The sequence below is a fragment of the Gossypium hirsutum genome, chromosome D08 (assembly GCF_007990345.1).
Source record: "Gossypium hirsutum isolate 1008001.06 chromosome D08, Gossypium_hirsutum_v2.1, whole genome shotgun sequence".
Lineage (NCBI taxonomy): Eukaryota > Viridiplantae > Streptophyta > Magnoliopsida > Malvales > Malvaceae > Gossypium > Gossypium hirsutum.
In genome coordinates this window covers 65,433,209-65,505,297 of record NC_053444.1, presented here as the reverse complement: position 1 = coordinate 65,505,297, position 72,089 = coordinate 65,433,209, and the positions used below count along the sequence as shown (strand labels likewise).

The following is a 72,089-nucleotide window of genomic DNA, read 5'->3' as shown; positions in this document are numbered from 1 at the left end:
ACTCAGTGATTTTTTTAATTAAAAAAAAAGTTAAAAAAGAAAGAAGCAATTGACCTAAGTTCTAGGTCGAATGGATATTGGATACAAGTGTATGTTCTCAGTTAAATTTCGCACATAATGGTTATTACATGATTTCTAAATCAAAGGGAGACCTGTGATTAAACCAGGCATATATGTGGGAGATCAAATGGTGATTCATCTGATGGGACCAAGCAAGACTTACAACCTAAGACCCTGCGAAAGATGTGGGTTCAAGCCCCAAGCAGGGATCTTCATAACTTGCCTCGATTGCTTCCTCAATGGCCATTCACTCTACCGCTACGAATACGACATTTCTTACTTAAAACTGGCTTTCAAACGCTCTGGTTCTTGCAGCACTTGGGATTGCAGACCGGCAAACGAAGTCGTCGAAACCGCCAATCGTCTGCTCGAAGACAAGAGCTTCGGGAGCTACAATTTTTTCCTCAACAACTGCGAGGACTTCGCGGTGCATTGCAAAACGGGCATGGCCATGAGCAATCAAACAGCAAGGTTATTTGCGTTTAAATTGGTTGGTGCTGTTGGATATCATGCTACCAAAGTGATCTATGAAGCCCTTACCACTAAAGATCAACTAAGGACTCATCAGCCATGATTTATGAAATAAACAGCCACTTGAACTTGGGTTTTTGTGGTATAATATAAATATATATAATATTTGTAGAGTATTGCAAAAGTGGATGTACTATACAAATAATCGAATCTCTTATTTTCTCTCTCATATTTATTCTGGTTAGTTGTTTAGTTAATTCATTTGAATTGAATTACTTGTATAGATTTAGGGGTCGAAGTTAAAAATAAATTTTAGAACCGAAATTAAATTGTAATTTTTACGATACTAAAAATATAATTTTATCATTTTAATATATCTTTATAATTTTAAATAATTAAATAAAAATTTTATCATTTTTAGGAGGCAAAACACAATTTTACCTTTATTAATTTAAAATTTTAAAAATTTTAAAAGACTTGAATTGAAAATTTTTCATTTTAAGGGGATCGGGCCCCGGCCAATCCTCTAGCTATGCACTATATGGATTAATGCTAACATTATATTAGTTAGTCATTAAGTCTAACTCTTTTTTTTTTTTTGCAAATTCAGTGAAATACGTTGAGAACAATCCAAACATGTTCAATAACAGTTTTTTTTTTAAAATGAAAAAAACAAAACAACCTAGCAAATATTGCTAAGCAGCAGACAAAAACAACTTCAACAATAGATTTCCCCGTTGTACTCTGCTGCAGAAAACAGCAGACCAACCCAGCATCATTCACTTGCTTCAACAGCAACTCACCAAGCAGCTTTAAAGAAGTTTTTCCTTGACATGCTTACCTTTGCTAAAGTTTCCACCATTCTATTCTTTTTATGATTACTGACTGCAAACTGGATTTCAGCAATATGTCTACATCCATCTTCAATTTCCGCAAACAACTTCCTTAGCGACCATGGACGAAGATTTCTATATTTCAACCAATTCGATTAGCTTATTTGACTTGTATTTAAGATATAATCAAACTACTTAATTTCAAGTTAAATTAATTACATATGAATTATTAGTAATTACATAAAATTATAACATCTTAACTTGTTTGTATAAAACAACCATGTCAATAAAGTTTCATCTACATCTATAGGATAAATTTTTATCATAAATCAACTATAACTTTACAATATCTTAAATTTGATTCCTTTGAACAATGTTGTCCAGCATGCATAAGAACCTCCTTTTCCAAAAGCTTCACAGTATAGGTATATTTCTTTATTAAATTTGATTCTTGAGTTTATGTAACTTGTTCTTATCATATGTATTATAATTTTATTTTAGTTTATGCTCAAAACATAACTATATATATACATATGACTTTATCCATACACATATATCATTTGCTTCTTCAATAACAGTTACTTTGATAACAAAATCTCTCGGAAAGAGATTTAAAAACCTAGCTAATTGGATAGAACAGACAAGTTGGCATAAAATTCATTAAAAGTTTCATTCACCAGTATTCCGAGAATCAAATTTCATGATTAGCATCTATAGCTTCAATTGTTTCAAGAATATCACATTTTTCTTCCACAAAATGGCATTCAAAGCCTTGAAATTGGTTACAACTTGCAAGAGGTTCCCTTCCAATGAGAATTGCACGCCGAGTCTTTTCATCGATTGATTTTATAAAAGTCTTCATCTTTGTCTTTCAATATTCCTAATTGGATCCATTTTTCTTCCACAAAATGGCATTCAAAGCCTTGAAATTGGTTACAACTTGCAAGAGGTTCCCTTCCAATGAGAATTGCACGCCGAGTCTTTTTCATCGATTGATTTTATAAAAGTCTTCATCTTTGTCTTTCAATATTCCTAATTGGATCCATTTTTCTTCCACAAAATGGCATTCAAAGCCTTGAAATTGGTTGCAACTTGCAAGAGGTTCCCTTCCAATGAGAATTGCACGCCGAGTCTTTTCATCGATTGATTTTATAAAAGTCTTCATCTTTGTCTTTCAATATTCCTAATTGGATCCATCCAACATGGGTTTGTAAAACAGAAGAACCTTTCAAAAATTAATATCAAAATCACCGCTTATTATGTCAAGTGTCTGGCTTTGATAATAAATAGAAGAAACAAGTGATCTTTGCATTGGTATTTGAGTAGTTATACGAGTAATTATAACTGAGGAGACTAGCAAGTGAAGAAAAACAACACAAAAAGATTGGTTACACAGTTCGATTTCAACCATGTACAAGTGATGATTTTGTTGGAAAAATCGGTTTAGAAAACAAGGTTTTTAGACACAACGGAAGTTTGATTTTTTTTTTAAATCGAGTCTTGTGATATTTATAGCATTAAACTTTAACTGAAATTATATATGTGCTCTGTACGAGGTTATTTGGGTTTAACTTGGTTGGTGCTGTTGGATATCATGCTACCAAAGTGATCTATGAAGCCCTTACCACTAAAGATCAACTAAGGACTCATCAGCCATGATTTATGAAATAAACAGCCACTTGAACTTGGGTTTTTGTGGTATAATATATATATATATATAAAATATAATATAATATTAGTGGAGTATTGCAAAAATGTGTGATGTACTACTTTCCTCAACCTGTACTAAAACATACAAATAATACCAATAAAAATTATGAATATATTTTCACTTCAGATACAAATAATAGAATCAAACTAAGTTAAATTAATTACATATGAATTATTATTAATATGAGTTATTAAATTTGAGTCACCCAAAATTAATTACATGAAATTTTAACATCTTAACTTGTTTGTATAAAACAACCATGTCAATAAAGTTACATCTACATCTATAGGATAAATTGATCATAAATCAACTATATTTTTAGAATATCTTAAATTTGATTCCTTTGAACAATATTGTCCAGCAAGCATAAGAACCTCCTTTCCTAAAGCTTCAAATTATAGGTATATTTCTTTATTAAATTTGATTCTTGAGTTTATGTTACTTGTTCTTATCATATGTATTAAAATTTTATTTTAGTTTATGCTCAAAACATAACTATATATATACATATGACTTTATCCATACACATATATCATTTGTCTCTTTAATAACAGTTACATTGATAACAAAATCTCTCGGAAAGAGATTTAAAAACCTAGCAAATTTGATAGAACATACAAATTGGCATAAAATTCATTAAAAGCTTCATTCACCAGAATTTCGAAAGTCAAATTTTATGATTAGCATCTATAGCTTCAATTGTTTCAAGAATATCACATTTTTCTTCCACAAAATGGCATTCAAAGCCTTGAAATTGGTTACTTGCAAGAGGTTCTCTTCCAATGAGAATTGCACGCCGAGTCTTTTCATCGATTGATTTTATAAAAGTCTTCATCTTTGCCTTTCAATATTCCTAATTGGATCCATCCAACATGGGTTTGTAAAACGCAATAACCTTTCAAAAATTAATATCAAAATCACCGCTTACTATGTCAAGTGTCTCGCTCTGATAATAAATAGAAGAAACAAGTGATTTTTGCATTGGTATTTGAGTACTTATACGAGTAGTTATAACTGAGGAGACTAGCAAGTGAAGAAAAACAACACAAAAAGATTAGTTACACAGTTCGATTTCAACCATGTACAAGTGATGATTTTGTTGGAAACATCGGTTTAGAAAATAATATTTTTAGACACAACGGAAGTTTGACTTTTTTTTTAAATCGAGTCTTGTGATATTTATAACATTAAACTTTAACTAAATTTATATATGTGCTCTGTACGAGGTGATTAAGTCTATCTCAGCTTTCTATTGAACGACCTTCTCTACTATTCATAAACAAATCTAGGATCTATTTTACTTGGATTCTATCCCATATACCATCAGCCAAGTCAGTCACTTTTATATCTCTATCTTCTAAGAGTCATTTGCTTCAATACCAAGATAATGTATCTCTCCAATTGGATTTGATAGGTGACATATTAGTTTTTCAATCGATTTGTTCAATTTTGATTATCTAAGAACATGATTGGATTATCTACTAATATAAGTTGCCTTTTCTTATTACGATCCGACCACATAATACCGCTTAATATTAGTTAAACTTTAGGTAATTAGTAAACTATAGTTTACTAACTAATATTTGTTTTCATTTTTCTTTACGTGCAAAAACCATTAAAGACAATATATGAATATATTAATGATACTGATGGATATTTTATTAAACCAAATTTTTCGAAAAATTACAAGTACATATAAACAAAATCACTACACTAAGGGCACTAGATATTGACGGATTTAAATCCTACAACTCACTATATGCCAAACTTACACTTATACAAAAAAATCTAGATCACTTTCTACTAAATTTTCTATCAAAAAAGGCAGCTATAAATTTTCCAATAACAATTCCCACCAAAGTATCTTACAAAATAGGACTACTTTATTAGGATAAATAATGAAAATTTCAAGATATTCTTTAAATCACTCAATCCAGTTTCCATAAACTAGGAAATTTGATTTGGATGATGAATTGAAATTCAATCATTTATGATTTGTTCCTTCGTTAGATTAATCTTCTAAGATGTGCCATGAAAGCTTGCAACAGATTATGAGTTCAACATTCAAATAGATTTAGCAGCTAAAATGATTATCAGTTCTAAACATGATAAATTATTGTTTCAGCCTAGCTACAACATAAGTTGAAACTGCTCTTGTAGCTGAAACCATAATTTCTCCAACAGAGGTTTCATCTGCACCACATTTATAAAGCAAAATTTATGATTAAACAACTATATTTTCCAAATAATTTAAATTTATTTCAAATCTATCCGTAAAAGAGCTAAAGGGTATAGGCAGTAAGGGCTTTAATGCAACTAAAATCATGTCAAGCATTTACATTGGTATGTAAACTGGCACCATTGAAGGATCGTTTGATTCCTTTGAGCAATATTGTCTAGTAAGCATCAGAACCTCCTTTCCAAAACTTTCAAAGCATAATTATATGTTTTCTCTTTATTAAATTTGATTCTCGATTTTTTGTTGCTTCTTCTAATCACATCTACTATAAATTTGCCTTAGTTTATTACTAAAAACACAACTTAAAACAAAAGATTTTAACCAGAAATCAAAAATGGGACAGCCACAAAGCAAACCAAGGCTTCCTAAACCAGGGGATCACATCTACTGTGAAAGAAAGGGAGGTCTCTATGATCACCATGGTTTGCTTCTATTTCTTTTCAATTTTTTATCCATATACCCAGAAGATCACAACATGTATACACACACATTGTTGGTGATTAGAACTCGAATTTTGATGATTGACCGAGAGATTTGAAGCGGAAAGAAGAGAAATTAAGTTTTAAGATAGAAAATAATTGAAGACTGGAATAATAATTGATTTGCACCTCAACAATTTAAATACAAAAGTTCAAGACTAAAAATAGAAAAAGAGTTTCTAAAAATCTGCTAAGAATCTGGTAACAATATACCAAACAATTCGGAAAACTAAACTCCTAAAGTATAGGAGAATTATTCAAACTTAGCAACAGAAAAAAACTAAATGGCAGCAATCTTAAACACGTGATCTCAACACTCCTCCTTGTTTAGATGCTGCAAACTCCAAGTTTCTTCCTAAAGCTTTCAAACTTGCTAAGTGGTAATGGTTTGGTGAAGATATCTGCAATTTGATCTTCAGATTTGCAGTAACAAAGAGACACATCACCACTCTTTTGAACTTTTCAAACAAAAAATAACTTGATGTTGAAATGCTTAGTCTTCCCATGAAAGGCTGGATTGTTAGAGATTGCAATGGCAGCTTGGTTATCAACTAGAATCTTTGTGCTTTGCTTCTGCTCCATGTTTAGATCAACAAGAATCTTCCTTAACCAGAGAGCTTGGTTAACTGTTGCTGTTGCAACCACAAATTCTGCCTCAGCAGTGGATTGAGCTACAGTTTTTTGCTTCTTCGAGCTCCAAGAGAACATGCCTGATCCAAGGCAAAAACAATAACCAAAGGTACTCTTCATATCATCAGTTGAGCCACCCCAATCACTGTCAGAGAAACCAATTAACTTCAATTCCCTGTGCTTTAAAAACTTCACTCCATAACTTCAGGTCCCTTGATGTATCTGATAACTCTTTTTACAGCTCTCATGTGAGTCTCATTGGGACAATGCATGAATCTGGAGAGAATACTTACAGCATTCAATATGTCAGGTCTGGTTGCTGTTAAGTACATTAGACAACCTACCAAACTCCTGAACTCAGCTTCAATGAATTTGGCAGAACCATCATCTTTGATTAGCTTCTCTTTTTGATTCATAGGAGTGCTCATTGCCTTGTAATCTTCCATATGAATTTTTTTAAGTATCTCCTTTGCATACTTTCTTTGACAGATGAACACTTCATCTTGGCTTTGTTTGATCTCAATGCCAAGGAAATAAGACATCAAACCAAGGTCTATCATTTCGAAGGCCTTTTTCATTTCCAATTTGAACTGATTAACTTGATCGAGATTGTTCCCTGTAATCAATAAGTCATCTACATAAAGAGAAATGTCTAAAGTGTTTGTACCTTCATGCTTGACATATAGTATGAGCTCAGATTGACTTTTCTGAAAGCCAAGACCCAACAAATGACCATCAATTCTGCTATACCATGCTCGTGGAGCCTGTTTTAGGCCATACAGAGCCTTCTTCAGTAAGTAAACTTTGTCTTCATTGCCTCTGCTTACAAAAAATTCAGGTTGCTCGACAAAGATTTCTTCTTGCAATAATCCATTTAGGAAGGCAGATTTAACATCTAACTGAAAAACTTTCTAGTTCTTTTGTGCAGCAAGAGCAAGCAGTAACCTTACAGTGTATAGCCTGGCAACAGGTGCAAATGTTTCTAAATAATCGACTCCAAAGACTTGTGCATATCTCTTCACAACAAGTCTTGCTTTGAATTTGTTAACTGAACCATCGGGATTTAGTTTCGTTCTGAACACCCATCTTACTCCAATTATCTTTCTGTCCAGAGGTCGATCAACCAACTCTCAATTATTGTTTTTCTCGATCATCGAAAGCTCCTTCTTCATTGCAGCCATCCAATGTTGACTGTTTTTTGCATCATGATACCCTGCAGGCTCACAAATGCCATGTTACATCTTTGGTAAATGTCGGAGAACAACCTTGTACATTTGACAGGTGTATCATCAGCCAAAACATCTTGCCCTTCATCTTCAAGCTCTTCTAACGTGTTGCCAATGGTAAAATGATTTGGTGCACTAGAAGTTTGGTTCGTCCTGGTCGAGTCTTCCCAATTCTATTACTCATTTTCAAGAAAATAAACATCTCTGCTCACAATAACACGTCCAGTGTGTGGTTGAAAGACTCTGTAAGCTTTAGATATAGTGCTATACCCAACAAAAATGCCAGCTTCTGTCTTTTTGTCAATCTTATCACGCTTGACCTGTGGAATGTAAGTGAAACACAGACAGCCAAACACTCTAAAGAACTTTAAATAAGGTTTGTAACCATACCAAGCTTCAAATGGCGTCTGATCCTTCACAGCTTTTGTTGAAATCTGATTTTGTAAGAACACAGTAGTGTTTGCAGCTTCTTCCCAAAATCTTTTGGAAAGATTCTTCTCATGAAGCATACATCGAGTCATCTCCATTATGAATCTGTTCCTCCTTTCACTGACTCCATTTTGTTGTGGAGTGTATGGCACCGTCAACTGACGTTCAATTCCAACCTCTTCATAAAACCTATTGAAGGTTTCTGAAGTGTACTCCTTGCCATTATCAGATCTTAAAATCTGATTCATGCATCCACTTTCATTCTCAACTCTGGCTTTGAATTTCCAAAACACACCAACAAATTTTAATTTTTGTTTACAAGAACACAGCAGTGTTTGCAGCTTCTCCCCAAAAGCTTTTTGGAAGATTCTTCTCATGAAGCATACATCGAGTCATCTCTATTATGAATCTGTTCCTCCTTTCACTGACTCCATTTTATTGTGGAGTGTATGGCACCATCAACTGATGCTCAATTTCATCCTCTTCACAAAACCTATTAAAGGTTTTTGAATTGTACTCCTTACCATTATTAGATCTTAAAATCTAAATCATGCATCCACTTTCATTCTCAACTCTGGCTTTGAATTTCCAGAAGACACCAGCAACTTCTGATTTTTGTTTCAACGAGAAAATCCAACACATTCTTGTTAGGTCATTGATAAAGGCTATGTAATACAGGTTACCATTTGACGATGGCGTTCTCTGAGGACCACAAAGATCAGTATGAACAAGCTGTAACTTCTTCGAGGCTCTCTAGGCTTGTTTAGGAAAGGGTTGTATATGTTGTTTCCTAAATTTGCAAGCTCAAAAATGAGGTAGATCATCATCAATGTCTGTAAGTCTTTCCACCTGCTTTTTCGACTGCATTTGAAGCAATCCTCGATTGTGAAACTGCCCAAGTCTCTTGTGCCAAGTCTCAGTGGCACTAACTCTGGGTTTAAAAGTAATTTGCTCATTTTCCATTGGATTAAGAGCAAAACTTTTCCCTTCATTTTGACATTGAACAAGTTTCTGCCATTAGCATCTCTGATCAAGCACTGCTTATTCCCAAATAGCACTTTATAGCATTTATCCAATAACTGACCAACACTGAAGAGATTTTGATCAATTTTAGGTACAAACAAAACATTTGAAATAAATTTTGTACCTTTATAACTTGTAATAGTTACTGTGCCTTTTCCCTTGACTTCTAAGTACTCACCATTTCCAATCCTCACTCTTTTGACTTCAGTGTTTCTCAATTCCTCGAAGAGCTTCTTGTTATACGTCATGTGATTTGTGCACCCACTATCAATCAACCAGCTCTCACTTGATTCTCTGCCTGAGAAACAAGTAACCACGATCAATCGATCTTCTTCTTCTTGATCAACTACCTGTGCATGTACTTCTTACACCTGGCCTTTGAACTTGCAAATCACTACTTCATGTCCAAGTTGATTGCATTTGGAGCATTTGGCGTTAGGTCTTTTCCAACATTTGAATGGTGAATGACCTTTCTTCTCACAATGGTGACAAGGTGGATAGGATTTCTTGACACCTCCTCTTTTGCTCTTCTGATAATTGCCTGATGAATTTTCTTCACTCGTCAACTGGTTCTTAAAATTTTTCTTCTTTTTATACCTGTTGTTGTCTTGATGCTTGACAGGTAAGGCACCTTCTATCACTCCCTCTTGACTCATGGATATTCTTTGCTCTTGTGCTTGTAAAGCATTCAAGAGCTCTGCAGGAGAAATCTTTAATAGGTCCTTGGTGTTCTCCAGAGTAGTAATGGTGGCTTCAAACTTCTCTGGAATAGTGACTAGCAGCTTTATTACAATTCTAAAGTCGTTCAACTCAGAACGAAGCAATTTCACCTTGTTGGCAATGCTAAGAAGTCTGTCAGAATATTCTTTCACTGACTCAGACTCCTTCATCTTCTGTAACTCGAAATCCCTAATTAGATTCAGGACTTTCATTCCACGAATCCTCTCATCTCCTGCATACTCAGCCTTGAGGTAATCCCAGATTTCTTTTGCTGATTTTAGAGACATTATTCGTGTGAAAATCATTTGAGACATAGCTGCAAATAAGCAAGCTTTTGCCTTTGATTTCCTTGCCTTCTTTTCCTTTTGGCCACAGTAAGATTTGCTGGAAGTGGTGGGACCTCGTAATCCTCTTCTACAGCTTTCCAAAGATCTAAAGGCTCCAGGTAAGTCTCCATGCGAACTGCCCACATCTGGTAATTGTCTCTATTGAAGATTGGTGGTGCAGGAACTGAAAAACTAGACTCTCCTTCCATCTTAACACGCAAATAACCTCACAGATCCCTCAAGAAAATAGTTTCGATACCAATTTTTTGGTGATTAGAACTCGAACTTTGATGATTGATCTAGAGATTTGAAGCAGAAAGAAGAGAAAGAAAGTTTCAAGATAGAAAATAATTAAAGACTGGAATAATAATTGATTTGCACCTCAACGATTTAAATACAAAAGTTCAATACTAAAAATAGAAAAAAGAGGTTCTAAAAATCTGCTAAGAATCTAGTAACAATATACCAAACAAATCGAAAAACTAAGCTCCTAAAGTAAAAGAGAATTATTCAAACTTAGCAACAGAAAAAAACTAAATGGCAGCAATCTTAAACACGTGATCTCAATACACATAAACATTGGGTGTTTTTGATTGAGCATTGCAGGAATATATATGGGGGATGGCATGGTGATTCATCTCCGAGGAGCAGCCAAGAAACTTGGGGAGCTACCTGGATGCCATAAATGTGGAGACAAGCGAGTCGAAAATGGTGAAATAGCAAAAGTATGCATAGATTGTTTCCTTGATGGTGGAATGATCCAGATCTTTGACTATGGAGTTCCCCTTTTAGAATTCATTGCAAGAAAACGTGGTACTTGATGCCCATACGATTCCAAGCCTCCTCATGAAGTTATTAGCATCGCAACTGATTTACTTGAACGGAATGATTTTGGCCCCTACGACATGTTTACTAACAACTCTCAGCACTTCGCTGTGTATTGCAAAACAGGCTTTGCCACAAGTTTCCAAATTGAAGGCCATATTCCCGCTGGTATGCTTGCTGGCGCTGCTGTTGTGGCAACTTTTGGTGTTACGAAAGGCGTTAGCAAAACATCAAGCTCCTGGTAACTTCTGCCTGCAACTCATTCCGGGACTTCAATTACATCTTACTGATAAGTATGAACCTAGTTAAGAAGATCTCATATCCCAATAAACTTAAAAGTCAAAGCCAACTAGAGTTGATATTCACCTATATGCAAATATGAATTATTTATCATCTGTTTTTTATAAATACTAAAAATTTTATGAGGTTAGAAATTGCATATTTGGTATATAAGTGTGTGTTTGAAAACACTATACAATAAATTATAAAATATATGATTTGAAACTAATAATAACAATACATATGCAAAATGCACAAAATTAAAATGAAAAATTAATTTAAGTTGTGAGTAAAAAAAATTTAAATAGATAAATACATCATATTAAGAATATCAAATGTGTTCCAATTGCTTATCATTGGTATTTTTATTTTTCTATAGCACTTAAAATGTTATCGTGTTAATATGTTATCAAAATGTTATCATATTGGTGAAAGGAAAATTCAATATTAATTTTTTTTTGAAAAGATACAATATTGAGTTGATCCGTGACATTAGCTCAATCAACCATATTATCTATACTAGAAATCTTATTACATACGTATACGTGTGAAAATTGTACAGACCAATTTTTGACCCAGGCCTAGTAGCTAAACTAAAGCCCACTAACCTAAAATTGGACCAGCCTAATTCAAACCCAACAGACCAAAAAAAATTAAAACCTTAGCCCACAAATTCAGTAGCTTTCAGCCAAGGGAAAACCTTAGGTGCGCCGCACCTAGGTCTTCAGCCTCCAGTGCCGCTTCACACCCTCGCATGCCACCGTCGTCGTGTCCCATTGCCCCTCCACGCTCGTTAGATCGCCTGCAACAGAGACAAAACAGAAAATGACAAACAAGCACAATCCAAACGCAAAATGATAAAAACAATTGATTTAGGAGTTTGAAATCGGCTATAAAGGCCGAAGCTTATCACTGTTTTTTCTTCTTCGATTTTCTTTGTAAAAAACGCATATCAGAGAATCAGAAATATAAAAAAGGGTACTGTTCTTCGTTTTTCAATCGATTATTTTTTTTTCTTTTTTCACCTATTTTTTTTCATTTACAAATCTATTAAAAAGTGAAACTATTAATAGAGAAAGAGGGGAGAAGGAAACATACCCGAACCTCCCCACGTGCGCCGTCGTCGGAGTCCTTCGGGTCACTGAAATCGGGTCGGAAAGGGGTGGCCAATGATTAAGCCCATTAAGATTTAATTTTCAACTTGTTTTAGCCTATTTTTTTAATTTCTGTTTTAAATATAAATAAAATAATAGTAAAAAATCTAAAAAAAATACAAAAAATATAAATTACATTTTAGCCCCTATACTTTTTGAAATTTATATTTTGACCCCAAACTTTTCTATAAATTACATTTAAACCCCTAAATTTTCTTTAAATTACATTTTGACAGCTTAACTTTTAAGAAATTACATTTTAGCCCCATATTTTCCTAAATTTGCATTTTTGCCCCATAAACTTTGCACCCGTTACAATTTAGTCCTTCTGGGCATGACAAGACTACTCCCAATCAGCATTCGGGCGTGCCCCGTTCTCCACGCCTGACACGCCCAATCGGTCGTCTGGCGTACCTCCTCCTCCTCCGCTGCCACCTGAAAACAAAGAAGAAAGAGACAAAGTTGAAAGATTTAAAAGAAGAAAGTGAGAGGAAAGGAGAGGGGGTTGGATTTTTACAAAAGAAAAAGAAAAAAATTAAGAAAACAGCAGCAAAAAATCAAGAAAAAAAAGCAGCAAAAGGGCCCTCATCACCGTCGCGCTCCCGCAACCACCGTCGTCGCACCGCCACCATGGCGCCACCACCACCGTCGCCCCTACACAAGCAAACAAAGCAACAAGCAAAAAATATATAAAAACAGCAAGCAAAGAAAAAACAGCAACCAAAAAGAGAGAAAGAGAGAAAGGAAAAGGAAAGGAAAGAAAGAAAAGAAAAAAGAGGAGAGGAGATACCGGCCACCGTCGCACCACCAAGCGGGGATCGTAACCGCGGCATAAGCGGCGGCGGGCTAGGGTTCGAGAGATGAAGAGGAAGGAGAAGAAAGAAAATAGAAAGAAAAAAGAAAAAGAAAGAAAAAGAAAAATAGAAGAAAAAGAAAAAAACAAAGAATAAAAAATAGCAGCAGCAGACTAGTGCAGAATCAGCGGGCTGATCCAGCAGCAAAAGCCCAAAACAGCAGGCCCACAACCCGCAGCAGGCCACTGCCCAACAGGCCACTGCCCAGCCCAACGCCCAGCAGCTCCAGCAAGCCACCCATACAGCAGCCCAATAGTTCCAGTAGCCCAAGCCCACTAAGGCCCAATTCAAAGCAAAAAAAAGGCCTGTCCTTCAAGCCCACAACTTTGGGCTTTGGGTAATTTTTTTTAAATCCATTTTAATTTATTTAATTTATTTAAATGGTATTTTATTTAAATTAGCATTTTTAATAGTTTTTTTAGAAATATTATTATGTTATTTTATTTGCATGTTTAAAATAAATATATATATTTTAATGCGTAAGGCAACGAGCCGGTTTAGCATCGAGCCGTTGATTTCATCGCTATGTTGGGTGAATATCGATGACTCGTGTTAAATACGGGACGCCCTTCTAACAATCGAAAATATTCGAAATTCCACGTATTTTAATAAAAATTCTCGTGTTTTATTAGAATCCCGATTAAATATTAAATTGAATCAGTTTGACACTAATTCGACGATTTCATCGCCATGTCGGGGTGAATATCATCGATTCGTGTTAAATACGGTATTTTAAAAAAAATCGTGTTTCAAAAATTTTCATTTCTTTAAAATTTCTCGTGTTTCAAAATAATAATAAAATTTCCGTGTTTTCAAAAAATTTCCGTGTTTTCAAAAAATCTTCGTGTTTCAAAAATTCTCGCGAATAAAAAATTTTGGTGTTTTCAAAAATTCCCGTGTTTGAAAATTTTCGTGTTTTCGTGTTTTCAAAAAAAATTCTCGTGTTTCAAAAAAACTCTCGTGAATATTTTTTTGATGTTATCGTGTTTTTAAAAATTTCCATGTTTGAAAAATTTCATGTTTCCATGTTTTCAAAAAAATTCTCGTGCTTCAAAAAAACTCTCGTGAATATTTTTTTGATGTTATCGTGTTTTTAAAAATTTCCGTGTTTGAAAATTTTAATGTTATCGTGTTTTCAAAAAAAATTCTCGTGTTTTCTTGAATATTTTTTTGATGTTATCCTGTTTCAAAAAAATTCCCGTATTTGACAAATTTTCGTGTTTTCGTGTTTTCAAAAAATTCCCGTGTTTCAAAAATTTTCATGTTTTCAAAATTTTCATGTGTTCGTGTTTTCAAAAAATTCTCATGTTTTTTAAAAAAAATCCGTGTTTAAAAAAAATATTCATGTTTTCAAAATTTTCGTGTTTTCAAAATTTTTCGTGTCAAAAAAATTCTCATGTATCGAAAATTTCAGTGTTTTCAAAAAAATTCCGTGTTTTCAAAAATTATTATTGTATTTCAAAATTCTCGTGTTTAAAAACAAAAAAAAAGAGTTTTCTCAAGTTTCAATTGGATCACAATTAAATATTACATTGAACTTGTATTTTTGAAAATTAAGACAACGTGCGTTTAACGAGATACCAATTCTGGGCGTCGCGAGGGTGCTAATACCTTCCTCGCGCGTAACCGACTCCCGAACCCTAATTTTTCTCTGGATTTTGACGTGGACCTAAAATCGACTCTTTTTTAGAAAATTAGAAAAAATAATTTTTCCTTTAAAAAAGAGAATTTATTAGGTTTCCGATCACACCTAGAAAAAAAGATCGGTGGCGACTCATTTTTCAAATAAAATCGAAACTCTGTTTTCAAATTTTCAAAGATTATTTCAACTAGCGCCCGTCGCAAAATTTTTACGTCGCTACAGCTGGCGACTCCGCTGGGGAATTTTGAGAGTCGAATCTGGTGTTAAACAAGTGTTGTCAAAATTTTTAAAACTTCTTGTTCAATTTAATTTTTAATCGTGATCCTTGAATTTTGTTTTGAATAATCATGCATCCGCATCCGGTTTTGAAATTAATATTTTTCTAACCTATTTTATTTTCGCGTTTTTTCAGTTTTAAGTTTTATGGTTTTAGTTTGTTTTTTTAGTAAAAATAAAAATAAAAAGGTTTGTGAGTTTCTCCCCACACACCGTGCACTTGCATTCTTGCATAACATGAGCTCTCTACCCGGGCTCCGTCCGTTTAAGTGGAAGTAAACGCTACGCCTTCGTGAGTTAACTCGTCCCTCCGCACAGGCTAGTGAAATACTTCCGGGTTACATATGACTTATGCTTTCGTGAGTTAACTCGTCCCTCCGCATAGGCATAGGTAAATGTAATCCCTCGAATTGAACTCGCAAGCCCATGACGGGCGATAACCGAGGCTCCGTACTTACCTTAGTAGGTGACAGTTTGGACAATTCGAGTACCTTTCTAGAACCAAAACCATATATAGTGAACCGTACGAGCCACCCAATTAGAGCCATGTCGAACCTCTGTCCGTTTGATAGTTACCAAAATAAGAACATGGGAGAAACGCCTCTTACCTTTTATTCTTATTTGCAAATGAATTGAGTCTGTTAATAAATTGGGCCGGATAGATTGTCTGATGGTATGTGGGGTAGGTTTCTTGTAAAGCATGTTGGGGCAAAAAAAAATGTGGGTCTGTTCCGCCAAATTGCATGATTGAATAGCTTAATTTGTTAAATTTTCCATAGTCTTTATTTTTCTTTTTCCTTCTGTTTATATCTGTTGTGATCTCTAACCAAGGTTATTTGTTCTTCATTTTATTTTTCATCATGCATCGTAGACATCTCATTAGGAAGGTGTTGATTAAAGATTGGCTGCCAAAAACGAGTTTCTGATGGAGGAGTCAATTACACAAGTAACCGAGAAGAATGTCGTAGTCCGAGACTGGTCTTCGATGACTCAAAAAGTAAAAGGGGACAGTTTAAAAGAAGGATACACCTCTGATCTTCCCGAACGTGTGACCTTGAATGTGCGTCAGAATGATCTTAAAGACTTGACAATGATTTGGAAACAGTGGGACTCAGATACTAGAGGCATCTTCACTGAAAAGTATGGGGATATAGCTTACTTGATAGCAATCGATGTGAACGAGCAGTTGATCCAAGCCATGGTTCGATTCTGGGACCCTGCTTATCAGTGTTTTACTTTCAATCAAGAAGATATGACTCCGACTATAGAAGAGTATGTTGCCTTGCTTCGCATCGACAATGTACAATTCAATAAAATATATGTGAAGGAGCCTAAACCAATGACCTTCAAGAAGAAGTTAATGAAGTTGACGGGGATGACTGATACATGGGCTGAAAAACAAACAAAGAAGAAGAATGAAGTCAATTGTGTTCCGTGGTTTTCTCTGCGGGAGTTAGTTCAGAATCATCCAGATGTGTTGAAAAGAGTAGATCTGTTTGCCTTGGCCGTTTACGGACTGGTCGTCTTCCCGAAGGTTCTTGGGCATATTAAAGTTGCGGTTGTGAATTTCTTCGAAAAGTTGAAGCAAAGAGTCAACCCGGTCCCAACCATCTTGGCTGAGACTTTTAGATCTCTGAATGCTTGTAGAAGAAAAGGGGAAGGACGTTTTATCGGATGCGCTCAGTTACTGAATGTTTGGATCTTTAGCCACTTTTGGAAGGTGGAGCGAACGCCTTTCCACATGTTTTCAAAGACATTCACCCCGTTGGAAGCACACCTTGAAAAAGATTGGCCGAAGGATGTCAGTGAACAACATTGGGTCTCGATTTTTCAGAACCTCCGTGCCGAAGATATAACTTGGAGAGCACATTGGATTCGTCCCTCTGTCTTGTTATACAAGTGTGGAAACCAAGACTGGGTGCCTTTACTAGGTTTATGAGGAGGAGTTGGATACGCTCTATTTTTGGTTAAAAGACAGTTCGCTTCACGACAGTTTGTACCAATTACTGACGGATTGGCATAATCGGAGTTTGCTTTTACTGGTGGGGGTTACATGAAAAGGGTGCGAGATACTGCAAATTCTTAGAGAAAGATCTACCTAATGGAGTTGGCTCTCTATGCTGATACTATCACTGTAGACTATGACATATGGAGGCAACGACGAGTGAAAAGTCAAGTAACCCTACCGATTGATGAAGCTTGCCGGAATCCGTTCTCAGAAGAAATCCCGTCTGAGCTGGAATTGGCAAGACATAAATTTGAACGTGAAAAAGCCAAACTGTTGTGAGATATTAGTTCTCTCCAGGAGGAAAACACCAGTTGAAAATTGATGTCGAAATTGAAAAATCTAGAACCGAGAAATTCCAAAAAGAAGTTGAAGTTACGAGAAAGGATTTAAGGGACCTTTATTTGGAAAACAAGAAATTAAGAGGCACTATAAGAAATAGTGGATTGGGTAAAGCATCAGTAGAATGGAAGGAGGAATTAAGTAATATCAAAGGTGGGATGGAATTCTGGAAAGCTAAAGCGAAGAAAGAAGGGGAAAGAGCTGCACGTGCTATGATAGAGTTGAGGAAGAAGAATGTTGAATACGAAACTGTGACTGCAGAACTAACGGCTAGTCAATCTGAGCATCAAGAGCTAAAAGGAAAAATTCGAAATCTAAAAAGTACACTGCAAGCTCATCAACAACATTTGGATGACCTCTTGAGAGCTTTAGAAGAGAAGAATGGTCATCATGACAGAGACATTCGCGCCTATGAAAGAGCCCTCCATGAAAAGGATATGCATCTCAGCAGTTTGATCAATGAAATTCGTAAAGCAGCCGCGCATGTAGTACAATTATTGGATGAAGCGAAAGTTCTCAGTTGCCAATACCCTCCTAGCCAAAGATCAAGCATATCGGAGTTCCTGGAACGTATAAAGAAACAAGGCGATGTGGCTAAGAAGTTTGTGTAACTGTTAGAAATATTATGGCAAAACTTTTTGTAATAGACTCTTTTGATAAATGAAACGCCCAAGTATGGGGCCATTTTGGAATCAACACCTATTTTTGCATATTTACGCATGACCAACATTCATTAGTTACTCATTCATTTATTCATTGCATGCTCATATCACTCTAATCATTTGCTAAGGTTAAAATCGTCTAATCCACAGTTGCTACATTACGAGTCTGGAATCACGTCACTTTTATAGAACGCGTTTAAGAGCTAGAGCCATGGATGCCGAACTCAATGAAAGAATGGAAAGGATGGAAAGAACCCAAAGAGAGTTACAGGAGCAACTGGCCAAGTTGCAGCAAGAGGCGAGAGATTTGATGGTGAGATCTCGAGAGGAATCGCTCGAGCAAAGGGATCAAATGGCCAAAATGATGGAAATGATGACGACCTTGGTCAAAGGAAAGGGACCTATGCAGAGCCCTGATGTCGTAGAACTGCCTCAGTCAAGAGCTAATCAAGATCCACTTTATCCTCCGGGATTCACTCCACCTCATATCCACGCAATGCAAAGAGGATACCCCCGAAGGGAACCTATAGTCCTGGAACAACCTCCTGTTTCATCTGTTCATCTAGGGCAAGGAATGTTTGTATCGAACCTTGGGGTTAATCCCTCAGATCCGATTGTTCCAGACTTAGATGATCCTGTAGAAGTAGCAAGGCTGAGGATTGATGACAATAACGCTCAGGATAAGTATAGGATCCTGGAAAAGAGGATCAAGGCGGTAGAAGGTGCCGAAGTTTTCTCTGCTTTGAGTGCCAAAGAACTCAGTTTGGTACCCGATCTGGCCCTACCCCCAAAATTCAAGGCACCAGATTTTGAGAAGTATAACAGAACAAGATGTCCAAATGCGCATCTTATCATGTTTTGCCGAAAGATGACTGGCTATGTGAACGATGATAAATTGCTGGTACACTGCTTTCAGGATAGTTTGGTTGGCTCGGCTCTTCGATGGTATAATCAGCTCAGTAGGGAGAGAATCCGATCATGGAAGGATTTGGCGTCAGCATTTTGTGAGCAATATAGGCATGTATCGGATATGGTGCCTGATCGATTAACTTTACAAATGATGGAAAAGAAGCCTACAGAGACTTTTAGGCAGTATGCACAAAGATGGAGGGATATCTCGGCTCAGGTAGAACCTCCGTTAACTAAGACGGAGATAACGGTCCTCTTTATCAACACTCTGAAAGTGCCTTTTTACGATAAATTGGTAGGAAGTGCCACAAAGGACTTTGCGGATATTGTAATATCCGGGGAGCTTATTGAAAACGCTGTTAAGAGTGGGAAAATGGAAGGCCCCGACAGTTCGAAGAGGGTAGTACCCGCAAAGAAAAAGGAGGCAGAGGCCCATATGGTTGGGACCGAGAGTCAATGTACCCTCAATTCGTACCCCGCCCAATCACGACCTCATTGTCGCTCACCTTCAAACTTCTACTTTCCTCCTCAAAGTCTTTACTATCAAGCAACTCCGTCTTACCCCGTTTATGCTATGAATAACCAAAGTCCATTCACCGTGTTCCCAGTAAACACCGTGCCTACACAAAGCCAACCCAAAAATGAACAAAGACCAGTAAGACCCAATCCTGAAAGACTTCAGTTTACTCCAATTCCTGTATCATATGGAGAATTATACCCGAAGCTATTGGAAAAACAATTAATATCCCCACATTACATGGCACCCCTAAAGCCTCCATTTTCGAAGTGGTATGATCCTAACGCTAATTGCATGTATCACGCTGGAAATCAGGGGCATTCTACAGAAAACTGCATTGCCTTTAAAAGGAGGGTTCAAGGTCTCATCAATGCTGGTGTTCTGCGATACGATGGTGTTAGCAATGTGACGGGAAATCCTCTTCCTAACCATACTAGTGGCAATGTAAATGCGGTGACAAATGAAGACAATTGGCGAGCCAAAGTTTATGTTGTCGAAGTAAGGACACCTTTGCGGAAGGTGTGGGAGATGATGATTGAAAATGGCTTGCTCTGCCCGCCTAGTAGGATTCTCAAAGAGGAAAGTAAAAAAGACCAGAGTTTCTGTGATTTTCATGGCATCGAAGGGCATGATATCCAATCTTGCAAGGAATTTAGAAAATTACTTCAGGACATGATGGATAACAAAGAGGTCAAGGTCTTTGATAGTATGGAGAGGGTCGAAGAAGGAGAAATATGTGCCTCTGATAATCAATCAACGGTTCTCCCTTATAGCGTCGATAGACCTTTGGTGGTTTATTACGAGGCGAAAAAGGAAGAGGTTAGTCGAGAAGTGAAACCAAGTTTGATAATCGAAGTACCTGCTCATTTCTCTTACAAGGACAACAAGGCAGTGCCGTGGAAGTATGATGTCAATATCGTTGTGCCTGAAGGTGAAAAGTCAAAAGTTATGAATGAAGATGTCAGCGGAGTAGGACATTTTACTCGCAGCGGAAGGTGTTATTCTCCCGAGACGGTTGAACCAAAGAAGAAGGTTGCTGGCCTGAGCCAAAAAGGAAAAGCACCAATGTATGAGGTTGAGGATGATGTTGAAACACAACTTGAGCAAGAAGTTAAAAAGGCTGTGAATGAGGAGGAAGCACATGAGTTCTTAAAGTTTATTAAGCACAGTGAATATAACGTTGTAGAACAATTAAACAAGCAGCCGGCCCGAATCTCAGTACTATCTCTATTGTTGAACTCGGAGCCACATCGAAACGCCTCGCTAAAAGTGTTAAATCAAGCTTATGTGGCGAACAATGTATCTGTGGAAAAGCTTGATAGGTGGGCAAATAATCTGAATGCAGATAATTTTATCTCTTTTAGTGATGATGAAATACCGCCAAATGGTAGGGGCTCCGTAAAAGCATTGCACATCACGTCCAATTGCAAAGGTTACATATTACCAAATGTGCTCATCGACAATGGATCGGCACTCAATGTTATGCCTTTGGCCACGCTTTCTAGGATGTCGGTTGATATGTCCTATCTGAGGCCTTGTTATTCTATAGTAAGGGCATTTGATGGGACACGACGAGAGGTCATAAGAAAAATTGAAATTCCTCTAAAAGTGGGGCCATGTGCATATGATATCGAGTTCCAGGTGATGGACATCATGCATTCATACAATTACCTTTTAGAAAGACCTTGGATCCATTCTGCTGGGGCAGTTCCTTCGTCTCTCCATCAAAAAGTAAAGTTCATCATGGATAGCCGCTTGATTACTGTTGATGGTGAGGAAGACATTATCGCATCTATCTCTACTGATGCACCCTACATCGAAATAAGCGAAGATGCTGTAGAATGTTCTTTTCGCTCTTTAGAATTTATCAATGTTGCATTTGTTGCTGAAGGGAATAAGATCCCCATTCCCAAACTGTCAAGGGGTACCAAGATGGGAATTAAGCTGACTGTGGGAAAAGGAGCTCTGGCGAGGAGAGGTTTGGGAAAATATCAACAAGGGATGGTTAGAGTTTTGAAACCAACACACCACAAGGGTCGATACGATTTGGGGTTCAAGCCAGATATACATCAAAGAAGAAAACAATTGCAGAAAGATCGAGAAAGAAGAATCGCAAGAGCTTTAGGCCAGGATTTAGAATGGGAGCCGTTGGCGTATCCTCCTATGTCAAGAACATTTACATCAGCAGGAGTGATGTACCCAGGGCAGGACAATCCGCAAGTCACATTATTGATTGAAAAGGGTCTTCAGAATATCAGCCTAAATGCTATTGACAATGAGAGTGATGCAATTAAGAATGCTTCAATGATACGCCCTTGTCCTCCAGGATATGTTTTGAACAACTGGACTGCTGTGGACCTTCTTGTAATTTCTAATTCCCCTTCAGAGTAATGCCCAATGTTAACCCTTCATTTTGTGTGTCCTTAAACAGTAGGGTTCCTTTTGTAAGAGCTTATATTTGCTCTTTATCATTTCAATGAATATTAATGAAGATGCATTTTGTTTTATATTGTCATGGTCTTTTCATTTTCATTAACTTCGCGACTACTTCTTCTATTCATATCCTTTTCCGGCATATGTCTCACATCATCTCATATCATTGTGTGTTGATTCCAATACCTCAATGCTCTTCTATAGCTTTTTCCATTCACCTTTCAGGTGCCCAGATATCAATGGCATGAATAATCCCGTTATGAATCCTAAAATCAATTTTAAGAAGGTTGTTTGTTTAGGAGAATTTGAAGCTGACGAAAATGTTGAAGATTGTGTCTCGTCTCCTGACTTACTGAGAATGGTAGAGCAAGAAGAGAAACAGATCCTACCCCATCAAGAATCTGTTGAGGTAGTGAACTTGGGGAACGAAGAAAAGAAACAAGAAGTGAAGATTGGGACTTCCATTTCAGAAAACACCAGGCTGGATTTTATCGCCTTGCTACATGAGTACAAGGATGTGTTTGCCTGGTCTTATCAGGATATGCCAGGGTTGAGCACAGATATTGTGGTCCATAAGCTCCCACTGAAACCAAAATGTAAGCCCGTTCAGCAGAAATTAAGAAGGATGAGACCCGAAATACTGTTAAAGATAAAAGAAGAAGTCAAGAAACAATTTGATGCTGGCTTCCTACAAGTCTCCAAGTATCCAGAATGGGTAGCTAATATCGTCCCAGTGCCGAAGAAAGGTGGTAAGGTGCGAATGTGCGTGGATTATCGTGATCTGAATCAAGCAAGCCCTAAGGCTAACTTTCCTTTACCACACATCGACACTTTGGTGGATAATACGGCAAAGCATTCTCTATTTTCTTTCATGGATGGCTTCTCAGGTTATAATCAGATAAAGATGGCTCCCGAGGACATGGAGAAAACTACATTCATAACAATGTGGGGAACTTTCTGCTATAAGGTAATGCCATTCGGACTAAAGAATGCTGGGGCAACGTATCAGAGAACCATGGTAACGTTGTTCCATGATATGATGCACAAAGAAATAGAAGTTTATGTCGATGATATGATTGCCAAATCTTGGGAAGAAAGAGAGCATGTTGGGAGTCTTCGAAAGCTGTTTGAAAGATTAAGAAAGTTCCAGTTAAAGCTTAACCCAGCCAAATGTACGTTTGGGGCTACCTCTGGAAAATTGCTAGGTTTCATTGTTAGTGAGAGAGGTATCGAGGTTGATTCAGACAAGATAAAAGCTATACAAGAGCTGCCTCCCCCGCGCACACAGAAAGAAGTCAGAGGATTTTTAGGATGGTTGAATTACATTGCTCGATTCATTGCTCAACTTACTAATCAGTGCAACCCAATTTTTTGACTCCTTCGAAAACATAATCCGGGAGAATGGAACGAGGAGTGCCAAGTGGCCTTTGACAAGATAAAAAATACTTATCTAATCCTCCGATACTAGTACCGCTGACCCCTGGAAAACCCTTAATATTGTACTTGACCGTGTTTGAGAACTCAATGGGTTACGTACTGGGACAACATGATGAGTCGGGGAAAAGAGAAAAGGCAATTTACTACCTCAGCAAGAAGTTTACAGAGTATGAGGCAAAGTACCTTCAATTGAAAAATTTTGTTGTGCGTTGATTTGGACAGTTCGAAGGCTCAAACAATACATGTTGTATCATACAACATGGTTAATTTCGAAACTGGACCCAATAAAGTACATGATGGAGTCACCTACACTCTCAGGAAGAATGGCACGATGGCAGATCCTACTGACTGAGTATGACATTGTAAATGTGAGCCAAAAGTCGATAAAGGGAAGCGCAATAGCTGACTTCTTGGCGAGTTGAACCACGGAGGAATACGAGCCCTTGAGGTTTGATTTCCCAAATGAAGATTTGATGTGCATTTCAGAAAAAGAAGGCAAGTCATCAAAAGAGAAGTCATGGAGAATGAGTTTTGATGGTGCATCAAATGCATTGGGGCATAGGATCGGAGCAGTCTTAGTGTCGCCGGAAGGGGATCATTACCGGCTCACTGCCAGATTGAACTTCTTCTGTACCAATAATTTAGCAGAGTATGAAGCTTGCATTATGGGACTTCGTGCAGCTATCGAGAGGAAAATCAAAATTTTAGAGGTACACGGGGACTCAGCATTAGTCATTTACCAAATTCGTGGAGATTGGGAAGTGAGAGATTCAAAATTAGTCAGGTATCACGATCTCGTTGCAAAATTGGTCAAAAAATTCAAAGAAGTGACTTTTAACTACTTTTCACGAGAAGAGAACCAATTGGCTGATGCCCTAACCACCTTGGCTTCGATGTTCAAAGCAAACAGAGAAACTGAGATAATGCCCATTCAAATGAGTATATATGAGACCCCGCACACTGTTTTAGTATCGAGGAGGAGTCAGATGGACAGCCATGGTTCCATGATATCTTGGAGTATATCAAGAATCAAACGTACCCAGAGCAAGCAAATGAGAATGACAAAAGAACAATCAGGAAATTGGCGGTTGGATTTGTTCTTGACGGGGATATTCTATACAAAAGAGTGAAATATCAAGTGCTCATGAGATGCGTGGACGCTGTTGAAGCTAGAAAGATATTTGAAGAGGTCCATGAAGGAATTTGTGGAACGCATGCTAGTGGTTTCACTATGACCAGACAGATTATGAGACTTGGTTATTACTGGCTGACGATGGAAACAGATTGCATTGGCTACGCACGAAAATGCCACAAATTTCAAATTTATGGTGATAAGATTCATGCAGCTCCATCGCCCCTTCAAGTCATGACTTCTCCGTGGCCTTTTTCTATGTGGGGCATGGATGTTATAGGGCCAATTTCCCCGAAAGCTTCCAATGGACATCGATTCATCTTTGTGGTTATAGACGACTTCACAAAATAGGTAGAAGCCACTTCGTTTGCTAATGTGACGAAGGCTGCAGTCTGTAGGTTCTTAAAAAAGGAGATCATATGTCGATACGGTCTGCCTGAAAGAATCATTTCAGATAATGCTTTAAATTTGAACAACAAGATGATGAAAGAAGTATGTGAGCAATTTCAGATAAAGCATCATAATTCTTCACCCTATCGTCCGAAGATGAACGGAGCAGTAGAAGCGGCTAATAAGAATATTAAGAGGATTATTGGGAAGATGGCTGAGACATATAAAGATTGGCACGAGAAGTTACCATTCGCTTTGTACGCATATCGCACCTCTGTACGGACGTCTACGGGGGCAACTCCTTTTTCCCTGGTCTACGGGATGGAAGTCGTTTTGCCTATTGAAGTAGAGATTCCATCCTTGCGAGTCTTTATGGAGACAAAACTAAAAGAATCAGAGTGGGTTCGAGCTCGATATGATCAACTAAACCTTATTGAAGGGAAAAGCTTGAAGGCGATTTGTCATGGACAGATGTACCAGAAAAGAATGATCACGGCCCATGATAAAAGAGTGCGGCCAAGAGAATTCTGCGAAGGGGAACTGGTACTAAGAAAGATCCTCCCGATACAAAAAGACTTTCAAGGAAAATGGTCGCCAAATTTGGAAGGGTCATACGTTGTAAAAAAGGCATTCTCAGGAGGGGCTCTGATTTTTACTGAGATAGATGGGAAAGAATTACCTAATCCAGTGAACTCAGATGCCGTGAAGAAATATTATGCCTGAAAAAAACAAAGCAAAAAAAAACAACAAAAAAAAACACAAAACAAAGAAAAAGAAAAAATCAAGATGAAAACCCGAAAAGGGCGTCTTGATAAACAAAAAGGATTAGGATGAAAACCCAAAAGGGCGTCCTAATGAAGTGAGCTCGAACTTAAGGTGCAAGATGACTTGAACAGTGAGTTGAATGACGAAGTTGCAATATTTGAAGCATTCTCAGAAGCTCGAAACCTTCTACACAAGAAACCGTGCTTGAATGGATCCAGGACGAAGAAACGTGGAGAAGTTCATGCATTGGATATCTAGAGCATTTCTGGCCATTGAATTCGCTTTCTTTTCTTTATGACGTTTTATTTGTTAAACTTTCTTTGTCAATTTCCTTTGTTTGTTGCTTTCTTTTAAAAATGAAATGAATGTGAGGTATTTCTTTCATCCCTACTTTTCCATTTTTTTTATGCATCTTGTGTTTGATTCATTTAAATGATAAATAGTAAGATGACATACTCTAAACAAAATGAATGTTGAGCATTACCTGGATGAGAATTTGATAAGTACAAGGACCCTAGATCAAGAATAAAGTTTAGCAGGGGGCACGAGGGTGATGTACGAAGAAATCACAAAACTCGAAGATGAGCACAAAACCTGAGAGAAAGTCAAGGATTGAAGCAATGAATGAAGACCCTCATGAAAGTCAGAAAGGGTCATGTGACAAACAACCAAGAATGCATGGCATGATCATGTAGACCTAAAAGCATTTAGGACAAACATGTGCATATCATAATAACATCACACATGACATATACAGGTATACCAGTAGAGCAAGGAATACTAGGAGAAAACTGCACAGAATTAATGAAGAAGAAGGCTTTTAGTTCCACCAGATTTTTTTTTTGAAACCTTGTTTCTTTTAAGAAATATTTTTCAATTTCTGTTTTTCAAAAAAATCAACTCATAATGCGAAAGGTGAGTTGAGTCTCGAATCACGCTGAGGTATTTTCAATTTATGTTTCTCTGTTTTTCAAAAAAATCAACTCATATTGCGAGAAGTGAGTTGAGCCTCGGGTCCCACGCTGAGGTATTTCTTTTAAATTTCTTTTTTCAAAAAAATCAACTCATAATGCGAGAGGTGAGTTGAACCTCGGGTCACGCTGAGGTGTTTTCAATTTATGTTTCTCTGTTTTTCAAAAAAATCAACTCATATTGCGAGAAGTGAGTTGAGCCCCGGGTCGCACGCTGAGGTATTCCTTTTAAATTTCTCTTTTCAAAAAATCAACTCATAATGTGAGAGGTGAGTTGAGCCTCGGGTCACGCTGAGGTATTTTCAATTTATGTTTCTCTGTTTTTCAAAAAAATCAACTCATATTGCGAGAAGTGAGTTGAGCCTCGGGTCGCACGCTGAGGTATTTCTTTTAAATTTCTTTTTTCAAAAAAAATCAACTCATAATGCGAGAGATGGTTTGAGCCTCGGGTCACGCTGAGGTAATTTCAATTTCTGTTTTTTCAAAAAAAAAATCAACTCATAATGCTAGAAGTGAGTTGAGCCTCGGGTTACGCTGAGGTATTTTCAATTTCTATTTTTCAGAGCTCAACTCATAATTTGAGAAGTGAATTGAACTTTGGATCACACACCAAGCTCTTTTCAGTTTCAGACTTTCAAAAAAATATAAAAAATATATAATAATTTTGGACAATCGAACAAAATTTAGTTCTTTTAAGTCTTTGCTCTATCACTGTTTCATAGCGATGAGCAAAGAGGGGCAGCTGTCATCACTGAATTTTGCCCGATTAGGGTTTTGGGCCGGTTTGGTTTCGTATGGGCCCAATGATTAGGCCCATTAAGATTTAATTTTGAACTTCTTTTAGCCCATTTTTTTTAATTTCTGTTTTAAATATTAATAAAATAGTAGTAAAAAAATCTCAAAAAAAATAAAAAATACAAAAAAATATAAATTACATTTTAGCCCATGTACTTTTTGAAATTTACATTTTGACCCTAAACTTTTCTATAAATTACATTCAAACCCTTAAATTTTCTTTAAATTACATTTTAACCCCTTAAATTTTAAGAAATTACATTTTAGCCCCATATTTTCCTAAATTTGCATTTTTGCCCCAAAGCTTTGCACCCGTTACAATTTAGTCCTTCTGGGCATGACAAGACTGCTCCCAATAAGCATTCGGGCGTGCCCCGTTCTCCACGCCTAACACCCCCAATCGGTCGTCTGGCGTACCTCCTCCTCCTCCGCTACCACTTGAAAACAAAGAAGAAAGAGACAAAGTTGAAAGATTTAAAAGAAGAAAGTGAGAGGAAAGAAGAGGGGGTTGGATTTTTACAAAAGAAAAAGAAAAAAATTAAGAAAACAGCAGCAAAAAATCAAAAAAAAAGCAGCAAAAGGGCCCTCATCACCGTCGCGCTCCCGCAACCACCGTTGTCGCACCGCCACCGTGGCGCCACCACCACCGTCGCCCCTACACAAGCAAACAAAGCAACAAGCAAAAAATATATAAAAACAGCAAGCAAAGAAAAAACAGCAACCAAAAAGAGAGAAAGAGAGAAAGGAAAAAGGAAAGGAAAGAAAGAAAAGAAAAAAGAGGAGAGGAGATACCGGCCACCGTCGCACCATCAAGCGGGGATCGTAACCGCGGCATAAGCGGCGGCGGGCTAGGGTTCGAGAGATGAAGAGGAAGGAGAAGAAAGAAAATAGAAAGAAAAAAGAAAAAGAAAGAAAAAGAAAAATAGAAGAAAAAGAAAAAAAACAAAGAATAAAAAATAGCAGCAGCAGACTAGTGCAGAATCAGCGGGCTGATCCAGCAGCAAAAGCCCAAAACAGCAGGCCCACAACCCGCAGCAGGCCACTGCCCAACAGGCCACTGCCCAGCCCAACGCCCAGCAGCTCCAGCAAGCCACCCATACAGCAGCCCAATAGTTCCAGTAGCCCAAGCCCACTAAGGCCCAATTCAAAGCAAAAAAAAAGGCCTGTCCTTCAAGCCCACAACTTTGGGCTTTGGGTAATTTTTTTTAAAATCCATTTTAATTTATTTAATTTATTTAAATGGTATTTTATTTAAATTAGCATTTTTTAATAGTTTTTTAGAAATATTATTATGTTATTTTATTTGCATGTTTAAAATAAATATATATATTTTAATGCGTAAGGCAACGAGCCGGTTTAGCATCGAGCCGTTGATTTCATCGCTATGTTGGGTGAATATCGATGGCTCGTGTTAAATACGGGACGCCCTTCTAACAATCGAAAATATTCGAAATTCCACGTATTTTAATAAAAATTCTCGTGTTTTATTAGAATCCCGATTAAATATTAAATTGAATCGGTTTGACACTAATTCGATGATTTCATCGCCATGTCGGGGTGAATATCATCGATTCGTCTTAAATACGGTATTTTAAAAAAATCGTGTTTCAAAAATTTTCAATTCTTTAAAATTTCTCGTGTTTCAAAATAATAATAAAATTTCCGTGTTTTCAAAAAATTTCCATGTTTTCAAAAAATCTTCATGTTTCAAAAATTCTCGTGAATAAAAAATTTTCGTGTTTTCAAAAATTCCCGTGTTTGAAAATTTTCGTGTTTTCAAAAAAATTCTCGTGTTTCAAAAAAACTCTCGTGAATATTTTTTTGATGTTATCGTGTTTTTAAAAATTTCCGTGTTTGAAAAATTTCATGTTTTCGTGTTTTCAAAAAAAATTCTCGTGTTTCAAAAAAACTCTCGTGAATATTTTTTTGATGTTATCGTGTTTTTAAAAACTTCCGTGTTTGAAAAATTTCGTGTTTTCAAAAAAAATTTCTCGTGTTTCAAAAAAAACTCTCGTGAATATTTTTTTGATGTTATCGTGTTTCAAAAAAAAAATTCCGTATTTGACAAATTTTCGTGTTTTCGTGTTTTCAAAAAATTCCCGTGTTTCAAAAATTTTCGTGTTTTCAAAATTTTCATGTGTTCGTGTTTTCAAAAAATTCTCATGTTTTTTTTTAAAAAAATTCGTGTTTAAAAAAAATATTCATGTTTTAAAAATTTTCGTGTTTTCAAAATTTTTCGTGTCAAAAAAATTCTCATGTATCGAAAATTTCAGTGTTTTCAAAAAAATTCCGTGTTTTCAAAAAATATTATTGTATTTCAAAATTCTCTTGTTTAAAAACAAAAAAAAACAGAGTTTTCTCAAGTTTCAATCGGATCACAATTAAATATTAAATTGAACTTGTATTTTTAAAAATTAAGACAACGTGCGTTCAACAAGATACCAATTCTGGGCGTCGCGAGGGTGCTAATACCTTCCTCGCGCGTAACCGACTCCCGAACCCTAATTTTTCTCTGGATTTTGACGTGGACCTGAAATCGACTCTTTTTTAGAAAATTAGAAAAAATAATTTTTCCTTTAAAAAAGAGAATTTATTAGGTGTCCGATCACACCTAGAAAAAAAGATCGGTGGCGACTCCTTTTTCAAATAAAATCGAAACTCTGTTTTCAAATTTTCAAAGATTATTTCAACTAGCGCCCGTCGCAAAATTTTTAGGTCGCTACAGCGTCGGCGCGGTCTGTCGATCAGGGAGTGGGGGGGAAGGAGAGAAAAGATAGTTTAGGGGTTTTTTTTTAGATTTTAGCATAAATGGATTTTTTTAAAAAAAAATTGATTTTATAAGATTTTGGAACGGCGTCGTTTAGCTCTTCCTGATCCGACCCGCAACCCGGCCCGATTAGTGGAGGACCCGCATGTACCTAAATGGTATAATTATGCGTGCAGTCCTTCCTCTTTCGCGAACTGTTGCAATTTGGTCCTTTTCTTTTTTTTCTTCTCTTTTAATTTGACCCCATATTTTTGCACTTGCCTCAGTCTAGTCCTGTGCAAAATGATGCGTACAAGGAATGGGAATATTGCGCAATAAGTCCCTCCTTCTTGACGCGCATTTTACTTTGGTCCTTTGCTATCCTTTTTATTTCATTTTAAAATCTGTCCTCTAATTTTATTTTTTTAATTTTTCTATTTTGTTCTTATATTACTTCATTAATGTTATTATCGTTATTATTTATTTATACTTTTTAAACTTCAAATTTTGTTATATACATATACATGCATACATTCTTAATACACGTATATATTTTTTACAATCAATATATATATATACTTATATATTGTTTTTATATTCTATCATCAATATGCATTTTTTATTTTCATACATATATGTATATACATACGTTTTATATTTTATAGTTTTTTAAAATATATGCATACATACGTTCTTTTAACCTATACATATATTTTATAATTCCTAAGTATATATACCTTTTTTTCTATGTTTCATCATTTTAAAATACGTCCATGCATACGTATATTTTTTTATAATATTGATATATATTCTATAATTTATTTATACGCTTTTTTTATTTTATAAAAAAGAAACTATCTACATATATTTATACATATATTATTTATTTTCATAACAAAAAATTATACCAACACATATATTTTCATATTTTCTTTTTACATAGTTTTATTCATTTTATTTATTTATTGTAATCGTTGTTATTTGGTGTTTATTTATTAATTCACATACACTATTACTTTTCTAAAAAAAATGTTTTAGTTCTACTTATTTATTTACTTGTTATTTTATATGTAATCACTTTGTCCTTTTTATTTTGTTTACTTATTATTTTGTTGTTACTCGCATTATTCATGCTTACATTGTCATATCTATTATTTTTATTACGAATATTAAAATTGTTTTATTTTTACTAGTTCAAGTTAGATTGATTTTATTCGATGCACAAACTATGACTTTTAAATAAGTAAAATTTCGTATTTTGATTCGAAAAGGTCGTACCCTAACTTACGGGGTTTCTATTTTCTCGATATATTCAAATAAACAAATGCTTTTTAACAAAGTCTTTGAAACAATCTTGGGAATTAAGAAAATCTTATTCTAACTTGCGGAGTACGATTTGTTTTTAAAATCGAAAGGATTCAATACCTTTCGATAAGTAAATTTTTCAGTATGTATTCTCGTATCGGGAATTCGATACGTTGTGTCCTAACGCATTGGATATGACATGTTGTTTTCTAGATATAAGGATTTCTCTAAAAAAATAATAGAGGTAATATTTCGCGTTTGGAAATTCGAGAAAACGTGCCCTAACGTGTTGGGTTTCGATTTCTAGTTTGACCAAATAGCCGAATATCCTTTCGAAATTTCAAAGTGAGGCAATATTTGCATTTGGAAATTCGAGAGAACGTGCCCTAACGTGCTGGGTCTCTATTACTCGTTCGACCAAATGGCTAAATATCTTCTTAACTTTCAATCTATATTATTCGAGTTTTCATTAAGGATCCATTCATTTAATGAATTAATGAATTTACCTTTCAAAAACAGAATTTCACGTGTATAATTACACTAAATTAAAGTTCATGTATATAATTACACATTAAATTAAAGTTCATATATAATTTTGAGATTCATCCCTGTAGCGATCTAAAAATTTGGGCACGGGCGCTGGTCGAAGTAATTATTAAAAATTTAGAAACAGGATTTCGATTTTATTTGAAAAGAGAGTCGCCACCGATCTTTTTTCTAGGTGTGATCGGACACCTTTAAAATTCTCTTTTTAGAAGAAATATTTATTTTTAAACTTTTCTAAAAAAGAGGTAACTTTAGGTCTACGTTAAAATCCAGAGAAAATTAGAGTTTGGGAGTCGGTTACGCGCGAGGAAGGTATTAGCACCCTCACGACCCAAAATTGGCATCTCGTTAAACACGTGTTGTCTTAATTTTCAAAAATACGAGTTCAATTTAATATTTAGTCGTGATCCGATTGAAACACGAGAATTTTTGTTTTGATAATGCGAGAATTTTGAAACATGATAATAATTTTTTTGAGAACACGGAAATTTTTTGAAATACAAGAATTTTAGAAACACGAAAATTTCTAAAACACGAAAATTTTTGAAAACGAGAAAAGTCGAAAATATTTAAAACACGAGAAATTTTGAAAACACGAACATTTTTGAAAAAGCGAAAAGTCAAATTTTTTTTAAACAAGAGAAATTTTTAAAAAAAAAATACGGAAATAATTTTTTTAAAAACACGAATATATTTTTTTGAAACACGGGAAATTTTATTATTTTTTGAAACACAAGAAATTATGGAAACATGAAAACTTTTGAAAACACGATTTTTTTAACTTACCGTATTTAACACGAATCGATGATATTCACCCCGACATGGCGATGAAATATTCGATTTAGTGTCAAATCGATTCAACTTAATATTTAATCGTGATTCTATTAAAACACGAGAAACTCCCTTTTTATAAAAAAACGAGAATTTTTGAATATTTTCAATTTTTAGAAGGACGTCCCGTATTTAACACGAGCTATCGATATTCACCCAACATAGCGATGAAATCAACGGCTTGATGTTAAATCGGTCTGTTGCCTTATGCATTAAAATAATTTTTATTTTTTATTTATTTTAAACATGCAAATAAAATGGATATAATAATATTTTAAAAATTATTTTTAAAATGTTAATTTAATTAAAATGGAGCAATATTTAAATAAATAGACTAAATTAAAATGGATTTAAAGAAATTACCAAAAGCCCAAAGTTATGGCTTGAATTTTGGGCCTTTTCCTTTTTTTCTCTTTCTTCTGTTTTCCTTTTTTTTGGGCTGGCCTGTTAGACTTGGGCTTGCTGGGCGGATTGGGCCTGCTGGGCTGCTACTGGCCTGCTGACTGCAGTGGGCTGCTGGCTGCTAGACGCTGGGCCTGGCTACTGCTGGAGGGCCTGCTATGCTGCTGCTGGACTGCCTGAGTTGGGCCTGCTGCTGGACAGGCCTTTTTTTTTCTTTTTTCTTCTTTTTCCTTCTCCTCTGCTGCTTGGGCTTGGGTGTGCTGGGCCTGCTGCCTGGCTTCTGGCTGGGTCGGGCACGGGACGAATCCGGGTCGGACGAAGGTCGGATCGGGTCGACCCGACTGTTTTATTATTTTGTTTAATTTTTTTCTTTTTATTTTTCTTTCTTTTTCCTTTCTTTTTTTTTTCTTTTTTTTCTTTCTTTCTTCTCTTCTTCTTCCTTCCCTCTTTCAGCTCTAGCCTCTTTCACCGCTGCCGATTGCGCCGATCTCTTCCGCCCTCGGTGGCTGTGGTCGGGCTCTCCTCTTCCCCTCTTCCCCTCCTCTCTTCCTTCTCTCTTCTTATTTCCTTCCTTTTTCTCTCTTTTTTCGAAGCTTTTCTCTCTTTTTCTTTTGGATTTTGCTTGTTTTTTTTTCTTTTTTTGGATTCTTGCTTGCTTTGCTAGGTGTGGGCGATGGTGGTGCTGGTGCGATGGCAGGAGCTGCTGCTGTTTTGAAATTTTTTTTGCTTCTGTTGTTTTTTTTTTAATTGCTAAAACAAAAATCCCCCTCTTTCTCTTCAATTTTTTTCTTTTTAATGCTTCAGTTTTGTCTTCTTCCTCTTTGTTTTCAGGTGGCATCGGATAAGGGAGGCCATACACTGGGCCGATGACCGAAAATCGCGGAGAGCAGGTGCGCAAATCGCGCCTGTCTGCCAGAGGGATCAAATTGCAAATGCAACAAAACTTTTGGGGCCAAGTGTAATTTTAAGAAAATTTAGGGGTCAAAATATAATTTTAAGAAGTTGAGGGGTCAAAATATAAATTGAAAAAATCTAAGGGGTCAAAACAAAATTTGAAAAAATTAAGGGGTTAAAATATAATTTTTTTATTTTTGTATTGTTTTGAAAATTAAAGCCGGACAAAATTTAGTGTTTACAGCTACCCTCTTTACTCATCGCTGTGAAACAGGGATAGAGCACTAAATTTTGTTCAATTATCCTATTTTTATTTTTTTATTTTTATTAAAAAATAGAAATCAAAAATAGCCGAGCATGCGACCCGAAGCTCAACTCACCTCTCGGATTATGAGTTGATCTTCGAAAAACAAAAATCGAAAATACCTTGGCATGTGCCTGAGGCTCAACTCACCCATCGTAATATGATTTGATTTTTTTTGAACAACAGAAATTGAAAAATACCTCAGCATGCGACCTGAGGCTCAACTCACCTCTCGCAATATGAGTTGATTTTTTAAAAACAGAAATTGAAAAATACCTCAGCGTGTGACCCGAGGCTCAACTCACCTCTCGCAATATGAGTTGATTTTTTTGAAAAGCAAAAATTGAAAAATACCTCAGCGTGTGACCCAAGGCTCAACTCACATCTTGCAATATGAGTTGATTTTTTTGAAAAACAGAAATTGAAAAATACCTCAGGGTGTGACCCGAGGCTCAACTCACCTCTCGCAATATGAGTTGATTTTTTCGAAAAGCAATAATTGAAAAATACCTCAGCGTGTGACCCAAGGCTCAACTCACCTCTCGCAATATGAGTTGATTTTTTTGAAGAACAGAAATTGAAAAATACCTCATGATGTAACCCGAGGCTCAACTCACCTCTCGTAATATGAGTTGATTTTTTTGAAAAACAGAAATTGAAAAATACCTCAGGATGTGACCCGAGGCTCAACTCACCTCTCGCAATATGAGTTCATTTTTTTGAAAAGCAAAAAATTGAAAAATACCTCAAGATGTGACCCGAGGCTCAACTCACCTCTCGCAATATGAGTTGATTTTTTTTGAAAAACAGAAATTGAAAAATACCTAAAGATGTGACCCGAGGCTCAACTCACCTCTCACAATATGAGTTGATTTTTTGAAAAACATAAATTGAAAAATACCTCAGGATGTGACCCGAGGCTCAACTCACCTCTCGCAATATGAGTTGACTTTTCGAAAAACTTAAATTGAAAAATACCTCGGCGTGTGTCCGAGGCTCAACTCACCTCTCGCATTATGAGTTGATTTTTGAAAAAAAAAAGAAATTGAAAATACCTCAGCGTGACCTGAGGCTCAACTCACCTCTCGCAATATGAGTTGATTTTTGAAAAAAAAACAGAAATTGAAAATACCTCAGCGTGACCCGAGGCTCAACTCACTTCTCGCATTATGAGTTGATTTTTTGAAAAATAGAAATTAAAAATACATCAGCGTGACCCGAGGCTCAACCCACTTCTCGCATTATGAGCTGATTTTTTTGAAAAATAGAAATTAAAAATATCTCAGCGTGACCCGAGGCTCAACTCATTTCTCGCATTCTGAGTTGATTTTTTTGAAAAATTGAAATTGAAAATACCTCGGCGTACGGCCTAAGGCTCAACTCACCTCTCGCATTATGAGTTGATTTTTGAAAAATAGAAATTGAAAACTATAATTCTTGAAAAAATAGGGTTTCAAAAACATCGGGTGAAGCTAAAAACCTTTTTCTTCATTGATTCTGTGCAGCTTTATCCCACAATTCCTTGCTCTGCTGGGATACCTATATATGTTATGTATAATGTTATCATGATATACACGTGTTTGCTCTAAATGCTTTTATGCCTACATAATCATGCCATGCATTCTAGGCTGCTTGTCACATGCCCCATTTTTCGTGAGGGACTGTATTCATTGCTTCAATCTTTGACTTCTCTCAAGTTTTGCACTCATCTTCAAGTTTGGTGAGTAACCCACATTTCTTCGAATATCACCCTCCTGCCCCTTGTTGAACTTTGTTCCTACTTTGGGACCCTCGTATTTATTAAATTCTCATCAGGTAGTGCTCAACATTCCTTTTGTTTAGAATATGTCATCTTACTATTTATCATTTAAATGAATCAAACATGAGATGCATAAAAGGACAAAGTAGGCATGAAAGAAATACCTCACATTCATTTCACTTTTTTTTAAAAAAAAAGCAACAAACAAAGGAAATTGACAAGGAAAGTTTAACAAATAAATCGTCATAAAGAAAAGAAAGTGAATTCAATGGTTAGACATGCTCTAGATATTCAATGCATGAACTTCTCCACGTTTCTTTGTCCTGGATCCTTTCGAGCTTCGGAGAATGCTTCAAATATTGCGACTTCGTCATTCAACTCCCCATTCAAGTCACTTTGCTCCTTTAAGCCCGAGCCCACTTTATTAGAACGCCCTTTTGGGTTTTCATCCTAATCCTTTTTGTTTATCAAGACGCCCTTTTCGGGTTTTCATATTGATTTTTTCTTTTTTTGTTTGTTTTGTTTTGTTAGGCATAATATTTCTTCACAGCATATGAGTTCACTGGATTAGGTAATTCTTTCCCATCCATCTCAGTGAGAATCAGAGCCCCTCCTAAGAATGCCCTTTTTACAATTTATGGCCCTTCTCAATTTGGCGACCATTTTCCTCGAAAGTCTTTTTGTATTGGGAGGATCTTCCTTAGTACCAGTTCCCTTTTGCGGAATTCTCTTGGTCGTACCCTTTTATCATGGGCCGTGATCATTCTTTTCTGATACATCTGTCCATGACAAATTGCCTTCAAGCGTTTCTCTTTAATAAGGTTTAGTTGATCATATCGAGCTCGAACCCACTCTGATTCTTCTAACTTTGTCTCCATCAAGACGCGCAGGGATGGGATCTCAACTTCGATAGGCAGAATGGCTTCCATCCCGTAGACCAGAGAAAAAGGAGTTGCCCCCGTAGACATTCGTACAGAGGTGTGGTATGCATACAAAGCAAATGGTAACTTCTTGTGCCAGTCTTTATATGTCTCAGTCATCTTCCTAATGATCTTCCCAATGATCCTCTTAATATTCTTGTTAGCCGTTTCGATAGCTCCATTCATTTTCGGGTGATAGGGTAAGGAATTATGATACTTTATCTGGAATTGCTCACACACTTCTTTCATCATCTTGTTGTTCAAATTCAAAGAATTATCTAAAATGATTCTCTCAGACAAACCATATCGACATATGATCTCCTTTTTTAGGAACCTGCAGACTGCGGTCTTTGTCACATTAGCAAATGAAGCGGCTTCTACCCATTTTGTAAAGTAGTCTATAATCATAAAAATAAATCAATGCCCATTGAAGGTCTTTAGGGAAATTGGCCTTATAACATCCATGCCCTATATGGAAAAAGGCCATGAAAAAGTCATGACATGAAGGGGCGAGGGAGCTGCATGAATTTTATCGCCGTAAATTTGACACTTGTGGTATTTTTGTGCGTAGCTAATGCAATCTCTTTCTATCGTCAGCCAAAAATAACCATGTCTCATAATCTGCCTAGCCATAGTAAACCCATTGGCATGCGTTCCACAAATTCCTTCGTGGACATCTTCAAGTATTCTTCTGGCTTCAACAGCGTCCATGCATCTAAAGAGCGTTTGATCCATTCCTCTTTTGTAAAGGATATCCCCGTCAAGAACAAACCCAGCCGCCATTCTCCTAATTGTTCTCTTGTCATTCTCGTTTGCTTGCTCGGGATACCTCTGATTCTTAATGTACTCCAAGATGTCATGAAACCATGGCCATCCATCTGACTCCTCAATGCTAAAACAATGTTCGGGGACCTCATATATGCTCACTTGGAGAGGCATTATTTCTGTGTCTCTGTTTGCTTTGAACATTGAAGTCAATATAGTCAGGGCGTCAGCCAATTGGTTTTCTTCTCGTGGAAAGTAGTGAAAAGTCACTTCTTTGAATTCTTTGACCAATTCCACCACGAGATCACAATACTTGACTAATTTTAAATCTCTCACTTCTCAATCTCCGCGAATTTGATAAATCACTAACGCTGAGTCCCCATACACCTCTAAGATTTCTATTTTCCGTCAACAGCTGCACGAAGTCCCATGATGCAAGTTTCATATTCTGCTATGTTATTAGTACAGAAGAAATTCAATCTGGCAGTAAGCGGGCAATGGTTTCCTTCCAGTGACACTAAGACTGCTCTTATCCCGTGCCCCAATGCGTTCGATGCCCCGTCAAAACTCATTTTCCATTACTGATCTTTTGATGATTCACCTTCGAACATGCACATCAAGTATTTTAATGGATCTAGCTTTGAAATTAACCATGTTGTATGATACAACATGTATTGTCTGAGCCTTCAAACTACCCAAACCAATGCACAACAGAATTTTTCAATTGACGGGTACTTTGCCTCATATTCTGTGAACTTTTTGCTGAGGTAATAAATCGCTTTTTCTTTTTTTTCTGACTCATCATGCTGCCCTAGTACGCAACCCATTGAGTTTTCGAACACGGTCAGATACAATATCAATGGTCTTCCAGGGGTCTGTGGTACTAGCACTGGAGGATTAGACAAATACTGTTTTATCTTGTCGAAAGCCACTTGGAATTCCTTGTTATATTATTTCGGATTGTGCTTTCGAAGGAGTCAAAAAATTGGATCACACTGGTTGGTAAGTTGAGCAATGAATCGAGCAATGTAATTCAACCTTCCTAAAAATCCTCTGACTTCTTTTTGTGTGCGCTGAGGTGGCAATTCTTGTATGGCTTTTATCTTATCTGGATCAACCTTAATACATTTTTTACTGACAATGAAACCTAGCAATTTTCTTAAGGTAGCCCCAAATGTACACTTGGCTGGGTTAAGCTTTAACTAGAACTTTCTTAATCTTTCGAACAGCTTTCTAAAGTTCCCAACATGCTCTTCTTCTCCCGGGGATTTGGCAATCATATCATCGATATACACTTCTATTTCATTGTGCATCATGTCATGGAACAGTATCACCATGGCTCTCTGATATGTTGCCCCAACATTCTTCAATCTGAACGACATCATTTTATAACAGAACGTTCCCCACATTGTCACGAATGTGGTTTTCTCCATATCTTCAAGAGTCATCGTTATCTTGCTGTCTTTTTCGGTACTGGGACTATATTAGCTACCCATTCTGGATATTTAAAGACTTGTAAGAAGCCGACATCATATTGTTTTTTGACTTCTTATTTTATCTTCAACAGCATTTCGGGTCTCATCCTTCTTAGCTTCTGTTAAACAGGTTTGCATTTTGGTTTTAGTGGAAGCTCATGGACCACAATATCTGTGTTCAACCTTGGCATATCCTGATAAGACCATGCAAATGCATCTTTGTACTCATGGAGCAAGGCGATCAAATTCTGTTTGGTGTTCTCTGAAATGGAAGTCCTAATCTTCACTTCTTGTTTCTTTTCTTCACTACCCAAGTTCATTGTCTAAATAGATTCTTGATGGGGTAAAATCTGTTTCTCTTCTTGTTCAACCATTCTCAGTAAGTTAGGAGGCGAGACACAATCTTCAGCACTTTCTTCGGCTTTGAATTCTCCTAAACAAACAGCCTTCTCGAAATCGATTTCAAGACTTGTTATGGGATTGTTCATGCCATGAAGATCTGAGCACCTGAAAGAGGAATGAGAAAGAAAACTATAGAGAAGTATCAAAGTATTGGAATCAACACACACAATGTTATTGAATGATATGATGTACATGGAGAGAAAGGATATGAAACGAGGGGTTAATTATGAAACTGAGGAAATGAAAAGACCATGACAAAATGCATATTCATTAATGTTCATTGAAATAATAAAGAGCAAATTAACATAAGCTATTACAAAAAGGAATCCTATTACTTAGGGACACACAAAATAATGGAGAATTAACATTGAGTATTACTCTGGAGAGGACTTAGAAACTACAAGGAGGTCCGCAGCAGCCCAATTGTTCAAAACATATCCTGGAGGGTAAGGGCGTATCGTTAAAATATCCTCAATTGTATCACTCTCGTTGAGTTCATCATCCAAAGCTCTAGCTCGAAGACGTGTCCTATAAGAATAGCGCGATTTCGGACTTGTAGTGTCGGAACTATGGATTATGCGGTTTTAGCCTAAGTGAATGGTTAGGGTGATATGTACATACAATGAATAAATGAATAAATGACCAATGAATGTCAGTCATGAATAAATATGCAAGAATTTGGTATTGATTTCAAGATAGCCCCATAATTAGGCGTTTCGTTAATCAAAAGAGTCCATTACAAAATATTTTTGCCAATAAAGATGCCCCTAGTGCCTGAGTCTCATTATTTCCAGATCCTAGTCAAGTCTTCGGGGTTATTCTGACGAGCATTCAAAGTCGTCTTCCCGGGAAGATTGAAGATATATCATTCCTTTAAACTATTCCCTTTTACTTTCTAGGTCCTCAAAACCAGTCTCGGACTACAACATTTTTCTCAGTTACTTGCGTAATTGACTCCTCCATCAGAAACCCATTTTTGGCAACCAATCTCTAATCAACACCTTCCGAATTAGATGCCTATGATGCATGATGAAAAATAAAATTAAGACAAATAAACTTAGTTAGCAATCACGAAAAATATAAACAAAGAAAAACTATGAAAAATCTAACAAACTCACCTACGTGTTTTTTTGTTTTTGTTTTTACCCCATCATACTTTTCAAAATAAACTTACCCCACATGCTCATCAATCTAACCGATCAAATTTATTAAACAGACTCGATTCACTTGCAAAAAGTGTAAATATAAAATAAAAGGCAAGAGGCTTTTCTCCCATGTACTTATTTTGGTGACTATCCAACGGACAGAGGTTCGGTATGGCTCTAATCGGGTGGCTCGTACGATTCACTATATGTGGTTCTGGTTCTAGAAAGGTACTCGAATTGTCCATATTGTCACCTACTAAGGTTAATATGGAGCCTCGGTTATCGCCCATCAAGGCTCGCGAGCTCAATTCGAGGGATTGCATTTACTTATGCCTATGCGGAGGGACGAGTTAACTCACGAAAGTATAAGTCATATGTAACCCGGAAGTATTTCACTAGCCTGTGCGGAGGGACAAGTTAACTCACAAAGGCGTAGCGTTTACTTCCACTTAATCGGACGGAGCCCGGGTAGAGAGCTCATGTTATGCAAGAATGCAAGTGCACGGTGTGTGGGGAGAAACTCACAAACCTTTTTATTTTTTATTTTTACTAAAAAACAAACTAAAAAAAACTGTAAAACTTAAAGCTTTGAAAAAACTAGAAAAATAAAACGAGTTACAAAAATATTAATTTGACAACCGGATGCAGATGCGTGACTTTTTAAAAATAAAATTCAAGGATCACGATTAAAAATTAATTTAAATAATAAATTTTGAAAATTTTGACAACACGTGTTTAACATCAGACTCCACTCTAAAAAAAGTCCCCATTGGAGTCGCTAGCTTAGCGATCTAAAAATTTGGGCACGGGCGCTGGTCGAAGTAATTATTAAAAATTTGGAAACAGGGTTTCAATTTTATTTGAAAAGAGAGTCACCACCAATCTTTTTTCTAGGTGTGATCGGACACCTTTAAAATTCTCTTTTTAGAAGAAAAATTTATTTTTAAACTTTTCTAAAAAAGAGGTAATTTTAGGTCTACGTCAAAATCCAGAGAAAATTAGAGTTCGGGAGTCGGTTACGCGCGAGAAAGGTATTAGCACCCTCGGGACGCCCAAAATTGGTATCTCGTTAAACACGTGTTGTCTTAATTTTCAAAAATACGAGTTCAATTTAATATTTAATCGTGATCCGATTGAAACATGAGAATTTTTATTTTGATAACGCGAGAATTTTGAAGCATGATAATAATTTTTTTGAGAACACGGAAATTTTTTGAAATACGAGAATTTTAGAAATAAGAAAATTTCTAAAACACGAAAATTTTTGAAAACGAGAAAAGTCGAAAAACACGAGAAATTTTGAAAACAGGAAAATTTTTGAAAAAGCGAAAAGTCGAAATTTTTTTTAAACACGAGAAATTTTTGAAAACACTAAAATTTGAAATACGAAAATTATTTTTTAAAAAAACACGAATATATTTTTTTGAAACACGGGAAATTTTATTATTATTTTTTGAAACACGATAAATTTTGGAAACATGAAAACTTTTGAAAACACGATCTTTCTTTTTTAAACGTACAGTATTTAACATGAATCGATGATATTCACCCCGACATGGCGATGAAATCGTCGATTTAGTGTCAAATCGATTCAATCGTGATTCTATTAAAACACGAAAAACTCCCTTTTTTATAAAAAAAACGAGAATTTTTGAATATTTTCAATTTTTAGAAGGACGTCCCGTATTTAACACGAGCTATCGATATTCACCCAACATAGCGATGAAATCAACAGCTTGATGCTAAATCGGTCCGTTGCCTTATGCATTAAAATAATTTTTATTTTTTATTTATTTTAAACATGCAAATAAAATGAATATAATAATATTTTAAAAAATTATTTTTAAAATGTTAATTTAATTAAAATGGAGCAATATTTAAATAAATAGACTAAATTAAAATGGATTTAAGGAAATTACCAAAAACCCAAAGTTATGGGCTTCAATTTTGGGTCTTTTCCTTTTTTTCTTCTTTTCTCTTTTTTCTTTTTTCCTTTTTTGGCTGGCCTGTTGGACTTGGGCTTGCTGGGCTGCGTCGCTGGGCTGCTGGGCGGATTGGGCCTACTGGGCTGCTGCTGGCCTGCTGACTGCAGTGGGCTGCTGGCTGCTAGACGCTGGGCCTGGCTGCTGCTGGAGGGCCTGCTATGCTGCTGCTGGACTGCCTGAGTTGGGCCTGCTGCTGGACAGGCCTTTTTTCTTCTTTTTCCTTCTCCTCTGCTGCTTGGGCCTGGGTGTGCTGGGCCTTCTGGGTCAGGCCTGCTGCCTGGCTGCTGGCTGGGTCGGGCACGGGATGAATATGGGTCGGACGAAGGTCGGGTCGGGTCGACCCGACTGTTTTATTATTTTTTTAATTTTTTTCTTTTTTTTTCTTTTTCCTTTCTTTTTTTCTTTTTTTTTCTTTCTTTCTTCTCTTCTTCTTCCTTCCCTCTTTCGGCTCTAGCCTCTTTCACCGCCGCCGCTTGCGCCGATCTCCTCCGCCCTCGGTGGCTGTGGTCGGGCTCTCCTCTTCCCCTCCTCTCTTCCTTCTCTCTTCTCCTTTCCTTCCTTTTTCTCTCTTTTTTTCGAAGCTTTTCTCTCTTTTTCTTTTGGATTTTGCTTGTTATTTTTTTTTCTTTTTTGGATTCTTGCTTGCTTTGCTAGGTGTGGGCGATGGTGGTGCTGCGGTGGTGGGCACGGTGGCGCTGGTGCGACGGTAGGAGCTGCTGCTGTTTTGAAAATTTTTTTGCTTCTGTTGTTTGTTTTTTTTTTTTGATTGCTAAAACAAAAATCCCCCCTCTTTCTCTTCAATTTTTTCTTTTTAATGCTTCAGTTTTGTCTTCTTCCTCTTTGTTTTCAGGTGGCAGCGGATAAGGGAGGCCATGCATTGGGCCGACGACCGAAAATCGTGGAGAGCAGGTGCGCAAATCGAGCATGTCTGCCAGAGGGACCAAATTGCAAATGCAACAAAACTTTTAGGCCAAGTGTAATTTTGAGAAATTTTAGGGGTCAAAATATAATTTTAAAAAAGCTAAAGGGTCAAAAATAATTTTAGAAAAGTTAAGGGATCAAAATATAATTTTTTTTTTGTATTTTTTAAAAATTAAAGCCGGACAAAATTTAGTGCTTACAATCCCATATTAATATTACTATTAGGAGTCGTTACAAGTACACATATCTAGAAATAATTATATGAAGAGTCACAGCAGCCCTTAGACAAAGTTTTCAAAAGCACACCACCGACCATCATGGATATTTTCTTATTAGCCTAATCAATGACCTAAAAAGTCGTTTAAAAATTGTAAATTTCCTTTTAAAAATTGTAAATTGTAAATTTTTTAATTAAGGCCGAACCACTATAAAATCTTATGTTCATTGTTTTATTTTCTTTTATTGATTCCACCATTTTTCTTAAAGGCCAATTCTCCTTCCCTTTTGGAGATTTTGAGTTGATCAATCGAGTTAACAAACACAAAATCAACTCAAGATTGATGACAAAACAATGATAAACAATTGTATTCATTTAGTATTCTTAATATGATGTGATTTAAATTTCATTTTACTCATAATCTAATCTAATTTTTTATTTTAGTATCGTACATATATCATATGTTATTATTAATTAATTCCAAATCATATTTTTCATTAACTATATTGTGTGTTATTTTTAGACACAAATTTGTATTATAAATACATGATTTTCACACGTATACACATGTAATAAGATTTCTAGTATAGATATTATGGTTGATTGAGTTAATGTCATGGATCAACTCAATATTGTATCTTTTCAAAAAAAAAATATTTTTAATATTGAATTTTCCTTTCACCAATATGATAACATTTTGATAACATATTAACACAATAACATTTTAAGTGCTATAGAAAAATAACAATACCAATGATAAGTAATTGGATTACATTTGATGTTCTTAATATGATGTATTTATCTATTTAAATTTTTTTTACTCACAATGTAAATTAATTTTTCATTTTAATTGTGTGCATTTTGCATATGTATTGTTATTATTAGTTTCAAATCATATATTTTATTATTTATTTTATATTATTTTCAAACACAGACTTATATACCAAATATGCAATTTCTACCCTCATAATATTTTTAGTATTTATATAAAAAAAAAGATGCTAAATAATTCATATTTGCATATAGGTGAATATCAGCACTAGTTGGCTTTGACTTTTAAGTTTATTGGGATATGAGATCTTCTTAACATGGTTCATACTTATCAGTAAGATGTAATTGAAGTCCCCTGAATGAGTTGCAGGCAGAAGTTACCAGGAGCTTGATGTTTTCCTAACGCCTTTCGAAACACCACAAGCTACCGCAACAGTAGCCCCAGCAAGCATACCAGCGGGACCAGTAGCAATAACTCCTTCAATATGGTGTGCAATCTGGTAACTTGCGGCAGAGCCTGTTTTGCAATACACAGCGAAGTGCTCACAGTTGTTAGTAAGCATGTCGTAGGGGCCAAACCCATTCCGTTCAAGTAAATCAGTTGCGGTGCTAATAACTTCATGGGGAGGCTTGGAATCGCGTTGGCAGCAAGTACCACGTTTTCTTGCAATGAACTCTAAAAGGGGAACTCCATAGTCAAAGATCTGGAGCGTTGCACCATCAAGGAAACAATCTATGCATACTTTTGCTATTTCACCATTTTCGACTCGCTTGTCTCCACATTTATGGCATGCAGGTAGCTCCCCAAGTTTCTTGGCTGCTCCCCGGAGATGAATCACCATGTCGTCCCCCACATATATTCCTGCAGTGCTCAATCAGAAACACCCGATGTTTATGTGTGTGTATACATGTTATGATCTTCTGGGTATATGGATAAAAAATTGAAAAGAAATAGAAGCAAACCATGGTGATCATAGAGACCTCCCTTTCTTTCACAGTAGATGTGATCCCCTGGCTGAGGAAACCTTGGTTTGCTTGGTTTGCTTTGTGGCTGTCCCATTTATGATTTCTAGTCAAAATCTTTTGTTTTAAGTTGTGTTTTTAGCAATAAACTAAGGCAAATTTATAGTAGATGTGATTAGAAGAAGCAACAAAAAATCGAGAATCAAATTTAATAAAGAGAAAACATATAATTATGCTTTGAAAGTTTTGGAAAGGAGTTTATGCTTGCTAGACAATATTGTTCAAAGGAATCAAACGTTCCTTCAATGGTGCCAGTTTACATACCAATGTAAATGCTTGACATGATTTTAGTTGCATTAAAGCCCCTACTGCCTGTACCCCTTTAGCTCTTTTACGGGTAGATTTGAAATAAATTTAAATTATTTGGAAAATATAGTTGTTAATCATAAATTTTGGTCTATAAATGTGGTGCAGATGAAACCTCTGTTGGAGAAATTATGGTTTCAGCTACAAGAGCAGTTTCAACTTATGTTGTACCTTGGATGCACCAATTTCGATGCACCTTGGACCTCAAGGCTAAGAGGATTGTCACATGAAAGGTAAGGAGGTAAACATCAAAGGCCTCTAGGGAGTCCTTTTGATTATGTAAACTATTCATCATCTTGTACCTTTTTTCATTTTTCCTAAACAAAAACCATTAACGTAAGAATCAAAGAGCGATTGGAATATTAACTCCCGCTACCCATAACTCATCTTTCTTTCTTTCTTTCTTGCAGGCCTTCTCACTTTCACAACTCAACTGCCAGTCCAAATCCTTGTTGATCCAAGTTGACATTAATAAATTATATATTGAATTATGTAATACACAAGTCACTATGAAAAATTTTATAAAATCAAACCAACATTTATCTAAAGAATTTTTAACCTTAACATTTATCTATTTTTTAAAATTTATTTTAAAGTTTTAGTTTAAGAGAATGGATTGTATGAAATTACGATTTCATATTATCCTCATCACTTTCTAAAAAGAGAATAACAAATCAGATTTTTTCTCTTGATTTTTAGTATTTTTAGTTGGATTTAATTTTTTTTCAGGAGGAAAAAGCTAAAAATCAAGAGGAAAAATCTGATTTTTTATTCTTCCATTAGAAAGTGATAAGGATGACGTGAGATCACAGTTTCATATAATCTTTTCTCGTAAATATTCTTATAATAAAATTTATTGTTTTTAAAAAAATTATTTTAAAATTTTTTTGTAATTGAATTAATGTCTAATTAACTCATAACATCAATTAATGTGTCAATTATTATCATGTATACATACATTTTTTTAAAAGCATACATAAAGAATAGATGAGTTATCGATTTTTATCTAAAACTTTTTTTCCTTTTTGAAACCATAGGACCAAAATTTATGCACATGATATCAACCTCGATGAATATTAGAAAATAAATAGAGAGAATAATTAATTATAAATTATTGATACATTTATTTATTTTCCATATGCAAGTCTGTGTCGAAAATTTAAAATATATATATATTATAAAAGCTGAAAATTAAATCTAAATTTGTAAATTAATTTCATATATTACATGAAGAAATAGAATTTAACTTGGAATTTTACATTTACTAATCTTTGATAACATTGGATGAGTGAGAAGAAAATTACTTTATATGAAGAGCGAAAATTTAAAGAATATAATATGACCTGGGGCATATGACGATGTAGAAATGTCGTCTGGAAGGCTTGCACTATGTTATCTTTGGCATATATACTTTTCCTTTGATTTATTTGCATTTTTTTTTGGTTATTTTAATTTTACGAATAAAGGTTAATTGAGTATTAATTCGATTGGTATGAGTATTGTTGTTAATGCAAGAGGACGTAGGTTCAAGTGTACTTCAATCGCATTATCCTCTTATTTATGGGTTGAGTAAGGGCTATGGATAATTCTAAACATTATATCAAAAAGTACAAATATGATCAGAATCTATAATAAAATAATTCTACGGAATTTCAAAATAGTCCTTTCAAACAATTTTATAGGTGGAATAAGTGAGGAAGAATTGAAACCAAAAATAATAGAGAATCAAGTAAAAAAAACTGCAGAAAGTAATGTTCTTACGCAAATACAAAATGCATCTCTACATGAAGTGATGTGTTAAAATAAGGCTTAATTGAGTTATATAATTATTTTTAATTAAATTTTGATTTTAACTGTTCTAATTTTTCATCTCAAATTACAGTCTCTATCGTAAAATTCTTATAATAGTTACTTAATTATTAACCTATATTTATTTTAGCCACTTAGGTCCACAAAGTTTTATTTTAGTTATCGACATTTGATGTTTTGGTCACTATTTCATTAAATCATTAACAAAACATTAATGTGACCTTTTCTTATGATATAGTAACAAATCTAGCCTTCTAATGTTTACAGATTTTATTAATTTGGTCAAAGTTCTAAAACAATTAAAAAATTTAGCGTTTAACTTTACATAGTCTATCAATATAATCTTGAATCTTAAAAGTTCAAAAAAATAATAAAAATAAATCCTTTTTAAAAATTTTACTTTTTATGGTGAAAATCAAACAAAAATAACTTTTTTTTAGTTAGTGAAAACTATGAAAATAGTTTTTTTTATTTTTTATTTTCACATATTTTCATTTTTTTTCAAAGATCAATTTTAAAATTTTCAAATAAACACATTTTAATATATAAATAAGGCAACTCACGATCTTGCTAATACACCTTATTCTATGCACATAGTGTTACTTAGAACGCTCCTCCTTCTTTTATGTCTAGGACTTTAAAATATGATATTTCGCATATTGGTACCATTAAATTTAAAGAAAGTAGGTATGAGTGTATTGAAGAAGCCTAATGACAAGTTGAGACATTTTGTTTTTATCACCCGTCCCATTGTACTATGGAAGTATAATTCATCCCTATCCATCTCACTCCGCTTCAATTTAAATTTTGCTACTTATCTTCAATATTTTCAATCTTTTTGTAGTCAAGTAAATATTTAAACATAATTTTTAAAAAAATTAAACACAAATTGTATGTATTTTTTCTATATATCTTTATTACATTTTTACTCTTTTAATAGTTTACATATACAACGATAAAATGATAAATTCATACAGTGGAGCAGGTCGGATGGGGTAGGCAATTACCATAACCGCTCTATACCCACTATCCAAAAGAAAAAGTTCATCCCGCCCTGTCCCACATCCACTTTTCGAAAGAAAAAACTGCTCTGATTATGTATGCTCATTTTCGGACAATGTCTAGGACTATTCATAACCCCTACATCCTCCTACATTGATAACAATATTCCTGCCAATCGAGCTAAAACTTAATTAACATGCAAAGTTAAATTTAAAATTAGAAATATAAGAAAAAGCTCCCGTAAAAATAATTTATTTTCAAAAAGCTCCCGTAAACTTAATTAACATACTAGCCCTTTCTTTCTTCATTCTTCTCATTCACTCCACATGTCTTTTCTCTTTTCAGTTTGCAGATTTATTTTGTGGGTATCTTTGTTGTTTTCACAAGTTGTGACCGATAGATGACGACGTTTGTCGTTCGCTAAAACTCCACCTGCCATCAGTAGTTTTTCTTAATAATAAATTATTTCATACGTCGATTTGGATCCGTGCTTTCTTAAGTTTTATATTTTTTTGTTTGTTTTTCAATTGTTTAATATATTTTTAGTTTTAGAAATTTTTATCTGCTCTTATAGAACATTTTTTAGTATTACTTATGCATGTAACCTTAGTTTTACAAGTGATTTTAGGGATGGTTTTGTTGCCATCCTCTCTAGTTTGGTGAAAGCTCGATTCTTTTGTCAATTTTTAATTTGCTCCCCATTTTGGATCATTTGGGACTGATTTCTTTATCGTATTAAGTATTTGCAAGCACTCCAGATCTGTCGTACTTGAGTTATTATAAAGCCAATTGTCAACGTGTCATGATGTTTTATTGATATTAAAGCTAAAACCTTTGTTGTGTTGATGGAGCTTATCTTTCACCATCTACGAAGAGTGTTTGTTTTTTTCCTCCGAATTGTATGATTCCATTCATTTAATGAATTAATGAATTTACCTTTCAAAAATAGAATTTCACGTGTATAATTAAACTAAATTAAAGTTCATATATATAATTACACATTAAGTTAAAGTTCATATATAATTTTGAGATTCATCCCTTATTAATATTATTATTAGGAGTCGCTACAAGTACACATATCTAGAAATAATTATATGGAGAGTCAGAGCAGCCCTTAGACAAAGTTTTCAAAAGCACACCACCGACCATCATGGATATTTTCTTATTAGCCTAAACAATGACCTAAAAAGTCGTTTAAAATTTGTAAATTTCCTTTTAAAAATTGTAAATTGTAAATTTTTTAATTGGGGCCGAACCACTATAAAATCTTATGTTCATTGTTTCATTTTCTTTTATTGCTTCCACCATTTTTCTTAAAGGCCAATTCTCCTTCCTTCTTGGAGATTTTGAGTTGATCAATCGAGTTAACAAACACAAAATCAACTCAGGATTGATGACAAAATAATGATAAACAATTGTATTCATTTAGTATTCTTAATATGATGTGATTTAAATTTCATTTTACTGATAATTTAATCTAATTTTTTATTTTAGTATCGTACATATATCATATGTTATTATTAATTAATTCCAAATCATATTTTTCATTAACTATATTGTGTGTTATTTTTAGACACAAATTTGTATTCTAAATACATGATTTTCACACGTATACACATGTAATAAGATTTCTAGTATAGATATTATGGTTGATTGATTTAATGTCATGGGTCAACTCAATATTGTATCTTTTCAAAAAAAAATATTTTTAATATTGAATTTTCCTTTCACCAATATGATAACATTTTGATAACATATTAACACAATAACATTTTAAGTGCTATAGAAAAATAACAATACCAATGATAAGTAATTGGATTACATTTGATATTCTTAATATGATGTATTTATCTATTTAAATTTTTTTACTCACAATTTAAATTAATTTTTCATTTTAATTGTGTGCATTTTGCATATGTATTGTTATTATTAGTTTCAAATCATATATTTTATTATTTATTTATATTATTTTCAAACACAGACTTATATACCAAATATGCAATTTCTACCCTCATAATATTTTTAGTATTTATATAAAAAAAAAGATGCTAAATAATTCATATTTGCATATAGGTGAATATCAGCACTAGTTGGCTTTGACTTTTAAGTTTATTGGGATATGAGATCTTCTTAACATGGTTCATACTTATCAGTAAGATGTAATTGAAGTCCCCTGAATGAGTTGCAGGCAGAAGTTACCAGGAGCTTGATGTTTTCCTAACGCCTTTCGAAACACCACAAGCTACCGCAACAGTAGCCCCAGCAAGCATACCAGCGGGACCAGTAGCAATAACTCCTTCAATATGGTGTGCAATCTGGTAACTTGCGGCAGAGCCTGTTTTGCAATACACTGCGAAGTGCTCACAGTTGTTAGTAAGCATGTCGTAGGGGCCAAACCCATTCCGTTCAAGTAAATCAGTTGCGGTGCTAATAACTTCATGGGGAGGCTTGGAATCGCGTTGGCAGCAAGTACCACGTTTTCTTGCAATGAACTCTAAAAGGGGAACTCCATAGTCAAAGATCTGGAGCGTTGCACCATCAAGGAAACAATCTATGCATACTTTTGCTATTTCACCATTTTCGACTCGCTTGTCTCCACATTTATGGCATGCAGGTAGCTCCCCAAGTTTCTTGGCTGCTCCCCGGAGATGAATCACCATGTCGTCCCCCACATATATTCCTGCAGTGCTCAATCAGAAACACCCGATGTTTATGTGTGTGTATACATGTTATGATCTTCTGGGTAAATGGATAAAAATTGAAAAGAATAGAAGCAAACCATGGTGATCATAGAGACCTCCCTTTCTTTCACAGTAGATGTGATCCCCTGGTTGAGGAAACCTTGGTTTGCTTGGTTTGCTTTGTGGCTGTCCCATTTATGATTTCTAGTTAAAATCTTTTGTTTTAAGTTGTGTTTTAGCAATAAACTAAGGCAAATTTATAGTAGATGTGATTAGAAGAAGCAACAAAAATCGAGAATCAAATTTAATAAAGAGAAAACATATAATTATGCTTTGAAAGTTTTGGAAAGGAGGTTCTGATGCTTGCCAGACAATATTGTTCAAAGGAATCAAACGTTCCTTCAATGGTGCCAGTTTACATACCAATGTAAATGCTTGACATGATTTTAGTTGCATTAAAGCCCCTACTGCCTATACCCCTTTAGCTCTTTCACGGGTAGATTTGAAATAAATTTAAATTCTTTGGAAAATATAGTTGTTTAATCATAAATTTTGCTTTATAAATGTGGTGCAGATGAAACCTCTGTTGGAGAAATTATGGTTTCAGCTACAAGAGCAGTTTCAACTTATATTGTAGCTAGGCTGAAACAATAATTTATCATGTTTAGAACTGATAATCATTTTAGCTAAATCCATTTGAATGTTTAACTCATAATCTAGGAACAAATCATAATGATCGAATTTCAATTCATCATGCAAATCGAATTTCCTATTTTATGGAAATTGGATTGAGTGATTTAAGAAATATATCTTGAAAATTTCATTATTTATCCTAATAAATTAGTCCTATTTTGTAAGATACTTTGGTGGGAATTGTTATTGTAATATATTTGTAATTCACTCAGGGGCGAAGTCAGAAAAATTTTTTAGGGGACCGAAATTAAATTGTAATTTTTATGATACTAAAAATATAATTTCACCATTTTAATAGTTTATATCTTTATAATTTTTAAAATATTAAATCAAATTTTTATCATTTTTAAGGGGTGTTAAAGTACAATTTTATTTTTACTAATTTAAAATTTTAGCGTGGCTAAAATAACTATATGTGAAGCTTGATTTAGTTTGTAAGAAAGTTAGAGCTTTATATTATTGTATTAGGAACCACTTTTATTTTATAGCTGCCTTATTTTATAGAAAATTTAGCGGAAAGTGGTCTAGATTTTTTGTATAAGTGTAAGTTTGATATATAGTGAGTTGTAGGATTTAAATCCGTCAAGATCTAGTGCTCTTAGTGTAGTGATTTGTTTATATGTACTTGTAATTTTAAAAAAATTGGTTTAATAAAATATCCTTCAGTATCATTAATTTATTCATATATTGTCTTTAGTAGATTTTGCACGTAAAGAAAATGAAAACAAATATTAGTTTACTAATTATCTAAAGTTTAACTAATATTTAGCAGTATTATGTGGTGGGATCGTAATAAGAAAAAACAATTAGTAGATAATCCAAACATGTTCTTAATCTAATCGAAATTGAACAAATCAATTGAAAAATTAATATGCCGTCTATCAAATCCAATTGGAGAGATACATTATCTTGATATTGAAGCAGATGACTCTTAGAAGACAGAGATATAGAAGTGACTGACTTGACTGATAGTATATTGGATAGAATCCAAGTAAAATAGATCTTAAATCTGTTTATGAATAGAAAAGAAGGTCGTTCAATAGAAAGCTGAGATCAACTTAATCACCTCGTATAGAGCACATATATAATTTCAGTTAAAGTTTAATGCTATAAATATCACAAGACTTGATTTTTTAAAAAAAAATCAAACTTCCATTGTGTCTAAAAACATTGTTTTCTAAACCGATTTTTCCAACAAAATCATCACTTGTACATGGTTGAAATCGAACTGTGTAACCAATCTTTTTGTGTTGTTTTTCTTCACTTGCTAGTCTCCTTAGTTATAACTACTCGTATAACTACACAAATACCAATGCAAAAATCACTTGTTTCTTCTATTTATTATCAGAGCGAGACACTTGACATAGTAAGCGGTGATTTTGATATTAATTTTGAAAGGTTCTTCTGTTTTACAAACTCATGTTGGATGGATCCAAAGATGAAGACTTTTAAAAAATCAATCGATGAAAAGACTCGGCGTGCAATTCTCATTGGAAGGGAACCTCTTGCAAGTTGCAACCAATTTCAAGGCTTTGAATGCCATTTTGTGGAAGAAAAATGTGATATTCTTGAAACAATTGAAGCTATAGATGCTAATCATAAAATTTGCTTCTCGGAATACTGGTGAATGAAACTTTTAATGAATTTTATGCCAATTTGTCTGTTCTATCCAATTAGCTAGGTTTTAAATCTCTTTCCGAGAGATTTTGTTATCAAAGTAACTGTTATTGAAGAAGCAAATGATATATGTGTATGGATAAAGTCATATGTATATATATAGTTATGTTTTGAGCATAAACTAAAATAAATTATAAGACATATGATAAGAACAAGTAACATAAACTCAACAATCAAATTTAATAAAGAAATATACCTATACTGTGAAGCTTTTGGAAAAGGAGGTTCTTATGCTTGCTGGACAACATTGTTCAAAGGAATCAAATTTAAGATATTGTAAAGTTATAGTTGATTTATGATAAAAATTTATCCTATAGATGTAGATGAAACTTTATTGACATGGTTGTTTTATGCAAACAAGTTAAGATGTTATAATTTTATGTAATTAATAACAATTCATATGTAATTATTTTAACTTGAAATCAAGTAGTTTCATTATATCTTAAATACAAGTCAAATAAGCTAATTTAATTGGTTGAAATATAGAAATTTTCGCCCATGGTCGCTAAGGAAGTTGTTTGCGGAAATTGAAGATGGATGTAGACATATTGCTGAAATCCAGTTTGCAGTCACTAATCATAAAAAGAATAGAATGGTGGAAACTTTAGCAAAGGTAAGCATGGCAAGGAAAAACTTCTTTAAAGCTGCTTGGTGAGTTGCTGTTGAAGCAAGTGAATGGTGCTGGGTTGGTCTGTTGTTTTCTGCAGCAGAGTACAACGGGGAAATCTATTGTTGAAGTTGCTTGTCTGCTGCTTAGCAATATTTGCTAGGTTGTTTTGTTTTTTTCATTTTTTTTTTAAACTGTGATTGAACATGTTTGGATTGTTCTCAACGATCCTTTTTGTATTTCACTGACTTTGCAAAAAAAAAAAAAAAAAGTTAGACCTAATAACTAACTAATATAATGTTAGCATTAATTCATATAGTGCGTAGCTAGAGGATTGGCCGGGGCCGGCTCCTCTTAAAATGAAAAATTTTCAATTCAGGTCTTTTAAAATTTTTAAAATTTTAAATTAGTAAAGGTAAAATTGTGTTTTGCCCCCTAAAAATGATAAAATTTTTATTTAATTATTTAAAATTATAAAGATATATTAAAATGATAAAATTTTCAATTCAGGTCTTTTAAAATTTTTAAAATTTTAAATTAGTAAAGGTAAAATTGTGTTTTGCCCCCTAAAAATGATAAAATTTTTATTTAATTATTTAAAATTATAAAGATATATTAAAATGATAAAATTACATTTGTACTATCGTAAAAATTACAATTTAATTTCGGTTCCAAAATTTTTTTAAACTTCTCCCCCTAAATCTATACAAGTAATTCAATTCAAATTAATTAACTAAACAACTAACCAGAATAAATATGAGAGAGAAAATAAGAGATTCGATTATTTGTATCTGAAGTGAAAATATATTCATAATTTTTATTGGTATTATTTGTATGTTTTTGTACAGGTTTAGGAAAGTAGTACATCACACACTTTTGCAATAATCTACTAATATTATATATATTTATATTTATATTATACCACAAAAACCCAAGTTCAAGTGGCTGTTTATTTCATAAATCATGGCTGATGAGTCCTTAGTTGTTCTTTAATTGGTAACGGCTTCATAGATCTCTTTGGTGGCATGATATCCAACAGCACCAACCAAGTTAAACCCAAATAACCCTGCTGTTTGATTGCTCATGGCCTTGCCCGTTTTGCAATACACCGCGAAGTCCTCGCAGTTGTTGAGGAAAAAATTGTAGCTCCCGAAGCTCTTGTCTTCGAGCAGACGATAGGCGGTTTCGACCACTTGGTTCTCCGGTCTGCAATCCCAAATGCTGCAAGAACCAGAGCGTTTGAAAACCAGTTTTAAGTAAGAAACGTCGTATTCGTAGCGGTAGAGTGAATGGCCATTGAGGAAGCAATCGAGGCAAGTTTTGAAGATCCCTGCTTGGGGCTTGAACCCGCATCTTTCGCAGGGTCTTAGGTTGTAAGTCTTGCTTGGTCCCATCAGATGAATCACCATTTGATCTCCCACATATATGCCTGGTTTAATCACAGGTCTCCCTTTGATTTAGAAATCATGTAATAACCATTATGTGTGAAATTTAACTGAGAACATACACTTGTATCCAATATCCATTCGACCTAGAACTTAGGTCAATTGCTTCTTTCTTTTTTAACTTTTTTTTAATTAAAAAAATAACTGAGTGATAATAAATTCATGAATGAATGTTATTGGATTTTCCATCCGAACGAAGCCAAAAGAAACTAGGAAACTTATAATATTTTCTTCGTGTTCTTTAAGGAAATGAAAAAGAAAAAAAGAAGAGGAAGAGAGTGTACCATGGTGAAAATAGAGACGTGATTTCCTATCAGAAAAGATGTGATCTCCTGGTCTTAGATCAGCTATTCTTACTGTTTTCATCTCTTTAATTAAACTTCTATATGTTTGTTATACGTCCTTCTTTAACCCCCCCCCCCTATATATAGAATTGAAATGCTGAAGCCAAAACATTCAACAAAAGAGAGAATCCATAATAAGTATGAAGAATCATATAAATTTATATATAATTTATATATATATGTAGATGCCACTTTATAACCTACTTCAGATTTAAGGAGGATTATTATTATGCCATACTCGTAAACCCGAAAGTAAAAAGGCCCAAAGATCTTATAATAAAATATCTAATGCGCAGATAAGAGGGAGGAAACCAAAAGGGGAATTGTCAATGCCCGATGGTAGAGGCGGAAAAGAACCCTGACACTGCAAAGGATCAAGGCAAGACAAAGCCTAACACGGTCAGAACTTAACAAAAAGAGGAAACGAACAAAACAGGAGGATGAACCAATTCCGATGCACCTTGGACCTCAAGGCTAAGAGGATTGTCACATGAAAGGTAAGGAGGTAAACATAAAAGGCCTCTAGGTAGTCCTTTTGATTATGTAAACTATTCATCATCTTGTACCTTCTTTTCATTTTTTCTAAACAAAAACCATTAACTTAAGTGTCAAAGAGCGATTGGAATATTAAGTCCGGCTACCCATAACTCATCTTTCTTTCTTTCTTGCAGGCCTTCTCACTTTCACAACTCAATTGCCAGTCCAAGTCCTTGTTGATCCAAGTTGACATTAACAAATTATATATTGAATTATGTAATACACAAGTCACTATGAAAAAATTTATAAAATCAAACCAACATTTATCTAAAGCATTTTCAAGCTTAACATTTATCTATTTTGTAAATTTATTTTAAAGTTGTAGTTTAAGAGGAGGGATTGTATGAAATTATGATTCCACATCATCTTTATCCCTTTCCAAATTAAATTTTTTTTATCATTTTTAGTTGGATTTGATTTTTTTCAGGAGGACGTGGATCACAGTTTCATACAATTCTTTCACGTGATTTAAATTATTTATTTTTTTTAAATTTTTTATAAAGTATGGAAAACATAAATATTCTTATAATAAAATTTATTGTTTTTTAAAAAATTTTATTTTTTAACTTTTTTGTAACTGAATTGATGTCCAATTAACTCATAACATCAATTAATGTGTAAATTATTATCATGTATATTATACATTTTTTTTAAAAGCATACATAAAGAATAGATGAGCTATCTATTTTTTATCTAAAACTTTTTTTTCCTTTTTGAAACCATAGGACCAAAATTTATGCACATGATGATATCAACCTCGAAGAATATTAGAAAATAAATAGAGAGAATAATTAATTATAAATTATCGATACATTTATTTATTTTCTATATGCAAGTCTGTGTTGAAAAGTTAAAATATATATATTATAAATGCTGAAAATTAAATCTAAATTTGTAAATTAATTTTGTATATTACGTGAAGAAATTGAATTTAAATTGGAATTTTACATTTATTAATCTTCGATGATAATATTGGATGAGTGAGAAGAAAATTACTTTATATGAAGAGCGAAAATTTAAAGAATATAATATGACATGGGGCATATGACGATGTAGAAATGTCGTGTGGAAGGCTTGCACTATGTTATCTTTGGAATATATACTTTTCCTTTGATTTATTTGCATTTTTTATTTTTACGAATAAATGTCAATTGAGTATTAATTCGATTGATATGAGTATTGTTGTAAATGTAGGAGGACGTGAGTTTGAGTGTACTTCAATCGCATTATCCTCTTATTTATGGGTTGAGTAAGGGCTATAGGTAATTCTAAACATTATGTAAAAGGTACAGATATTATCAAAATTTATAATAAAATTATTCTATGGAATTTCTAAACAGTCCTTTCAAACAATTTTATAGTGGAATAAATGAGGAAGAATTGAAACCAATAATAGAGAATCAAGTAAAAAAAATGGGGAAAGTAATGTTCTTATGCAAATACAAAATGCATCTCTACATGAAGTGATATGTTAAAATAAGGCTTAATTGAGTTATATAATTATTTTTAATTAAATTTGGATTTTAACTGTTATAAATTTTCATCTTAAATTAAAGTCTCTATCGTAAAATTCTTATAATAGTTACCTAATTATTAACGTGTATTTATTTTAGCCACTTAGGGCCGCAAAATTTTATTTTAGTTATCGACATTTGATGTTTTGGTCACTATTTCATTAAATCATTAACAAAACATTGATGTGACCTTTTCTTATGATATAGTAATAAATTTAGCCTTCTAATGTTTACAGATTCTATTAATTTGGTCAAAGTTCTAAAACAATCAAAAAATTTAGCATTTAAGAATATAATCTTGAATCATAAAAGTTCAAAAAAATAATAAAAATAAATCCTTTTTAAAAATTTTACTTTTTATGGTGAAAATCAAACAAAAATAACTTCTTTTTTAGTTTTAGTTAAAACTATGAAAATAGTTTTTTTATTTTTTTTATTTTCACATATTTTCATTTTTCTTCAATAAAATTTTCAAATTAACACATTTTAATATATAAGTAAGGCAACTCATGATCTTGCTAATACATGCGTTACTTAGAACGCGCGCTCCTCCTCCTTTTATGTCTAGGACTTTAAAATATGATATTTCGCATATGGATACCATTATATTGAAAGAAAGTAGGTATGGGTGTATTGAAGAAGCCTAATAACAATTATTAATAGTTTTAACCCCTTAACCTAATTTTTCTACAATATTTTTAATTATTGTCAATTTCCCCTTTTTATGTGATAGCCCACCTGAGTTCTTGATTCTAACAACCAAGTTTTTGTCCATCACTAACTAATGGTCTAATTACCATATAAGGACTCCTAATTTATAATTCCATAACAATTAAGTACCTTTAACCAATAAAACTCAACTTTTGCACTTTTTACAATTTAGTCCTTTTGACTAAATTGAGTGTCCAAACGTCAAATTTTTTGAACGAAATTTTCACGAGATCTTTCTGTGAAATTGTAGGCCACAATAATATAGTAAAAATAAATTTTTCCTCATCGAATTTGTGGTCTCGAAACCACTATTCTGACTATGCCCTAAATCGGGATGTTACAAGTGTTGCCTGATCAAGCCACTACAGGATTGGCTCTCAAGGGTGGTGGTTCAACATCTGAGTTGACAACCTCCCACAAGTTGAATGCCTGCACGTAGGTCTTCATTTTCACTACCCAAATGTGGTAGCCTTCACCATTAAACACTAGTGGTGGAGCTAGAGAAAATCCAGATGAAGACATGGTTTTGAGGATTGAAAAATGACAGGTCCACTAAGAAAATGAGCTCTTGATACCAATTGTTGGAACTAAGAAAACAAAATGAATGAAGTTTGACAGAAACTTGAGCTAAAAGGCTCAATGTCTTGCTGAACAAACAAGAAACTCAGCTTAAGAGCTTGAGTGAAAAACTTAGTAAAGACCAGAGAATGAAGAAGAATTTTCTGAATAATTTCATTAACAAAGAGTTGAGGCATAATGTCATTACATATACCAGTCAATAAGTTGGTCAAAATAAACAAATGTCACCTAAACAACTACCTACTACCACTAAGTAGTCTTGAAACTAGTTAAACATAACTTGCACACATAGCTATGCTGATTTATCAATCTATCAACACCTAATTACATCAAATACGTTACCAACTTAGTTCAAATCTAACTAAGCAACAAAAAAACATTAACTTGAAGTAACAAGATCAACAACATTAGCTTCAGCTACAACTACATGGCTCGGGCAGCTTCTCTGCTTCTTGTCTGCATGCAGGCCAGCTTCAACAAGTAGTGATGCCATGCTCTTATCCACCCTACAAAAAGATCTGGGTATCACATGGCAGTCAAAACATCAAGCACAAAACCCCCAATTGAGTGTGTCAAAAGCTTTTTGCAGGTCCGCCTTCATTGCCCACCTAATGGACAAGTTCTTCCTGTTATAACCTCTTACAATCTCCTAAGCTAACAAGGTATTATCAGTAATACACCTTTCTTGTATGACAGCGCTCTGATTAGTAGAAATCAAATCAGGGAGAAAAGAAGTGATCCTTTTAACAAGAATTCTAGTGACACACTTGTAGACTACTGAAGAACAAGAGATTGATCTAAAATCCTTAAACATGATTAGGATTTAGACGTACTTCAGAGACTAAGGCAACAATAGCAGAATTAAAAGCTGGAAGCATCCTCAAGCACTCAAAAAAGAACTTAACCGCGTTAGAGAGATCATTACCAACTATATGCCATGCAAAATTAAAGAAATGTGAAGTGAAGCCATCAAGCCCTCGTACTTTTTTCTCACTACCTTCATCGAACATAGAGGCTTTAATTCCCTTAGTGAGATCTCAGGTTGCTCCCTTAGGTAAAGAAACCGATAACAAATCATGAAGTTCATCCAGAAGCCATTAACTACATTGCCTTGTGTATTTTATAAATATTTCTTCAGTGGTGGCATGAGTTGAAGACTATTATTATTATTATAACTTAAAATTCATGAGTTTAAATGTGTTTAAATGCGAAAAATCCTTAGAAAACTCCCCCTCCTTGCACACTCTAGCTTTTGGCTAATATACATACAAAAGGCTGCTTCTTTTTTAGTAAAATAAAGGAAAGTAACCCCTAAACAAATTAACTATAAACTACTCTCCGGGAAGCAACACCTACCTCATTATAAAAAAATAAATACATAAATTACAAAAGGCTTTTTTATCACCATTTCCATTAAACTCATACAATCTTAATACAAACCAAGCAAAGGCACGACAGAATAAGGCTTAAATTCTAGGAAATTTATTTAGGATTTACTACAAGCCAGTATTACTTTTTTTTTTTTTGAAAGCTTATAGTTGTAAACCCTGTAATAATATTAATACATTCCCCGAGATAACCGATGGCAGATCAAGCAGCAGCCATGACAGCGACAAACTATTTGTACTTGTAAACACTGCAACTCAAGTTCAGATCAGGCCTCCACCATTGATGAAGCTCATGAGCAGAAATCATATCTTGGCAAGGATAGAGATTCACTGTCAGATTTGCTGAAGGAAGCAAATGAAGTGGTTCCGAAGTGTCAATACCCTTTATTCCCACTGCACTCATTGCCATATTCCCTAGTGAATGCTGGCTTGTTAGCCTTGCAAGACCCCCAGCTCCAATGTCTTCAAGCTTTTTCTTATGCTTGAAGTAACCAATATATTCAGAACATATGGGGTCTAAATGATTCACAAACAGACATGGAATCCACCCAGATATTGCAGCAAAAGATGAATCTTGAATACCATTTGAATTGTTATGATTATCACTTGCAGCAGCTGCAAATGCAATGCCAGCTTTGATTAAAGTGCCAGCAAATCGAAGTCCATGCCTCACTTTCTTATTTTTTATTCTCTCAATAGGGGGAGATACATATGGCGGATTAAACAAAAATGCTTCCAAGAAATTCCCTCTTTTCGCCATGTTTTTTCCAGCAAGCATTGCCATGGCTGCACCTAGGGAATGACCGGTTAACCACACCTTTGAAGACCCAACCACTGACACCAAATCTAGAACAGCTTTAATGGCGGTCCTAAAACGACCAGTATGATGAAGTCCGTTTCGAATTATATCGATATCCAACTTAAGATCTCTTGCAAACGATTCTAACTTGATTAAGGTACCTCGAAAGGCGATTACGTACCGAGGGCTTCGATCCATCGAACGATGATACGAATAAGCTGAAGGTTTATATTCGAAAATGGCACCGAAGATGCTTTTATCATTGTCATCAACGAGTGCATTAACCACTTTGAAGTTGAAAAACTCCCACCATGGTGGCGCAACACATTGAGAGCCTCCACGTCTGGCTTGTCGATCTTCTTCAAGCATGTAAACACCTTCAACCAAGCTGGCTGATACAGACCTTCGATGGTGGGCGTTGTTCCAGTCGATATTGCTAAGGTATTTGGGTCCGCAACGGTTGAAGTATTCACTTCCAGAGGCCATTATAACACTGCACATTAAAGGAAAAACATATGTGGGTGATTATATATGGGATTTTGAAATGATTTTGATGGGTTTTTTTTTTTCCTCTTCTGTGAATACTATCAATCAAATTACTAAATGATTTTGATGGAAGGTTTTTTTTTAAAAAAAACATCTACATTTTACTAATTAATAATATGGCATTATCAACAGAAACAAATCAATCAATAATATAAGAATATTAGTGTATGGTATCAAGTCAAAGAATAATTAAAGCTCTTTTTTTTTTCACATGATTTTGGGTTTCCCCCAAAGAATATAAACAAAGAATAAAAAAGCAAAGGAAGTGATGATAAAGAGTGAAAGAAAAGAGAGTACCAAAATGATGGGATGAATAGGGAGGTGAAGCTTTGCCACTCACTTTGAGCTTAAGACACCACCAATTTATAGATGGAACATAATTCCTATCTCCCCAAATCAAACCATAGGACAAATCCAAAGCTAAGAAGAATAAGAATAAGAATAAGAAAATAAATAAATAAATGCAACTATATGGTTTTTATACACATACGCATGTGATAAAATTTTTAATATAATTATAAATTTTTAAATTTTATTATTTTATTTTTTCAAAAAATAATTTATGACCCACAAAGTCAATAATAATAATAATAATAATTGGAAGTGGCTGTCATTGTGTACTTTTAATCTTCAAGTCCAACTTAATAATTCCCCTTCTTAATTTCATAATTCTTTCTTATCCAAACCCAATGTTATGTTATGTGGCTGACGCAATATAGGCATCGTATGATTGCTTACATATAATATATGATTATATGTTCTTAGCTTTGCCATTTTTTTTTCCTTTTCAAATCTCCTTTTATAGTTTATGTTTTTGGAATTTTTATATTTGATTTAACTTTATCAGATTATGGCATATTTACTCTATGAGTGAAAAAAATATAATAAATAAAATTTTATATAAAAATTAAATCAATCGATAGTCAAAATGTTTGTATTAGGTGTCGGTTCAAAACTTATTATATTAAAAATATAAAAATACTCTTATAATAATATAATTTATTTTATATATAAAAAATATTTTAATAATTTTTAATTAAATTAACTCGTGACATCAATTCAATCAAAATAGATTATCTATAGATGTTGATGGTGTAGATATGATAGTCTTAGAAGGCAACCAATACTTTTCCTTTTTATTTTTCTTTGTTGGGTTGAAGAAACTATGCATTACACTGGGGAATGAGTGCAATGCAATGGGAAAAGGGAAGAGAGAGAAGATTTTGGAAAAGTTATTTTTCTCATATGTTTTTATAGATATTTTTATACACACTAACATGTATTTTTTTATATTTTTTTATAAATATTAGATTATAACATTCTCACGAGTCACGATATGGGTGAAAGTAATTATATAATAAATTTATTAAAAATTAAATATAATTTAATTGAAATGATAAAGTTAAAAGAATGAGTATAAAAGTATATTGGATTTAAACGCCATTATATACATATATTTTTCTAGATTTATCAAAATATAAACCTCTTTAAAATAATATTTATTGCTTTGTAAAATAAATATTTTTTAATAAAGTCACATGAAGGAATTATAGATGGATAGATTATTATAAAATTTTTTTTATGTAGTAATTTATAACTTTCTCATTTTTTCTTCTAATGATGTATTTTAACTATTTTTCCTATACCAACACTTTATTAATTAAAAAAATAGAGAAAATAACTTTATTAATTATCTTTATTTTAAGTGTAAATAATAGATATAAAGAGATTGATTCACATATTCACTTAGGAATCTATTTAATTTTTTTTAATTGTTTTTAAATGATAAATTAAAGAATCGAGTCTTCTGTCTATTTAGTTTCTATATTTGACTGATAAAGAAAACTGATATTTTTTTTTATCTTCAAATATACTTTATACATATTAAGTATTATGAGTCAATCGAGTATCATCCTAGTTGAGTAATACGAAAATATTCTTACTTTACAAGGTAAATTATATTATTTTGATGATATTTTTATTATTTTATATAAAAAATTATAAAAACGAACTTAAACCCATTCAACTAAAACCTTATTTAATATTTACTTTTCACTCGCATCGCATCGTGGATGTGCTATATTGATATTGTTCTTTTAAAACTATATTAATATTATAATAATTTAAGACATTAGATTCTAAAAATTATGTTATGAAAAGACTTAAAAGCCCCGGGGGGTTAATGGTAGTTAGGATAAAAGTTTGGTTTGATTAAATTCAAACATTCTTCCAGTTTCACATGCATCAATAAATAAAAATAACTTTGCAACAACAGAATTTGAACCTTAATCAATGTTCCTTTAGCAGCTGACAAATAATAAGCATGGTTTTCCTAATTAGACTCAGTAACCCGCCCGGCCCGATAAGCCTGACTCAATTTAAATTAATTATAAAAATGTAAAAATATATTTTATTAATTTTTAATAGTAAACCAATTTTTTGAGCAGTATAAATGTATTTCAATTTTTTTATTTTTTTTTAAATGTCATATATTCAAATATTTACATGAATATTAACATTCACCTAAAATTTTTGAGAATAATATCTCTTTTATAAATTATCATATCCAATGGTGTAAATATCTCCATTTGAACAAAACTTGGAGCATTACGTCTACAAGATCGACAGTCAACGCTAATAAACTTTAAAGCCAGGGACTAAAAACTAAGGAAAAACTGGAGATGAACATTAAAATATCAAAAGCATTGAAAATGCATACCATAAAACCTAACATGTTTTGGTTTGTTTTTTAACTCATGACGTTAAGCAAAGATTACAACTTTCTACAGCAGTCTATTGTCCATACTTTAAAACAAATTTCAGTTAACTTACCCCCAGAATTTTCTATCTCTAAGACAACATCGAAAATCAAAACAATTCTTACTTAGTACCCATAGTTTGAACCATAAACAGAGCCATACCCTCCTGCATGTCCGGGATTGGATGGTGGCGAAGCATATACCGAACTATGAGCTGCATAAGGATTATAGGCTTGGTCTGCAACCCCACCTGCTTGTGCCTGAGCTGGAGCCGCAGCAGCTTCTGCCATGAAATTCTGCAACATGGTTAATTAATATCAGTATTTAGCCCACCATCACAATCTATACAAGACTGCCATGATTAATGCTAACTTGATTACATGATTATTACACAACCCTTTTTTTTTTTTTTTTGACAAGTATCATTTTTAGGAAATCAGGGCAAAGAACATTGCCTGTATCAGTTGCTGAGCAGTTTGAACTTGTGAAGCAGTTCCACTTATTTCGACTGTCATTTCACCAGGGACACCCCGGGTTTCTTGAATGGTGACAGTTGCCCCACTAGCACGTCGAATATAGCTAATACTTGCACCAGCTGTCCCAATAACAGCATCAGCATAAGATAGTGGAATTTGCATTTGCTGAGTGACCTATAAAGAGAAAACACAGAAAACTTCATTATCTGGTCTAGTCAAGAACCACGACCATTCATCGACTTAAAATTTTGCAGGACTGGAAACATTGCCGTTAAAACAAAGAACCATAACAGTAGCTGGGGCGGGGAAATAGACACCACAGCGTAAGTAGGCAGTATACCTGTGTGATCATTGATGGTGCATTCTGGGGATTTGATGATCCATGGGCACCCATTGGCACCTCTCTTCCATAGGCAGAAATACCCTGATGGGGCTGTTTTTCCATATGAGGTGGCATATCAGCAGGAGGGTAGTAATTGTCCATTTGCCGAGAAGGTGGCATGTACAGAGGATTATGACCATAACCAGAACCTCCACTAGCATTTGGAGGGACACCTTGAGGTGGACCCCAGGATTGATGAGGTGGCATGTGATCCATCTGATGATTAGACCTTTGCATCTGATAGAACCATATAACAGATTTTTCATTACATTTTATACAAAAGGAGAGGCACAATTAACCATCGGTGAACTAAAAATTGAAGCCTCACATGCATTTCAAATAACGGAATTATACTGCGGTCCACTAAGAACTTCCTGAGATGAGTTGCAATTAACTCCACCGCTTTGTGCACACCAGCTGCTTCTCCAACAACTTCAACAACTCTATCATCTTGAAGAGCAAAGACGGGAAGGTCTTCTGCAGAATCTCATTTTATTTAAACATAGAGAAAGATAAAAGAAATGTCAACATATCATCAGAAGCACAAAAAATATTACAAACGAAATCCTTTTAAGAAAATGATATAGCCTGAGATTATCAAACAAAAGATGCCGAAACTAAACAACATCAAATTATCAGGCATTAGTACTAAAAATAAACCATATTCTTCAATTTAGGTAGAAATCAGAAGTCATATTGTCAACGTTATCATTTATTTTGAGAGCAGTATGATTTAATTTGTGAGCGGTAACATTACTCACCCACAACTTCTTGAAACGCATACATGGAGCAATATGAAATGAAATTAAGAATAAAACTTAAAAATAGTTTATGCAGACCGAACATTAAAACTCTACTCTTTCAGCACCACTAAGTATAAAGAAAAAGCAAAAGATGCAAGAAAAGAATCTTGAGGAAAAAACCTGCTCCCAGAACTCTGACAATACAATTAGAAGATTCCTGAATGGATTTGACAGTTGCTCCCTGTTTTCCAATCAAACTTCCAGCTTGTGACGCGGGGACTAGCAGCCTAGTTGAAACCTTGGTTCCCGCAGCCGTAGGTGCATGAGATGGATCACCCTCCAAACCATCAACAATGCGTTTATGGACCCTTAAAAGTCCATCCATAGCGGGCGGAAGAGAAGAATCAGGCTCATCCTTGGCAGATACCATTACCTATTGAAAAGACAAAGCAGTGGCATCAGCACAAAGGCTAAGTGTAACATCCCAATTCTTACATCCCATCAGCAAATACTAAGAATATTGTATCACATGGGTGAAAAAAAATACCATATTTGATCAGATTAGATATGATCTATTACATGACATTAAACTCTCCATACTTAAAAAAAAACCACTTGAGTTTGTTCAACAATGATACCAACTTTTACGAGAACTGTTCTATTTCAGCAACATTATAACTTTTCCTTAGTTGAGTTACTTTTCTCCAATTGGATGCCCAAGCATCTATACATACTATTAGCCTCGTCTGCAGTAAGGGAACACTAACTAATCAAGTGGTTTTTACCTGTTAAGTTTTGTAAGTTATTTAGATTATAGATTTTGAATTTTATTAGGAAACATATCATATATGCATTAAAATATGTTATTGAGACAGTTTTTACATGAATTTGTATAACTTTAGACCCTAGTTATTGTAGGCATATTTCTAATAAATAAGAGTTTGATTTTAGCTTGAATTCCACGGATCGTTAAGCTGTTTCCACAGGTTCCTTTTAGAGTTTCTTTACTATCTGGAGGCAAGACACCAATCATCCAGGTTCTGAAGTTACCAGAGAGAAAGCAGAGCTTCTTGTTCTGACAAGATTTCAAACTTTTGGAAATTTGAAATACTCAATGCGGATCCCTGCTATCTGGGACTTTGGATCCTCAAAACTGGAGTCTGATTGATGATTGACTCCTTGCCTTAAAATTTGCAAACAGAACCTGCACAGACTCATTGTTGTTATTGCAGAAAAGCGAACTGTATCTATATTCTATCGATTGCTTCTTATGATCTTCCTTACAATCTTCTTCAATTACCCAAATCTTCAAAATGATATCATGCCTTGGGCAAGTAGTTGACTGCCGAAATGTTGCAACTTTAAGAGGTAATGAACAATTATTATGTAACAAAGAATTATACTTATTCAAATTACTGCTTCTTGAGTACTGAATCTTACATCCATTAACTTAGCTCTTCCATTCTTCTTCCTGTTTCTTAGTTGTTTTCTTATCTACCTCTATAGGATTGTCCCTCACAAATATGTTAGTAATATGGGATATGTATGAGTAGTTATGAAATTAGGAACTTATGATGGATTGACAGATGTGTTTCCAATTACAAAAGGGGTGCATCAAGTAATTAACTATGAATCTTACATTTTTTAATTTAGCACTTCAACTCTTCTTCCCATTTCTTTATTGTTTCCCATATAGTTGAATGTTTCTACATCTTGGTTCTTGTAGCCCATCCCAAATATATTGAGATTAAGGCTTGTCAGTTTACTTTGGTTTATAAAATTGTTTTAGATTACAAAAGAATATGTTAAAGCTTAAATTTGATTTGTTGATGCATGTTTGATGCTTACCCTTTTTTGTATCATCTTCATCTTCATGTTTACGGTATAAACCAATATATCATGCATGTAAGCAATTCCTAATACTAGGAGCTTTATTATTTAATATAGGGAGAATCATTCCCATATCATTGTATGACTACATCACTTCACTAGAAGCACGAAATGCCAAATAAATGCACATGAACAAATAAAAAATTGAAATGGCAAAAGTTTCCAACAAGAATCAGAAGATATGCAAGAAATTGCAAGGGCAAAGAGCAGTCCTGCAATTACTGTCTGCTTAAGTTGCCACTTTTGCAGTTAAGGAAACCGACTTTGTGCTGCACAATCATTCTATATAACAGTCTATTCCCAGAATCAAAGTCAAACATACTTAAAGACAAGGAGGAAAGTTACAAACTTACAGCTCTTTCTGTCGTCCCTGGAGGACCATCAAGTATCTTGATACGTGCTCTCGTCTCCTCAACTATTTTTTTTATGAATTCCCCTTTTCGTCCGATTATACTACCGACCTTTTGCGCGGGAACCAACATTCGAAACACACTCTCTCCAGGCCATCCAGGCCACTTCTTTTCACCACCTCCAACTACTGCCTCGTCTTCATGTTCTACTTTTGGTTGATGTTCTGATTCCTGCTGCAAATTTTGCTCCTCCGGGTCCTCTTCCTGATCTTCCTCCTCATGCAAGTTCTGCTCCAAGTTAACGTTGTGGACCAAGCTTACATTGTGTTCCAAGTTCATACTGGGTTCCAAGTCCACGTAGTTCCCTAAGTTCAAGTTATGTTCCAGGTTCGGATTCTGCTCCAAGTTCTGAGGTTCTTGCACCTGTTCCTCCTCATGTTCAACAAAGCTTTGATCAACTTCAGCCATAAGCCTTGTTTTTCTGCAGAAAAGGAAGAAATGAATATTACAAGGCAAATATTTGTGTCAATCTGACTGTTTTTCAAATAAAAGTAACTAATATGAAATATTAATCAAATTGTGCCAACCTCAAATCCCAAAACTCAAACATTCAATTGTTTAGCCGTGATTCTACACAAAAATAAATACATGAAACAAAACAGAAAGAAAACAACTGAACCCAGTAACAGCAAGCAAATAAACTCCCCAAAAAATTTTGCATTTAACTATAAAACCAGAACTACTCACTACTGAGAAAACCTTTATAGAACCAATTCACAGAAGAAGAAAAACTAAGAAAAACCCAAGCTAGTCACAGAGCAATTCAACTACAAAAGGAAGTGCATATCATTGCAAAACAAAGATAACCCAGTAATGAATAAGGCTTAGAAAAACTCAAATCAGAAAAAAAAATGCTTGTATAAAATATGAACTAGAACATATAAAAACCCTAAAGCACGAAAATTGATTGAATTTGGATACTTACATGTGATGCTGAGAGAAGATAAGAGCAGGAGGGTGATGGGTTTTTGAAAAAAAAATAAAAAGAAATATAAGCTGGAATGGTGAAAAATAAAAGAGAAAACAAAATCTAGCTAGGTTTTGAGGGGTTTTTAGAAGAGAGAAACGGGACCAGAAAATTATTTTTGTCAAAATTATCTGTTCTGATTGGGGGCGGTTTTTAGAGAAAGTTGAATTTGCAAATTTCACCCTAGGTTAAGATTAAATGACAAAAACAACCCTGCAATTTGGGTTTCATGTTGGGCTGAGCCCCTATGAATTTTGTGGATTTGGGTTTTCCAAGATGGACTTTAAAGAAGTCTCAACTAAAATAGTTATTTATTAGTTGGCCCAAAACATAAGTTGATTTTATTAAGCTTCCATTAAAAATGTTCACAATTATTTTTTAGATCGCGTTTGAATCATAGAAGGTAAAATTATCTCTGATATTCAGTGTCGGTGCCAGGCCGAATTAAATTATATACTTTTACTATCGTAAAAATATAATTTTATTATTTTAGTAGTTTATATATTTATAATTTTTAAAAGATTAAATTAATTTTTTGAGAGGTTAAAGTGTAATTTTATCATTAATAATTTAAAATTTTATAAATTATAAAGGGTTTAAATTAAAATTTTACCATTTTAGGGAGGTCATGGCCCTGAGTCTCTATTACACTCCGCCACCGTTGATAATAAGATAACCGAAATATAAGATTATTTAGCATATTATTGAGAATGTTTCATTATCTATTTGATTCATTTGATTTAGAATACAAATTTTATTATTTAATTCACAAAATATAATATTACTTAAAAAAATATTTTTTATTTATTGATTGATTGTTGCACAATATTGAATGTTATTAAAATGTATTGGTTGTTATGGTTTAAGTGCAAATTTAATAATAATAAAAAAGGTAATTTTGATAAATATAAAAGATAATTATTTGATACATTTGTATAGTTTTTTTTTAATTTTATAAGGGAAGTTAAAAAGTTTGACAATCATTTATTGATATTTTAAACATAGGCTAAAGGGGTATATAAGCCCCTAAATTTTTGCGAAAAAATCAATTAAACCCCTCTGTGAAAAATGCACAAAATTAAGTCTCCAAACTCTTAAATTGCATCAATTAAGTCCTTTGGTCAACGTTTTTCATCTTTAATTGTTACAATGTTGATATGGTTGTTAACGGTTCTGGCATGGCGCTTCATGTCGATGATAAAAGAAACATTATTTATTTTTTACTGGAATGAACCTAGACAGTTTCAAAACTTAAAAAATTAATTAAAAATACATATTTTAAAAAATTAATTTTATAAAATATAATTTTGTAAAAAAATTAATAAATTTAAATAAATAAAATTCAAAAATTTCCAAAAAATTAAAAACTAATAAAAAATCATTTAGAAGTTAAAGTCTAGAATGAATACGGACATATGGTTGTCCAGGTTCAGATTGAACCTGAACCAATATCTGTCCAGATTCAATGTTAACTCCATTTCTAGTCTAATGCATAAGCAAAACGGTGGTATAAAATTAGCCTTATGTCCAGTCTAATGCATTGCCTTGATAATACATGCACTGTCACTTGTCATTCAATATTGTGACTGCATATGGCATACAACTTTACCATTAAATGAAGGTCCAATTTAGAGAAGTAACACCATTTTGATCCAAGATGATACTTCGCCATGTACTTGGCTGTGAGAAGAACGCAAACGCCACATCCAAGAAGACAAAACATATGAAGCAGAGCCGGAGCAGCAAAGGTAAAAGGATCGTCCTTTCATAATGATAGCAAAGAAACAAGCTCCAACGTAAATAACTAAATCAGACGCTAAAACCTCAAAAGACTGAAAAACTTATTGTGAAATGCAGTATTTCAATGTGAACCTGGAC

General features: G+C 34.3%; 6 protein-coding genes across 7 annotated transcripts in view; 1 reads left to right on the top strand and 5 right to left on the bottom strand.

Moving 5' to 3' along the window:
• LOC107898388 (protein LEAD-SENSITIVE 1) overlaps positions 1-3,065 on the top strand; it is a 3,328-nt gene extending 263 nt beyond the window's left edge. The window contains exons 2-3 of the mRNA XM_016823883.2: positions 168-550; positions 2,940-3,065. Of these exons, the coding sequence (XP_016679372.1) occupies positions 168-550; positions 2,940-3,023 (467 nt within the window). The 3' untranslated portion in view covers positions 3,024-3,065. The remainder of the gene's footprint in view (positions 1-167; positions 551-2,939) is intronic.
• Positions 3,066-45,107: 42,042 nt separating this feature from the next.
• LOC107898387 (protein LEAD-SENSITIVE 1) lies at positions 45,108-46,041 on the bottom strand. Its single transcript, XM_016823882.2, has 2 exons — positions 45,887-46,041; positions 45,108-45,785 (listed from the first exon to the last, which is right to left on the bottom strand). The coding sequence occupies exons 1-2, from the start codon at positions 45,981-45,983 to the stop codon at positions 45,301-45,303; spliced, it is 582 nt and encodes a 193-aa protein (XP_016679371.1). The 5' UTR covers positions 45,984-46,041; the 3' UTR covers positions 45,108-45,300.
• A 5,024-nt stretch (positions 46,042-51,065) lies between these two features.
• Positions 51,066-52,043, bottom strand: LOC107898385 (protein LEAD-SENSITIVE 1). The gene is made up of 2 exons (XM_016823881.2): positions 51,843-52,043; positions 51,066-51,743 (listed from the first exon to the last, which is right to left on the bottom strand). Exons 1-2 carry the CDS (start codon positions 51,937-51,939, stop codon positions 51,259-51,261), a joined length of 582 nt encoding a protein of 193 aa, XP_016679370.2. The 5' UTR covers positions 51,940-52,043; the 3' UTR covers positions 51,066-51,258.
• Positions 52,044-55,513: 3,470 nt separating this feature from the next.
• On the bottom strand, positions 55,514-56,676 carry LOC107898384 (protein LEAD-SENSITIVE 1). Its single transcript, XM_016823880.2, has 2 exons — positions 56,451-56,676; positions 55,514-56,150 (listed from the first exon to the last, which is right to left on the bottom strand). Exons 1-2 carry the CDS (start codon positions 56,530-56,532, stop codon positions 55,711-55,713), a joined length of 522 nt encoding a protein of 173 aa, XP_016679369.1. The 5' UTR covers positions 56,533-56,676; the 3' UTR covers positions 55,514-55,710.
• A 4,558-nt stretch (positions 56,677-61,234) lies between these two features.
• Positions 61,235-62,980, bottom strand: LOC107899168 (GDSL esterase/lipase At4g10955). The gene is made up of 2 exons (XM_016824796.2): positions 62,882-62,980; positions 61,235-62,531 (listed from the first exon to the last, which is right to left on the bottom strand). Exon 2 carries the CDS (start codon positions 62,522-62,524, stop codon positions 61,469-61,471), a length of 1,056 nt encoding a protein of 351 aa, XP_016680285.2. The 5' UTR covers positions 62,525-62,531; positions 62,882-62,980; the 3' UTR covers positions 61,235-61,468.
• Positions 62,981-65,249: 2,269 nt separating this feature from the next.
• Positions 65,250-70,370, bottom strand: LOC107899167 (flowering locus K homology domain). Of its 2 annotated transcripts, none has more exons than XM_016824794.2 (7): positions 70,170-70,370; positions 69,188-69,665; positions 67,125-67,377; positions 66,530-66,678; positions 66,160-66,438; positions 65,799-65,993; positions 65,250-65,639 (listed from the first exon to the last, which is right to left on the bottom strand). In XM_016824794.2, the coding sequence occupies exons 2-7, from the start codon at positions 69,650-69,652 to the stop codon at positions 65,469-65,471; spliced, it is 1,512 nt and encodes a 503-aa protein (XP_016680283.2). In that variant the 5' UTR covers positions 69,653-69,665; positions 70,170-70,370; the 3' UTR covers positions 65,250-65,468. The 2 variants fall into 2 exon arrangements, with proteins under 2 accessions (XP_016680283.2, XP_016680282.2); XM_016824793.2 differs by having other exon boundaries at positions 66,530-66,687; positions 70,170-70,365.
• Between the last annotated feature and the right edge of the window lie 1,719 nt (positions 70,371-72,089).

Coding starts and splice junctions, on each gene's coding strand:
- LOC107898387 (XM_016823882.2), bottom strand. CDS start 45,983: ATGGGACAGCCACAAAGCAAACCAAGCAAACCAAGGTTTCCTCAGCCA. Junction 45,786..45,886: donor AGGTCTCTATGATCACCATG/GTTTGCTTCTAT, acceptor TGAGCACTGCAG/GAATATATGTGGGGGACGAC.
- LOC107898385 (XM_016823881.2), bottom strand. CDS start 51,939: ATGGGACAGCCACAAAGCAAACCAAGCAAACCAAGGTTTCCTCAACCA. Junction 51,744..51,842: donor AGGTCTCTATGATCACCATG/GTTTGCTTCTAT, acceptor TGAGCACTGCAG/GAATATATGTGGGGGACGAC.
- LOC107898384 (XM_016823880.2), bottom strand. CDS start 56,532: ATGAAAACAGTAAGAATAGCTGATCTAAGACCAGGAGATCACATCTTT. Junction 56,151..56,450: donor ACGTCTCTATTTTCACCATG/GTACACTCTCTT, acceptor TGATTAAACCAG/GCATATATGTGGGAGATCAA.
- LOC107899168 (XM_016824796.2), bottom strand. CDS start 62,524: ATGGCCTCTGGAAGTGAATACTTCAACCGTTGCGGACCCAAATACCTT.
- LOC107899167 (XM_016824793.2), bottom strand. CDS start 69,652: ATGGCTGAAGTTGATCAAAGCTTTGTTGAACATGAGGAGGAACAGGTG. Junction 65,994..66,159: donor CACCATCAATGATCACACAG/GTATACTGCCTA, acceptor TTCTCTTTATAG/GTCACTCAGCAAATGCAAAT. Junction 65,640..65,798: donor CTGCTCAGCAACTGATACAG/GCAATGTTCTTT, acceptor ACCATGTTGCAG/AATTTCATGGCAGAAGCTGC.